This window comes from Amblyomma maculatum, chromosome 10 (assembly GCF_055883805.1).
Source record: "Amblyomma maculatum isolate TAMU_Amacu chromosome 10, ASM5588380v1, whole genome shotgun sequence".
Lineage (NCBI taxonomy): Eukaryota > Metazoa > Arthropoda > Arachnida > Ixodida > Ixodidae > Amblyomma > Amblyomma maculatum.
Genome location: NC_139353.1, coordinates 25064305 through 25125252, shown reverse-complemented (window position 1 = coordinate 25125252; position 60948 = coordinate 25064305). Strand labels below are relative to the sequence as shown.

General features: G+C 44.4%; 1 protein-coding gene across 1 annotated transcript; it reads right to left on the bottom strand.

The window, feature by feature from the left end:
- Positions 1–7398: 7398 nt before the first annotated feature.
- Positions 7399–8866, bottom strand: LOC146175916 (uncharacterized). Its single transcript, XM_084580880.1, has one exon. The coding sequence runs from the start codon at positions 8859–8861 to the stop codon at positions 7671–7673; it is 1191 nt and encodes a 396-aa protein (XP_084437006.1). The 5' UTR covers positions 8862–8866; the 3' UTR covers positions 7399–7670.
- Positions 8867–60948: the final 52082 nt, after the last annotated feature.

Here is a 60948-nt window from a genome sequence, read left to right as displayed (position 1 = left end):
GCGGTTTGTCTCCGTAGTTTTTGTTTGGCATCAAGTAATCGTCTCCATCCATGCGTACCCGTCTTCTTCAGCATTTATCAACCATTCGTCGACAAGCCCCAGAAATCACTCTGCTGGTCAAGTCTAATTTTAAAATTACTTCGGATCTTAGAAAGGCCTGCATTAATATGAGATGTTCCTTGCTAAAAAACGTCGCGAGGATGAGAACTGACTCCTCCCCCCTGTATGTAGCTCTCATCGGTTCCCCGTGAGTTGTGATGACCACTCGCGAATTCGGCACGAGGATGCAAGTACGATAACACTTTCTTTGGCTTGTATTATATTCCGTGCTCTAATAGAGAGCTCGTCCTCCTGTGTTCCTATGTGAATGACAGTTGGCGCATACCACCCTCCGCTTTTGGGTCTGGCTACATCCGTACATCTGACGCCTTCTTCGTCACCATAAACGTGTTTGAGCGCCCGAGTACGCACTTATCGTTTTCCGGTATGCATGCCCTGTGTAATATTCTTCGGCAAAGGCTGAACCATTTTCCTAAGTGTCGCACCTGTATATGTAGGATTTTCATTTTATTTCATTTTATTACCCTAAAGGCCCAAGTGGGCATTACATAGGGGGGAAGAAGCCCTAAAAACATTGTTAAAACGTTTCATAGTGTCATCACATGTTAACAAGAAAAACTGAGAAAAAGTGATAAACAGAACTAACAAACAACTACAAACAATATTACATACGTAGATTAATGGCTACACGAGCACAAATCAGAGAAAAAAGAAATAAACGAGCGTAAAAACTTAAAACAGGCGCAGTTCTCAATTTATTAAGCATTTTCGACTAAGGGAACATCGTTTCCAAGGCTTCTCTAAATTTTTCATGGTTCGTGAGGCAAACAATATTTTTATTCAGATCGTTCCATTCACTAATTGAGACATGAAGGAATGAATACTGTAAGAAATTTGTTCGCGCAAAAGAAGGTTCCGCTTTGTGATCATGGTCGCGGCGAGGAAAGATTTGAGTGGCCGGTTTTATTTTCTCGATGCTGTAATTTGAAGGGTTATATTATAGTAAAGCTTGTGGAAAAATATTAGGCGATTAATTTTTCGCCTAATCTCTAAACGCCGGAGACCTAACTCTCGCTTAATTAAAGAAATGCTAGAATACGAGGAATAATTGCATGCAATAAAACGCGCAGCTTTGTTTTGCAGAGATTCAAGTTTAGCTATTAGGTATGATTGATGAGGATTCCAGATAATCGAGGCATATTCGAGTTTCGGCCGTATTGGTGTGTTATAAACAATAAGTTTAGTGTTTTTGTTGCAATGACGTAATGACCGTCACATGAAACCCAAGGTTTTGTAAGAGTTCCCTAATATGTAGTCAATGTGCGTGTTCCAAGACAGGTTGACTGACAGGAATACTCCTAAGTACTTGTGACTGGGTGTGTTCTCAATGGCTAGGTTATCAATCGTATATGTGTAGTAAATTGCTTGATTACGTGTTGTGAAACGAACAAGTTTAGTTTTTTTTAATATTAATAGTCATCTGCCATTCAGAGCACCATTTGGTTAGGCGTTGTAGGTCATTTTCTAGTTGTAAACATTTGGTGAGGTTAGTCACAGAGCGATAAATAACGCAATCATCTGTAAACAATCTGAGCGAAGAAGTAATGTTCAGAGAGATATCATTTATGTAGATCAGGAATAATGTGAGCCCCAAGACGGAACCCTGGGGTACACCGGATTTTTTTACCTGAAATGAAGATAGGGCATGCTCTATTTTAACGGCCTGTCGCCTATTGCTTAAATATTCCTCAACCCAATTAACCACTGTGCTATTAATGTTAATGTGCCTCATTTTAAGTAATAATCGTTTATGTGCTAAGCGATCAAAGGCTTTTTCGAAATCAATAAATATGGCATCTATCTGTTCTAAATTGTGTACACTGTAGTGGATGTCTGTGGTTAGCTCAAGGAGCTGGGTCTGTGAAGTGAAAGTCTGTCAAGAAGTCTTGAGCCCGAAGGGGCTTGTTAGTCTTTTATATTGATGCATAAGATGTGCTTCTCGTAGCTCTTGCGGGGAGTTGAGGACTTCCAGCTTTTTGAACCTACGATTCGAAGTTGATATCGGAAAGTCGAGTGAGCGCTTAGTTTCTTTCCTGATGACCGCATCCAGAACCTTCTCATCGTGTCAGTTGAGTTGCAGGCGCAGGAATGATTATAGTATCTGGTTATTCGCAAAAGAGTGGGCTCACCTCAGGGCAGCCTTGCCATGGAGGCCTTTCCTTATGCATTCGATGCCAGCTGAATCATTCTGGCCATCTGTTGCTCGACTTTCCGTAGAGTTGTATTAATTTTCATCTCTTTATGGATGAAGAGGCATAATATTCCGATTTACTCTGTAGCTCGACGCCCATGTTAATATTAGGCTTTGGTCTGATACGTAGGAATTCACATTTGTTAGGGGCACACTGGAGACCACCCATGGAGGCATGCGTCTCCGCGTGGTGAAAGAAGACTGTTGAAGAGCGTGCTGAATATCCTTCAGGTTACCCTGCGTGGCACATATAGTGATATATCGTCACCGTATAACGCATAGCGGATGCCAAGGATACTATTCACCTTCTGAAGTAGATTCATCATAGCCTTAATTAAAAAAAAAATGGTTCAGATTACAAAACCCAGCGGAGTGCTTATAGAAATCATTCGATATGACCCGTATTCCTGTTCTTCAATGCGTTATTAATACCTTCCTGTCAAGTTTTATGTCAATGAGGGCCCACCCAACTAATATCGACCTATTGGGTTCAGAAAAAAAAATTAGCATGAAGGTCATGCGCCGGTGCCAACGTCGGCAAAGCTCTTGAGGTTGCCGGCTGAGGCTTGTGCTCGATTATAGAACTGCTGCCTATGGCCCATCCTCTCGTTCTGATAATACGTCGATAACCTTGGGCAAGTATCTCCGTCGCAGGCGCTTTCCACGTCCCACTAAACCGCCTTCCAGTGATAAGAATACATCACTCCCGCAGCACTTGCGCTGCAAACAATCTTCGTATTAGTAGAACACCGTTCGTGTCACACTCTGGAGAACCAGAAACCCAATTCATGACTATATTATTTCGTGCACTTCTGAGGCGTTACAATAAGGGGGCCTATATTATATGGAACGGCTACGAAAGTTCGTGCTAAGCGCTTTGTAAACATGATCGCAAGTCAAATTCTCTGAAAGCACGCACTCTTGAAGAGCGGTAACATTCTTAATCGTGCAAGCCAGACCTGTATAATCCAAGCGATGAAGCAAACTTAAGCTCTGACTGATAAACAGAAATCACATGCAAAACATGCTTGCAATGTATTTCAGATTATGCCATTGTGCGAACTAAAATGAATCCGCATGCACTCAAAAGTATAACGGGAAACTGCAATTAGCGACCCGGGGAAGCTCTTTCAATCAAGATCACTAAATCAGATAGGGTGTGCTTTAATTGTTAGTCAAATTTGGCGATTTTTCGAAATTTTCGAATTCCAATAGGTTGGAACAATTAAAAACAGGCCTAGTCGAATAGAAGTACGGAATGTCTCTGAGAGTAATGAGGAGTGATAAACAATGTAAAAAGAAAAAAAATTCAGCCTCGAGTTCTCAATCTTTGTTCCATTACCACCAGGAAACTTGCCCACATTGGCTGGTTTGGTTTGGTTTGTGGGGGTTAACGTCCCAAAGCGATTCAGGCTATGATAGACGCCGTAGTGGAGGACTCCGGAAATTTCGACCACCTGGGGTTCTTTAACGTGCGCTGACATCGCACAGCACACGGGCACCACTCCGTTTCGCCTCCATCGAAACGCAACAGCCGAGGTCGGGTTCGAACCCGGGTGCTCCGGCACAGTAGTCGGGCGTCTTACCACTGCACCACCCCGGCTTTTTCTTTTTTTTCTTTATTTCCGAGGTATACATCAACAACAAATTGTCACACTTAATAAAACACTTCAGCTGCCCTTGAGCTGACCCGTGTGAGGTTAAAATTTCTTCAATTTTACCAGGTCATCCAGAACTTCTGCCCACTGTGGTGGGTCGGGGAGCGCGCAGATACATTCCCGTAGTTAAACAGCACTTTCAACAAAATTTTCACGTACACTGCGAATGTTAATATTTTTATGCCTTACTTGCATCCGTGTTTTCCACAAGCTGTGGAGGCCCAGAAGCATTATTAAATCATAGGGTACGTCTTCGCTCTCCACCGGTAAAAACCGGATGCCATAAGGGTTTAGTGGTAGCTCTTTTTTAATTGTTCTTTGTAGCACGTCCCAATGAAATACTGCATCCCAGCAGTCTAAGAATATGTGTTCAATTGTCTCTGGCTTCTTGCAAAGCAGGCAGTTTGTCGTCCAAGGGACATAGATTCCTTTTTCGTGAAGCCAGGTTTTGACGAGTAGAGTGTTCGAGTGCAACTTAAAAAAGAACGTTTTGGCAGCCGGTCGAACTGGCATCCTCTTCACTCGTTTTAAAATATCCTGCCCTGGGCCTCCACGGTAGGGCTCTCGATACAAAGGTGCCGGCAGCATTATTTCCACTAGGTCCTTATACAGCATTTTCTTGCCAACACTGTACAAATATTCACGGGAAAAACGCACTTCTAACAACTTGTAAGAGAGAACTACCTCGCGCAAATATCCCGTGACAGCACCACGCATGCTTTCACTTGAGGAGACAACAAATCCGGGTAACAGCCTTTGCAGCCGCACTTGCATGGCTGTTCTTAAAAAGGTGTCATTTTGGTCGCGAAGAAAAAAAAAAAGCGCGATACCACTTGGCGCAGAAACAAATGAATCAAACCGACTCCTCCGCTTTTTAAAGAAAAAAATAAATTCGTTCGCCTCGTCTTTTCCCAGGTCGAAGTCCAAAGAAAAACCGCCAACACACGATGAATTTTTTGAATGGCAGTTCGTGACGCACATAGAACATTCATTACATACCATATCTTTGAAATAAAAAAAAAAAAACATTGCAGATGAACGCGCGTGAAAAGATTGACAGTTGCCTTCCCTGCCATGCTTCCGCTTTCTCTCGCACTCTATTTGTTTCTTCCTTCCAATGTAAGCTAGGATCGCGATAACATTGTAGGGGCACACCCAGATATTGCATTGGCACGGAAGACCATTGCAATCGGGAGAAAGAAGCCGGTTCAGCATCCCATAAGCCGTGCCAAAATCCGGAGCTTTTTTCCCAGTTAACCCGACATCCAGTCTGGTCACAAAACTTTTCAACAACGTTAACCAATTCACAAATGCTCTCTCTGTTTTCACAAAATACTGCAATGTCGTCCGCGTATGCAAGTAGCTTCACATGCGCCGATTGAAGCTTGAAACCCGAGATGCATTCATTATTGAGAATGGCCAAGCATAATGGCTCGAGATAGGCTGCAAAAAGCAAAGGAGAGAGTGGGCATCCTTGCCTCTCCGAAAAACGCACTGCGAGACTGTCAGTGAGATCGCCATTCACTATAATACGCGTCGAGCAGTTTGCGTACGCCATTCTCACTCCCTCCACGATTACCGAGCCCAGGTTACAATGCTCTAGTATGGAGAAAAGGATGTCGTGTGATACGCGATCGAACGCTTTTTCCAAATCCAGCCGAATCATGGCAACCTGACTTCCAAGCGTGTCTACACATTCCAGTACGGTTCGTGCCACATGTATATTTGTGGCGATGCTGCGACCTCTTATGCCGCACGTTTGGTGCGGTCCGACTAATTTGGCTATTACACTCTGCAATCTCTTCGCTAAAACCTTCATGAAGATTTTGTAATCAACATTTGTCAGGCTTATTGGCCTATAGGACTTCACCAACAGGCGTTTCTCCGGATCATCAGTTTTTGGAATAAGTACGATGTGTGACGTAGTAAATGATAATGGCACTTGTTTGCGTTCGTAGGCTTCTCTTATCACTTCCAACATAAGGCTGGAAACATGGTTTTTAAATGCTTTGTAAAAGGAGGCGCTCAGCCCATCTGGTCCAGGGGCTTTCCCACATGGGAGGTCATCTATGGCCTTTTCTATCTCTTGCAATGTAATAGGCATTTCAAGGCTCTCTTTCACATGATCTTCGAGCGTTGGCATTAGCCGTAAATATTCTTTTGGAAACCCTTCACTATGTTCGCGCGTATTACTCAGAAGCTCAGCAAAATGTTTCAGAATCGCACACTTTATATCTTTAGCATCGTTTGTAATCTGCCCTTCATGTCTTATTTGCCTGATTTCCTTCTGGCAAGCATACCTTTTTTCATCTGATAGCGCTCGCTTTGTCGGCGCCTCGCCAGCCCACAGTTTATCGCTTCTTGCACGTATAACCGCGGCTCTGTACTTCTCAGCGTCGATTCTTTCTAAATGAGATCTCACATCTCTTATTTGCTTCGTAAACTTTCCTGGCGCACAGCTTTCCATGCACAACAGGCACTCAAGTTGTCCACGAAGTTCCTTTTCTGTTTCTTTCTGTTTGTACCGAATAACACTGCTCTTTTCTATTGCTTTTATCTTCACCTGCTCTTTAAATCTTTCCCATTTATCTGCATGGCTTTCTTCATGCTCCTTAAGCAAACATTCCAAATCGTTCGTGATTGCCTTAACAAACTCTTCGTCCTCCAAAATTTTCTCGTTCAGTTTCCATAGATGCCAGTTGAAAACAGATTTCTTAACCTTCATTCCAAAAGTCACACTAACAAGGCAATGATCACTAAACGAAATAGGTTTTACATTATAGTCGGTACAGATTGGAACGAGATCAATAGATACATACAGCCTGTCTAGTCTCGCATGACTATCGCGTTGAAAGTGCGTGTATTCCGGACGGGTTCCAGCAGAAAACACATTTCCAATGTCTTCCAAGCAATAGTCATGCACCAATACATTCAACAGTTCAGCGCTCTTGTCTTTCACTGGTCTAATCTTCACTCGATCAGTAGCAGCACACACACAGTTAAAATCGCCCAATACAAGCAAAATTTTGTCACATTTCAAGTACGGCTCGAGTGAATAAAAGAGGTTTTGACGATCACTTTCAACATTGGGGGCGTACATACAGACAGCACGCCAAAATAAATTTGAGAACAAAAAGTCAACAACCAAGAGTCGGCCACTTTCGCATGCAAATACGCAGTGTATGCTTATACCCAAAGTATTGCGAATGAAAAGAAGGCATCCGCCTGATGCCCCCACAGAGTGACAAACACACACATCAAAGTTTGCATGGAAAACAGACACCATGCGGTCTGCATGGTCCTGAGATTCTATCTTCGACTCTTGAACGGCTAATAAGTCGATTTCATTATCTAGCAGCAGGCGATTCGACTGGCATTGCCGCCTTCGGGCTCCAAGCCCTCTAACATTCAAGGTTGCTACACGTAATGGGACATCTAGCTTAATTGCCATGCATCTAGAGAAAAAGGCGCCCGATACGTGTGATGCCTACCTCAATCGTCCATGTTGCTCTGCTTGTCCGAGGTTCCAAAGCGTACGTGCTGGTATCCGGCATCCCAAAGGGATGTCTGAATGCGTACTGAGGCGTGCCTGACCACCGCACTTGCCACCTTCCATAAACACAGTCAAAGAGCCACAGCCGAAAACAGGCTATGACGGCTGACGCACCCCCTGCACTCACATGCATTAGGTCACGTCCAAACTACGGAGGCGGTTTCCTCGCCTGCCGCGTCTCGGACGAAACGTTCAGCCGAGGCCTCAACGTCGAACGTCGAACCCCCGGTGCTTTCGATGGCGGCTCGTCACTGCCACCACCAGGCTGCAGATCCTCACCGGCGCTCTCATCATGGGGCCGCTTCCCAACGGGTAGGCCGCTTACTCCTGCGTTGAAGTCCATAACTTCGGAGTTGGGAGACTCCGCGCTGCCTTGGCTTTCGAGCACAGGTTCTCCGGCGTCCGCCACGCTGTTACTTGCGTCCAGTTGGGAACCATTTTCCACTGGTGCAGAATCCGCTGTCGCAACGGCCGTGGACGTCCTCCTCATTGTCAAAGGGGTCAACACCGGCCCATCATTCCTTGCCGGTTGCCCGGTTGTTTTGGCTGCCTCTTCCGCGTCCGCCTCATCCATCAGATGCTCGGAAAAATCTTCGCTGTTCCCAGGTCCAGCGATGCTCGCGTAGCTGCGAGAACACTGCCCTTCTTCGTGGCCAAAACGACGGAATGCACCAGAACGCGGAACCTTACACTCTCTGCGAATGTGGCCGGTACTTCGACACCGGAGACATAACGGAGGCCTTCCAGGTACTACGACGAGCGCCAACTCACCGCCGACGTACAGCTTGTGCGGCAAGTCGTCCAGTTTGACCCCCACTTTCATCTTGAAGGTGACAATCCTGCTAGTTGAACCCTTATCCGATATGCCATGCACGCGCCAGCGCTCCCTGGCCACTTCGGAAACCTTTTCATACGGCGCGAAGGCCACACGCACATCTTCATCCGAAACGTTGTGGAGCAACCAGTGGAGCTTCAGCCTCACATCCTGGTTAGCGGGATCAATAACGAGGCAGCGACGTTGCTTCACACACAACTCACCCACTCCAGCAATCTTCTTCACAGCATCCGCGTCTTCCATAGTGATGGCCCAGACGTGGCTCATGCGATACGCCTCCATGGCGATAACGTCAGGGAGCAGCGAACGCTGAGCCAACGCGTCTCGGAAATCTTCCACCCGGTACGGGCGGGCCCTGATATCCGAGTGCAAAAAAACTGTGTTTAACACAAAACGCCCTGTTGGAAGACTTGGCAGAACAACCTGGTAGTCATTATCCTGTTCCATAGCCCTGTTACCGCGGCCCGACATGGCCGCTGAAGCCGCTCCTGCGGAGCCCTGCATCCTGCGTCCGTTCACTGCCCACATTGGCATGTAAGACCTTTTGAAGGATGTTTGCTATTTCTTTATGCTAAATTGTAAGGGCCAAGGCTCTTTTTTTTTTAATATGCCAAACGGAAATAATTTGAAAATTATTCAGTTTCATCAAAATATCTTCTTTCTACAGTAATCCACATAAGCGATTTTGCGGAATCGCAAGACCACCGTTTTCCATTTCGTGCTTTATATAATTTTTTATTATTTATAAATGTTTCTTTGCAAGACTATGAATAACTTGAGTTGAAAGGTTTTACCGTAACATATAAAAAAGTGCTTTGGAAACAACAGAATCCTAGGACCTTGATTATTGTCTCTAATGAACGCTGGTATATCATGCTTTCTACAAAATACATGAAGCTGGAAGTCGGGATCCTGTTTTGCTCCGACGGTGGAGAGTGCGCGAGAAAGCGGTTAGGACTAAAAATCAACGGAATTTGTTTCTGCTTCGTTTTTTCTCTAAAATATATGCACAAAAGGCAGTGGAATGTACGCGAGAAAATTCTGTGCACGTCATGAATTGGTGCCTGCTTCGCTTTTTTTTTTCTTTTAGTATATGCACAGAAGGCAGTGGAATGTACGCACAAAAATGGTGTGCACGTCATTTTGGTGCGTACTTTCCACTGCTTTGTGTGATTGTATTAAAATTTATAGTAAGAGGTGACGACTTCCGTTTATTGTTCTACCTCTTTTAAATTTATTTTTCTTCCCTGGATGAATACTTAGAGTACTGCGTTCGCATACTTGGCTACCGGATTGAGAAACACTGGCTGATGGACTGAGGCTCTCCTCTCAGGACCCCATCGTGATGTCTTCTCTCTATCATGGGCACTACTGCGATGGTATGTAAAAATGAAGTCCTTACATTGGTTCCTTTTCGAAGGCGATCTTTTTCACCTCTTCACTGTGGTAGTATGATTTACATATTACCCATATGGCGGCACAAATATCATTCATCTTTCTAATCAAAGAGTTTGCTTCCAGTTGGCCACACAATCCGCATGTCACTTATTTTTCTTTTTAAATTAATAAAGGTCTGTACAATGTTGACAAATTTAACATTATGTCGTTCTTTTCTGTACATAAAACAGAAAAACGGCATGATTTAAAAGCAACACCTCTAAACTCGGCAATTCAAATCTCTATTCCTTTTCCAAAGAACGGTTACAGTTTGGAATGATCTCATTAGTAGCACGAGCCTTACTAAGAATGTTTGAAAAACAACCTTTTTAATTTAGTATATATTTATACTATATTGTATTTATGTATGACAGTTGTACTTTTGTAAACTTGTTTCCCAGAGATTTTTAAGCTTTCTCAAAAATATTTGTTGCTGCATTCGTCCAGTTTCATATGTGCCCGCTTCGCCAAATATTTGTTATTGAAAATAATAACGCTATTTCACATCAACAAATAAGTTTCCATGCATGCTTCTTTGGCATTGCTTTTCAAGCATATAAAACAAATAGCATGAAATGCGGCAGAAAATGCTCGCAGCTGAAATTCTCAGGAAACGTGCTCTTTTTAACGATACTCGGTAATATTTTTTTTTGTGCTGCCCGACAAACTTTATGAGTGGCTACCGACACCCCACGCCTCGCCTTGGTGCCGACAGTGGCCTCGATCTTCCATTGGGTGGCCGTGGGGCTAAGCGTTATGCCGCCCTCTCTGGGCACGGCATGCAGCTTTTCCGGTTAAGCGCCAAACGTTCACTCGCTAGCATCGCCTAGGCGCAGTCGCCGCTTAGATACGGCTTCAACCGCAGTACATCGCATCAGGTAGAATAAATACCGCCTGACATGGAAGCAGGTGATCGTGGTTTCCAAGTAGCAGCTCCACCGCCCTCCTACTGCGTAATACGAGGTAGCGAATGCTCGTATAGGGGGAGCTCTGAAGATCACTGACCTTCCCATCGAGCCCATCCCGCGGCAGCAACAGTGGTTCCAGTCTCAGCACATGCCCAAGCTGCCAAGCTCGAACTGAAAGCTAACGAGTCTGCGCGTCGAGGCTTTGCTCTCCGCACCAATACCCCTCGCCTACAGCGCATATGGCAGTGCAAAATGCCATTCGCAGGCTGCTCGCCCAACACACTTTTCTGAGGATGCGAGATGAGCAGAAAATTGCGATCAGCACCACTCCACTCATAAATGCTGGGGAACAACTTCGCCACATCACTACAGTCAAGCTTTGTGAGATCACTTATGCAGCCTTCATATTTGTGGCATCGGCTGATAATTCTTGTAAGGGCATCACCACCTGAGTACCACTAGTTGCCACCGAGAAAGAACTCGCTCGAAATAGTGTCACCTACGGGCATCCCGAGAATGGCCACATTTCAAGTACGAGAGTTTGGGGCGAGGGAGCCTGCCTGTACAACTTCGATAGAAAGTACCTTCACAGGCATATTTTCAAGGCGGAGATTATCGGTGTCAGTCATTTAGTTTGCTCTTCCAGATTTGCACCTATTTCATGATACGCGACCATTGCCGAGATACCTGTCCTAAGCCGAGGGAACACTGCTGCTTTACATGTGTCATTTCCAAACCTGACGCTCAACACACCATCTGACTCTTGTTCTGGCTCACCTGCGACAATAATGACAGCACCATCATGGACCTAAAAAGCCACGGTAGAAAACGAGCACCAGTTCAGAAGACTCTGCGGCCAATAAGAGCTTCGGCAGCCGGACATGGGCGCAACGCAAAGTCATTACCCATCCTGTCGAGCCGCCACCGCCACCTGCAGTCAAGGAAGATAACCGCAGAACAGCCGCGCCACACTCTAAGGTATCATTGACGTAGGAGGCGCAGCCACTCCGGAGGGCCCATCCGGGACAGGACCTGACTTTGCAGGAGTGAGCAGTTCAAGTACCCTCCCCTAGTCCCCTTTTTCAACCCCCCTTCGGTCACACTTCAGCAGATGGCACAGCAGTATATACGCATACTGTTCCCCATAATTTCGAACAGAATTAACTAGCATGGTAAAACATACAGGTGTCGAACACGCAGTAGCATTGTAGTACCAGCTCACACACGCCTAACACAGCTCGTGCAGGCCATGACCGGCAGGTTAGAAGCCTCTTTAAAGCCCACTTGGACAGGCACAATGCTGCCGTCAACCTTCTTTTTGAACTTGTTCCCCACCGGGTTACAACCAGCCTAACCCACTGTCAATTTTCGCTGCTAACTTCAGCTCTGCACTATGGGACAGAACAATAAAGCTCTCAAAAAAGGTAGTTGGTAAGGCCAATCCATCACGCTATCCGAAACAATAACTTTCGCGAACTGTCGAAACAACTGTCGAGACTGTCGCGGCATGCGTCGTAAGTGGTCGTAAGCAAGCGCAGCTGACGACATACACCACACAATAAGCGCAGCTGGCGGTATGTATTACACAATATATTAATAATAGCCGCTCTCGCTCTCAAGGAATAAGAATATTGCTGCGAAGCTTTGTTTTGTTTGTTCACGCTTAATGCCGCCGTGTGCATCTTATCACTTCCTTAGTAGGAAAGGTGCGCCGAGGTCTATTTCGATGAATCGCAGCTATGTACGACTACTTCCTCATTATTTCAGATAACTCGAAGTGCATTTGACTGGGTTATCTTGACGTTGCTTTGCCAGCTTTTGATTGGGCGCTGCCGATTAAAGCAGCGTTATGTAGTTCCACGCCCACAGAACACGTTTGCTGCCACCGTGTGTTGTTCCTTTTTTTTTTTTTAGAGTAAGTCAGCCCAAATGAAGTTTTCCATAAAGAAGCCCTTTACTGTGTTTCTAAGTACTGTAGTTCCCATACAACTACGTGTTTGGGAGTTCCCTTACAAGCCCTGACAAAAAGCGCCCTTTGTTTCGCCTTGGCAGACTTGACTACAGCTCACCGAGCCAGCCGGCGACCTCAAAAGCTCCAACCTGAATACGAGCTACCACCCAACACCCCATGGCCCAGCCCACAGCCCAGTCTCCGGGTGGCATTCAGTAGACCGGACGGCTACCAATTATCCCAGACACCATGGCAGTCGATCCAGAGGACAGGTTGAATTAATAGGGATGAGTTGCAGCTTTTGAGGATTGGAACGACGCTTTGATGTTGCTGAACGTATTCTTTCTGCACTTTACGCAGAAAAGGCACAGGACTTGTGAAAACCAATCTACGCCGCCGTTGACACACTTCAACTGATGAAAACCCGAATCGAATGAAAATGACTCCCCTGAAATGGAGTACGTGGTCGTCGAAGTGTTGGTCTCATCTTGAATTTCCAGTTGAGATCTTTGCATTCTTTGTTTTATCGACACTGCCGCACCAAACGGCTCCAAGATGAAATACGAAGAGCTCTTCTTCGGTATCAACAGCATACCATCTGATTGAAAATGCGTTATCGCATGTTATCCCGGTATGCAGAGGAGGATTCCGATTCTCGTGCCGAGTAAAGGAGCTCTAAAACACGAAGATTCAATGCATGATTAGTCAGGTAGAAAAGCCAAAGATCTGCTGCGTCCACGTAGTGCCAGTCCAAAGATATTTGGCGATGTAGCTTCGTGTGTCGACTTCAATTATATGAATGCGTTTGTGACTATGTAGCGGCATTCCTTTACGCAACTCGTTTTCTGGCGTGAAACAATACGCAGAAAAGGCAAAGGACTTGTGAAAACCAAACTACGCCGCCGTTGACACACTTCAACTGATGAAAACCCGAATCGAATGAAAAGGACTCCCACGAAATGGAGTACGTGGTCGTCGAAGTGTTGGTCTCATCTTGAATTTCCAGTTGAGATCTTTGCATTCTTTGTTTTATCGACACTGCCGCACCAAACGGCTCCAAGATGAAATACAAAGAGCTCTTCTTCGGTATCAACAGCATACCATCTGATTGAAAATGCGTTACCGCATGTTATCCGGGTATGCAGAGAAGGATTCCGATTCTCGTGCCGAGTAAAGGAGCTCTAAAACACGAAGATTCAATGCATGATTAGTCAGGTAGAAAAGCCAAAGATCTGCTGCGTCCACGTAGTGCCAGTCCAAAGATATTTGGCGATGTAGCTTCGTGTGTCGACTTCAATTATATGAATGCGTTTGTGACTATGTAAAGGCATTCCTTTACGCAACTCGTTTTCTGGCGTGAAACAATACGCAGAAACGGCAAAGGACTTGTGAAAACCAAACTACGCCGCCGTTGACAAACTTCAACTGATGAAAACCCGAATCGAATGAAAAGGACTCCCACGAAATGGAGTACGTGGTCGTCGAAGTGTTGGTCTCATCTTGAATTTCCAGTTGAGATCTTTGCATTCTTTGCTTTATCGACACTGCCGCACCAAACGGCTCCAAGATGAAATACAAAGAGCTCTTCTTCGGTATCAACAGCATACCATCTGATTGAAAATGCGTTATCGCATGTTATCCGGGTATGCAGAGAAGGATTCCGATTCTCGTGCCGAGTAAAGGAGCTCTAAAACACGAAGATTCAATGCATGATTAGTCAGGTAGAAAAGCCAAAGATCTGCTGCGTCCACGTAGTGCCAGTCCAAAGATATTTGGCGATGTAGCTTCGTGTGTCGACTTCAATTATATGAATGCGTTTGTGACTATGTAGCGGCATTCCTTTACGCAACTCGTTTTCTGGCGTGAAACAATACGCAGAAAAGGCAAAGGACTTGTGAAAACCAAACTACGCCGCCATTGACACACTTCAACTGATGAAAACCCCAATCGAATGAAAAGGACTCCCACGAAATGGAGTACGTGGTCGTCGAAGTGTTGGTCTCATCTTGAATTTCCAGTTGAGATCTTTGCATTCTTTGTTTTATCGACACTGCCGCACCAAACGGCTCCAAGATGAAATACGAAGAGCTCTTCTTCGGTATCAACAGCATACCATCTGATTGAAAATGCGTTATCGCATGTTATCCCGGTATGCAGAGGAGGATTCCGATTCTCGTGCCGAGTAAAGGAGCTCTAAAACACGAAGATTCAATGCATGATTAGTCAGGTAGAAAAGCCAAAGATCTGCTGCGTCCACGTAGTGCCAGTCCAAAGATATTTGGCGATGTAGCTTCGTGTGTCGACTTCAATTATATGAATGCGTTTGTGACTATGTAGCGGCATTCCTTTACGCAACTCGTTTTCTGGCGTGAAACAATACGCAGAAAAGGCAAAGGACTTGTGAAAACCAAACTACGCCGCCGTTGACACACTTCAACTGATGAAAACCCGAATCGAATGAAAAGGACTCCCACGAAATGGAGTACGTGGTCGTCGAACTGTTGGTCTCATATTGAATTTCCAGTTGAGATCTTTGCATTCTTTGTTTCATCGATACTGCCGCACCAAACGGCTCCAAGATGAAATACAAAGAGCTCTTCTTCGGTATCAACAGCATACCATCTGATTGAAAATGCGTTATCGCATGTTATCCGGGTATGCAGAGAAGGATTCCGATTCTCGTGCCGAGTAAAGGAGCTCTAAAACACGAAGATTCAATGCATGATTAGTCAGGTAGAAAAGCCAAAGATCTGCTGCGTCCACGTAGTGCCAGTCCAAAGATATTTGGCGATGTAGCTTCGTGTGTCGACTTCAAATATGTGAATACGTTTGTGACTATGTAGCGGCATTCCTTTACGCAACTCGTTTTCTGGCGTGAAACAATACGCAGAAAAGGCACAGGACTTGTGAAAACCAAACTACGCCGCCATTGACACACTTCAACTGATGAAAACCCGAATCGAATGAAAAGGACTCCCACGAAATGGAGTACGTGGTCGTCGAACTGTTGGTCTCATATTGAATTTCCAGTTGAGATCTTTGCATTCTTTGTTTCATCGATACTGCCGCACCAAACGGCTCCAAGATGAAATACAAAGAGCTCTTCTTCGGTATCAACAGCATACCATCTGATTGAAAATGCGTTATTGCATGTTATCCTGGTATGCAGAGAAGGATTCCGATTCTCGTGCCGAGTAAAGGAGCTCTAAAACACGAAGATTCAATGCATGATTAGTCAGGTAGAAAAGCCAAAGATCTGCTGCGTCCACGTAGTGCCAGTCCAAAGATATTTGGCGATGTAGCTTCGTGTGTCGACATCAAATATGTGAATGCGTTTGTGACTATGTAGCGGCATTCCTTTACGCAACTCGTTTTCTGGCGTGAAACAATACGCAGAAAAGGCACAGGACTTGTGAAAACCAAACTACGCCGCCATTGACACACTTCAACTGATGAAAACCCGAATCGAATGAAAAGGACTCCCACGAAATGGAGTACGTGGTCGTCGAACTGTTGGTCTCATATTGAATTTCCAGTTGAGATCTTTGCATTCTTTGTTTCATCGATACTGACGCACCAAACGGCTCCAAGATGAAATACAAAGAGCTCTTCTTCGGTATCAACAGCATACCATCTGATTGAAAATGCGTTATCGCATGTTATCCGGGTATGCAGAGAAGGATTCCGATTCTTGTGCCGAGTAAAGGAGCTCTAAAACACGAAGATTCAATGCATGATTAGTCAGGTAGAAAAGCCAAAGATCTGCTGCGTCCACGTAGTGCCAGTCCAAAGATATTTGGCGATGTAGCTTCGTAATAATAATTAATAATAATAATAAATTGGTTCACAGGAAGGGAAAGGCGCAGTAACTGTCACACTTGCTCTGTGGACACCCGAACCGCGCCGTAAGGGAAGGGAGGAAGGTGGGAATGAAAGTGGACAGAGAGAAAGAGGAGCCATAGTGGAGGGCTACGGAGTAATTTCGACCACCTGGGGATCTTTAACGTGCGCTGACATCGCACAGCACACGACGCCTCTTCGTTTCGCCTCCATCGAAACGCAGCCGCCGAGGCCGGGATTCGATCCCGGGAACTCCGGCACAGTAGTCGGGCGTCTTACCACTGCGCCACCCCGGCGGGTCGACTTCAAATATGTGAATGCGTTTGTGACTATGTAGCGGCATTCCTTTACGCAACTCGTTTTCTGGCGTGAAACAATACGCAGAAAAGGCACAGGACTTGTGAAAACCAAACTACGCCGCCATTGACACACTTCAACTGATGAAAACCCGAATCGAATGAAAAGGACTCCCACGAAATGGAGTACGTGGTCGTCGAACTGTTGGTCTCATATTGAATTTCCAGTTGAGATCTTTGCATTCTTTGTTTCATCGATACTGCCGCACCAAACGGCTCCAAGATGAAATACAAAGAGCTCTTCTTCGGTATCAACAGCATACCATCTGATTGAAAATGCGTTATTGCATGTTATCCCGGTATGCAGAGAAGGATTCCGATTCTCGTGCCGAGTAAAGGAGCTCTAAAACACGAAGATTCAATGCATGATTAGTCAGGTAGAAAAGCCAAAGATCTGCTGCGTCCACGTAGTGCCAGTCCAAAGATATTTGGCGATGTAGCTTCGTGTGTCGACTTCAATTATGTGAATGCGTTTGTGACTATGTAGCGGCATTCCTTTACGCAACTCGTTTTCTGGCGTGAAACAATACGCAGAAAAGGCACAGGACTTGTGAAAACCAAACTACGCCGCCATTGACACACTTCAACTGATGAAAACCCGAATCGAATGAAAAGGACTCCCACGAAATGGAGTACGTGGTCGTCGAACTGTTGGTCTCATATCGAATTTCCAGTTGAGATCTTTGCATTCTTTGTTTCATCGATACTGCCGCACCAAATGGCTCCAAGATGAAATACAAAGAGCTCTTCTTCGGTATCAACAGCATACCATCTGATTGAAAATGCGTTATCGCATGTTATCCGGGTATGCAGAGAAGGATTCCGATTCTCGTGCCGAGTAAAGGAGCTCTAAAACACGAAGATTCAATGCATAATTAGTCAGGTAGAAAAGCCAAAGATCTGCTGCGTCCACGTAGTGCCAGTCCAAAGATATTTGGCGATGTAGCTTCGTGTGTCGACTTCAAATATGTGAATACGTTTGTGACTATGTAGCGGCATTCCTTTACGCAACTCGTTTTCTGGCGTGAAACAATACGCAGAAAAGGCACAGGACTTGTGAAAACCAAACTACGCCGCCGTTGACACACTTCAACTGATGAAAACCCGAATCGAATGAAAAGGACTCCCACGAAATGGAGTACGTGGTCGTCGAACTGTTGGTCTCATATTGAATTTCCAGTTGAGATCTTTGCATTCTTTGTTTCATCGATACTGCCGCACCAAACGGCTCCAAGATGAAATACAAAGAGCTCTTCTTCGGTATCAACAGCATACCATCTGATTGAAAATGCGTTATCGCATGTTATCCGGGTATGCAGAGAAGGATTCCGATTCTCGTGCCGAGTAAAGGAGCTCTAAAACACGAAGATTCAATGCATGATTAGTCAGGTAGAAAAGCCAAAGATCTGCTGCGTCCACGTAGTGCCAGTCCAAAGATATTTGGCGATGTAGCTTCGTGTGTCGACTTCAAATATGTGAATGCGTTTGTGACTATGTAGCGGCATTCCTTTACGCAACTCGTTTTCTGGCGTGAAACAATACGCAGAAAAGGCACAGGACTTGTGAAAACCAAACTACGCCGCCATTGACACACTTCAACTGATGAAAACCCGAATCGAATGAAAAGGACTCCCACGAAATGGAGTACGTGGTCGTCGAACTGTTGGTCTCATATCGAATTTCCAGTTGAGATCTTTGCATTCTTTGTTTCATCGATACTGCCGCACCAAACGGCTCCAAGATGAAATACAAAGAGCTCTTCTTCGGTATCAACAGCATACCATCTGATTGAAAATGCGTTACCGCATGTTATCCGGGTATGCAGAGAAGGATTCCGATTCTCGTGCCGAGTAAAGGAGCTCTAAAACACGAAGATTCAATGCATGATTAGTCAGGTAGAAAAGCCAAAGATCTGCTGCGTCCACGTAGTGCCAGTCCAAAGATATTTGGCGATGTAGCTTCGTGTGTCGACTTCAAATATGTGAATACGTTTGTGACTATGTAGCGGCATTCCTTTACGCAACTCGTTTTCTGGCGTGAAACAATACGCAGAAAAGGCACAGGACTTGTGAAAACCAAACTACGCCGCCGTTGACACACTTCAACTGATGAAAACCCGAATCGAATGAAAAGGACTCCCACGAAATGGAGTACGTGGTCGTCGAACTGTTGGTCTCATATTGAATTTCCAGTTGAGATCTTTGCATTCTTTGTTTCATCGATACAGCCGCACCAAACGGCTCCAAGATGAAATACAAAGAGCTCTTCTTCGGTATCAACAGCATACCATCTGATTGAAAATGCGTTATCGCATGTTATCCGGGTATGCAGAGAAGGATTCCGATTCTCGTGCCGAGTAAAGGAGCTCTAAAACACGAAGATTCAATGCATAATTAGTCAGGTAGAAAAGCCAAAGATCTGCTGCGTCCACGTAGTGCCAGTCCAAAGATATTTGGCGATGTAGCTTCGTGTGTCGACTTCAAATATATAAATACGTTTGTGACTATGTAGCGGCATTCCTTTACGCAACTGCAACTCGTTTTCTGGCGTGAAACAATACGCAGAAAAGGCACAGGACTTGTGAAAACCAAACTACGCCGCCGTTGACACACTTCAACTGATGAAAACCCGAATCGAATGAAAAGGACTCCCACGAAATGGAGTACCTGGTCGTCGAACTGTTGGTCTCATATTGAATTTCCAGTTGAGATCTTTGCATTCTTTGTTTCATCGATACTGCCGCACCAAACGGCTCCAAGATGAAATACAAAGAGCTCTTCTTCGGTATCAACAGCATACCATCTGATTGAAAATGCGTTATTGCATGTTATCCCGGTATGCAGAGGAGGATTCCGATTCTCGTGCCGAGTAAAGGAGCTCTAAAACACGAAGATTCAATGCATGATTAGTCAGGTAGAAAAGCCAAAGATCTGCTGCGTCCACGTAGTGCCAGTCCAAAGATATTTGGCGATGTAGCTTCGTGTGTCGACTTCAATTATATGAATGCGTTTGTGACTATGTAAAGGCATTCCTTTACGCAACTCGTTTTCTGGCGTGAAACAATACGCAGAAACGGCAAAGGACTTGTGAAAACCAAACTACGCCGCCGTTGACACACTTCAACTGATGAAAACCCGAATCGAATGAAAAGGACTCCCACGAAATGGAGTACGTGGTCGTCGAAGTGTTGGTCTCATCTTGAATTTCCAGTTGAGATCTTTGCATTCTTTGTTTTATCGACACTGCCGCACCAAACGGCTCCAAGATGAAATACAAAGAGCTCTTCTTCGGTATCAACAGCATACCATCTGATTGAAAATGCGTTATCGCATGTTATCCGGGTATGCAGAGAAGGATTCCGATTCTCGTGCCGAGTAAAGGAGCTCTAAAACACGAAGATTCAATGCATGATTAGTCAGGTAGAAAAGCCAAAGATCTGCTGCGTCCACGTAGTGCCAGTCCAAAGATATTTGGCGATGTAGCTTCGTGTGTCGACTTCAATTATATGAATGCGTTTGTGACTATGTAGCGGCATTCCTTTACGCAACTCGTTTTCTGGCGTGAAACAATACGCAGAAAAGGCAAAGGACTTGTGAAAACCAAACTACGCCGCCATTGACACACTTCAACTGATGAAAACCCCAATCGAATGAAAAGGACTCCCACGAAATGGAGTACGTGGTCGTCGAACTGTTGGTCTCATATTGAATTTCCAGTTGAGATCTTTGCATTCTTTGTTTCATCGATACTGCCGCACCAAACGGCTCCAAGATGAAATACAAAGAGCTCTTCTTCGGTATCAACAGCATACCATCTGATTGAAAATGCGTTATCGCATGTTATCCGGGTATGCAGAGAAGGATTCCGATTCTCGTGCCGAGTAAAGGAGCTCTAAAACACGAAGATTCAATGCATGATTAGTCAGGTAGAAAAGCCAAAGATCTGCTGCGTCCACGTAGTGCCAGTCCAAAGATATTTGGCGATGTAGCTTCGTGTGTCGACTTCAAATATGTGAATACGTTTGTGACTATGTAGCGGCATTCCTTTACGCAACTCGTTTTCTGGCGTGAAACAATACGCAGAAAAGGCACAGGACTTGTGAAAACCAAACTACGCCGCCATTGACACACTTCAACTGATGAAAACCCGAATCGAATGAAAAGGACTCCCACGAAATGGAGTACGTGGTCGTCGAACTGTTGGTCTCATATTGAATTTCCAGTTGAGATCTTTGCATTCTTTGTTTCATCGATACTGCCGCACCAAACGGCTCCAAGATGAAATACAAAGAGCTCTTCTTCGGTATCAACAGCATACCATCTGATTGAAAATGCGTTATTGCATGTTATCCTGGTATGCAGAGAAGGATTCCGATTCTCGTGCCGAGTAAAGGAGCTCTAAAACACGAAGATTCAATGCATGATTAGTCAGGTAGAAAAGCCAAAGATCTGCTGCGTCCACGTAGTGCCAGTCCAAAGATATTTGGCGATGTAGCTTCGTGTGTCGACATCAAATATGTGAATGCGTTTGTGACTATGTAGCGGCATTCCTTTACGCAACTCGTTTTCTGGCGTGAAACAATACGCAGAAAAGGCACAGGACTTGTGAAAACCAAACTACGCCGCCATTGACACACTTCAACTGATGAAAACCCGAATCGAATGAAAAGGACTCCCACGAAATGGAGTACGTGGTCGTCGAACTGTTGGTCTCATATTGAATTTCCAGTTGAGATCTTTGCATTCTTTGTTTCATCGATACTGACGCACCAAACGGCTCCAAGATGAAATACAAAGAGCTCTTCTTCGGTATCAACAGCATACCATCTGATTGAAAATGCGTTATCGCATGTTATCCGGGTATGCAGAGAAGGATTCCGATTCTTGTGCCGAGTAAAGGAGCTCTAAAACACGAAGATTCAATGCATGATTAGTCAGGTAGAAAAGCCAAAGATCTGCTGCGTCCACGTAGTGCCAGTCCAAAGATATTTGGCGATGTAGCTTCGTGTGTCGACTTCAAATATGTGAATGCGTTTGTGACTATGTAGCGGCATTCCTTTACGCAACTCGTTTTCTGGCGTGAAACAATACGCAGAAAAGGCACAGGACTTGTGAAAACCAAACTACGCCGCCATTGACACACTTCAACTGATGAAAACCCGAATCGAATGAAAAGGACTCCCACGAAATGGAGTACGTGGTCGTCGAACTGTTGGTCTCATATCGAATTTCCAGTTGAGATCTTTGCATTCTTTGTTTCATCGATACTGCCGCACCAAATGGCTCCAAGATGAAATACAAAGAGCTCTTCTTCGGTATCAACAGCATACCATCTGATTGAAAATGCGTTATCGCATGTTATCCGGGTATGCAGAGAAGGATTCCGATTCTCGTGCCGAGTAAAGGAGCTCTAAAACACGAAGATTCAATGCATAATTAGTCAGGTAGAAAAGCCAAAGATCTGCTGCGTCCACGTAGTGCCAGTCCAAAGATATTTGGCGATGTAGCTTCGTGTGTCGACTTCAAATATGTGAATACGTTTGTGACTATGTAGCGGCATTCCTTTACGCAACTCGTTTTCTGGCGTGAAACAATACGCAGAAAAGGCACAGGACTTGTGAAAACCAAACTACGCCGCCGTTGACACACTTCAACTGATGAAAACCCGAATCGAATGAAAAGGACTCCCACGAAATGGAGTACGTGGTCGTCGAACTGTTGGTCTCATCTTGAATTTCCAGTTGAGATCTTTGCATTCTTTGTTTCATCGATACTGCCGCACCAAACGGCTCCAAGATGAAATACAAAGAGCTCTTCTTCGGTATCAACAGCATACCATCTGATTGAAAATGCGTTATCGCATGTTATCCGGGTATGCAGAGAAGGATTCCGATTCTCGTGCCGAGTAAAGGAGCTCTAAAACACGAAGATTCAATGCATGATTAGTCAGGTAGAAAAGCCAAAGATCTGCTGCGTCCACGTAGTGCCAGTCCAAAGATATTTGGCGATGTAGCTTCGTGTGTCGACTTCAAATATGTGAATGCGTTTGTGACTATGTAGCGGCATTCCTTTACGCAACTCGTTTTCTGGCGTGAAACAATACGCAGAAAAGGCACAGGACTTGTGAAAACCAAACTACGCCGCCATTGACACACTTCAACTGATGAAAACCCGAATCGAATGAAAAGGACTCCCACGAAATGGAGTACGTGGTCGTCGAACTGTTGGTCTCATATCGAATTTCCAGTTGAGATCTTTGCATTCTTTGTTTCATCGATACTGCCGCACCAAACGGCTCCAAGATGAAATACAAAGAGCTCTTCTTCGGTATCAACAGCATACCATCTGATTGAAAATGCGTTACCGCATGTTATCCGGGTATGCAGAGAAGGATTCCGATTCTCGTGCCGAGTAAAGGAGCTCTAAAACACGAAGATTCAATGCATGATTAGTCAGGTAGAAAAGCCAAAGATCTGCTGCGTCCACGTAGTGCCAGTCCAAAGATATTTGGCGATGTAGCTTCGTGTGTCGACTTCAAATATGTGAATACGTTTGTGACTATGTAGCGGCATTCCTTTACGCAACTCGTTTTCTGGCGTGAAACAATACGCAGAAAAGGCACAGGACTTGTGAAAACCAAACTACGCCGCCGTTGACACACTTCAACTGATGAAAACCCGAATCGAATGAAAAGGACTCCCACGAAATGGAGTACGTGGTCGTCGAACTGTTGGTCTCATATTGAATTTCCAGTTGAGATCTTTGCATTCTTTGTTTCATCGATACAGCCGCACCAAACGGCTCCAAGATGAAATACAAAGAGCTCTTCTTCGGTATCAACAGCATACCATCTGATTGAAAATGCGTTATCGCATGTTATCCGGGTATGCAGAGAAGGATTCCGATTCTCGTGCCGAGTAAAGGAGCTCTAAAACACGAAGATTCAATGCATAATTAGTCAGGTAGAAAAGCCAAAGATCTGCTGCGTCCACGTAGTGCCAGTCCAAAGATATTTGGCGATGTAGCTTCGTGTGTCGACTTCAAATATATAAATACGTTTGTGACTATGTAGCGGCATTCCTTTACGCAACTCGTTTTCTGGCGTGAAACAATACGCAGAAAAGGCAAAGGACTTGTGAAAACCAACTACGCCGCCGTTGACACACTTCAACTGATGAAAACCCGAATCGAATGAAAAGGACTCCCACGAAATGGAGTACGTGGTCGTCGAACTGTTGGTCTCATATTGAATTTCCAGTTGAGATCTTTGCATTCTTTGTTTCATTGACACTGCCGCACCAAACGGCTCCAAGATGAAATACGAAGAGCTCTTCTTCGGTATCAACAGCATACCATCCGATTGAAAATGCGTTATCGCATGTTATCCCGGTAGGCAGAGAAGGATTCCGATTCTCGTGCCGAGTAAAGGAGCTCTAAAACACAAATATTCAATGCATAATTAGTCTGGTAGAAAAGCCAAAGATCTGCTGCGTCCACGTAGTGCCAGTCCAAAGATATTTGGCGATGTAGCTTCGTGTGTCGACTTCAAATATATGAATACGTTTGTGACTATGTAGCGGCATTCCTTTACGCAACTCGTTTTCTGGCGTGAAACAATACGCAGAAAAGGCAAAGGACTTGTGAAAACTAAACTACGCCGCCGTTGACACACTTCAACTGATGAAAACCCGAATCGAATGAAAAGGACTCCCACGAAATGGAGTACGTGGTCGTCGAACTGTTGGTCTCATATTGAATTTCCAGTTGAGATTTTTTTATTCTTTGTTTCATTGACACTGCCGCACCAAACGGCTCCAAGATGAAATACGAAGAGCTCTTCTTCGGTATCAACAGCATACCATCTGATTGAAAATGCGTTATCGCATGTTATCCAGGTATGCAGAGAAGGATTCCGATTCTCGTGCCGAGTAAAGGAGCTCCAAAACACGAAGATTCAATGCATGATTAGTCAGGTAGAAAAGCCAAAGATCTGCTGCGTCCACGTAGTGCCAGTCCAAAGATATTTGGCGATGTAGCTTCGTGTGTCGACTTCAAATATATGAATACGATTGTGACTATGTAGCGGCATTCCTTTACGCAACTCGTTTTCTGGCGTGAAACAATATGCAGAAAAGGCACAGGACTTGTGAAAACCAACTACGCCGCCGTTGACACACTTCAACTGATGAAAACCCGAATCGAATGAAAAGGACTCCCACGAAATGGAGTACGTGGTCGTCGAACTGTTGGTCTCATATTGAATTTCCAGTTGAGATCTTTGCATTCTTTGTTTCATTGACACTGCCGCACCAAACGGCTCCAAGATGAAATACGAAGAGCTCTTCTTCGGTATCAACAGCATACCATCTGATTGAAAATGCGTTATCGCATGTTATCCCGGTATGCAGAGAAGGATTCCGATTCTCGTGCCGAGTAAAGGAGCTCCAAAACACGAAGATTCAATGCATGATTAGTCAGGTAGAAAAGCCAAAGATCTGCTGCGTCCACGTAGTGCCAGTCCAAAGATATTTGGCGATGTAGCTTCGTGTGTCGACTTCAAATATATGAATACGATTGTGACTATGTAGCGGCATTCCTTTACGCAACTCGTTTTCTGGCGTGAAACAATATGCAGAAAAGGCACAGGACTTGTGAAAACCAACTACGCCGCCGTTGACACACTTCAACTGATGAAAACCCGAATCGAATGAAAAGGACTCCCACGAAATGGAGTACGTGGTCGTCGAACTGTTGGTCTCATATTGAATTTCCAGTTGAGATCTTTGCATTCTTTGTTTCATTGACACTGCCGCACCAAACGGCTCCAAGATGAAATACGAAGAGCTCTTCTTCGGTATCAACAGCATACCATCTGATTGAAAATGCGTTATCGCATGTTATCCCGGTAGGCAGAGAAGGATTCCGATTCTCGTGCCGAGTAAAGGAGCTCTAAAACACAAAGATTCAATGCATGATTAGTCAGGTAGAAAAGCCAAAGATCTGCTGCGTCCACGTAGTGCCAGTCCAAAGATATTTGGCGATGTAGCTTCGTGTGTCGACTTCAAATATATGAATACCTTTGTGACTATGTAGCGGCATTCCTTTACGCAACTCGTTTTCTGGCGTGAAACAATATGCAGAAAAGGCACAGGACTTGTGAAAACCAACTACGCCGCCGTTGACACACTTCAACTGATGAAAACCCGAATCGAATGAAAAGGACTCCCACGAAATGGAGTACGTGGTCGTCGAACTGTTGGTCTCATATTGAATTTCCAGTTGAGATCTTTGCATTCTTTGTTTCATTGACACTGCCGCACCAAACGGCTCCAAGATGAAATACGAAGAGCTCTTCTTCGGTATCAACAGCATACCATCTGATTGAAAATGCGTTATCGCATGTTATCCCGGTAGGCAGAGAAGGATTCCGATTCTCGTGCCGAGTAAAGGAGCTCTAAAACACAAAGATTCAATGCATGATTAGTCAGGTAGAAAAGCCAAAGATCTGTTGCGTCCACGTAGTGCCAGTCCAAAGATATTTGGCGATGTAGCTTCGTGTGTCGACTTCAAATATATGAATACCTTTGTGACTATGTAGCGGCATTCCTTTACGCAACTCGTTTTCTGGCGTGAAACAATATGCAGAAAAGGCACAGGACTTGTGAAAACCAACTACGCCGCCGTTGACACACTTCAACTGATGAAAACCCGAATCGAATGAAAAGGACTCCCACGAAATGGAGTACGTGGTCGTCGAACTGTTGGTCTCATATTGAATTTCCAGTTGAGATCTTTGCATTCTTTGTTTCATTGACACTGCCGCACCAAACGGCTCCAAGATGAAATACGAAGAGCTCTTCTTCGGTATCAACAGCATACCATCTGATTGAAAATGCGTTATCGCATGTTATCCAGGTATGCAGAGAAGGATTCCGATCCTCGTGCCGAGTAAAGGAGCTCCAAAACACGAAGAGTCAATGCATGATTAGTCAGGTAGAAAAGCCAAAGATCTGCTGCGTCCACGTAGTGCCAGTCCAAAGATATTTGGCGATGTAGCTTCGTGTGTCGACTTCAAATATATGAATACGTTTGTGACTATGTAGCGGCATTCCTTTACGCAACTCGTTTTCTGGCGTGAAACAATACGCAGAAAAGGCACAGGACTTGTGAAAACCAAACTACGCCGCCGTTGACACACTTCAACTGATGAAAACACGAATGGAATAAAAAGGACTCCCACGAAATGGAGTACGTGGTCGTCGAACTGTTGGTCTCATATTTAATTTCCAGTTGAGATTTTTTTATTCTTTGTTTCATCGACACTGCCGCACCAAACGGCTCCAAGATGAAATGCGAAGAGCTCTTCTTCGGTATCAACAGCATACCATCTGATTGAAAATGCGTTATCGCATGTTATCCAGGTATGCAGAGAAGGATTCCGATTCTCGTGCCGAGTAAAGGAGCTCCAAAACACGAAGATTCAATGCATGATTAGTCAGGTAGAAAAGCCAAAGATCTGCTGCGTCCACGTAGTGCCAGTCCAAAGATATTTGGCGATGTAGCTTCGTGTGTCGACTTCAAATATATGAATACGATTGTGACTATGTAGCGGCATTCCTTTACGCAACTCGTTTTCTGGCGTGAAACAATATGCAGAAAAGGCACAGGACTTGTGAAAACCAACTACGCCGCCGTTGACACACTTCAACTGATGAAAACCCGAATCGAATGAAAAGGACTCCCACGAAATGGAGTACGTGGTCGTCGAACTGTTGGTCTCATATTGAATTTCCAGTTGAGATCTTTGCATTCTTTGTTTCATTGACACTGCCGCACCAAACGGCTCCAAGATGAAATACGAAGAGCTCTTCTTCGGTATCAACAGCATACCATCTGATTGAAAATGCGTTATCGCATGTTATCCCGGTATGCAGAGAAGGATTCCGATTCTCGTGCCGAGTAAAGGAGCTCCAAAACACGAAGATTCAATGCATGATTAGTCAGGTAGAAAAGCCAAAGATCTGCTGCGTCCACGTAGTGCCAGTCCAAAGATATTTGGCGATGTAGCTTCGTGTGTCGACTTCAAATATATGAATACGATTGTGACTATGTAGCGGCATTCCTTTACGCAACTCGTTTTCTGGCGTGAAACAATATGCAGAAAAGGCACAGGACTTGTGAAAACCAACTACGCCGCCGTTGACACACTTCAACTGATGAAAACCCGAATCGAATGAAAAGGACTCCCACGAAATGGAGTACGTGGTCGTCGAACTGTTGGTCTCATATTGAATTTCCAGTTGAGATCTTTGCATTCTTTGTTTCATTGACACTGCCGCACCAAACGGCTCCAAGATGAAATACGAAGAGCTCTTCTTCGGTATCAACAGCATACCATCTGATTGAAAATGCGTTATCGCATGTTATCCCGGTAGGCAGAGAAGGATTCCGATTCTCGTGCCGAGTAAAGGAGCTCTAAAACACAAAGATTCAATGCATGATTAGTCAGGTAGAAAAGCCAAAGATCTGCTGCGTCCACGTAGTGCCAGTCCAAAGATATTTGGCGATGTAGCTTCGTGTGTCGACTTCAAATATATGAATACGTTTGTGACTATGTAGCGGCATTCCTTTACGCAACTCGTTTTCTGGCGTGAAACAATACGCAGAAAAGGCAAAGGACTTGTGAAAACTAAACTACGCCGCCGTTGACACACTTCAACTGATGAAAACCCGAATCGAATGAAAAGGACTCCCACGAAATGGAGTACGTGGTCGTCGAACTGTTGGTCTCATATTGAATTTCCAGTTGAGATCTTTGCATTCTTTGTTTCATTGACACTGCCGCACCAAACGGCTCCAAGATGAAATACGAAGAGCTCTTCTTCGGTATCAACAGCATACCATCTGATTGAAAATGCGTTATCGCATGTTATCCCGGTATGCAGAGAAGGATTCCGATTCTCGTGCCGAGTAAAGGAGCTCTAAAACACAAAGATTCAATGCATGATTAGTCAGGTAGAAAAGCCAAAGATCTGCTGCGTCCACGTAGTGCCAGTCCAAAGATATTTGGCGATGTAGCTTCGTGTGTCGACTTCAAATATATGAATACCTTTGTGACTATGTAGCGGCATTCCTTTACGCAACTCGTATTCTGGCGTGAAACAATATGCAGAAAAGGCACAGGACTTGTGAAAACCAACTACGCCGCCGTTGACACACTTCAACTGATGAAAACCCGAATCGAATGAAAAGGACTCCCACGAAATGGAGTACGTGGTCGTCGAACTGTTGGTCTCATATTGAATTTCCAGTTGAGATCTTTGCATTCTTTGTTTCATTGACACTGCCGCACCAAACGGCTCCAAGATGAAATACGAAGAGCTCTTCTTCGGTATCAACAGCATACCATCTGATTGAAAATGCGTTATCGCATGTTATCCCGGTAGGCAGAGAAGGATTCCGATTCTCGTGCCGAGTAAAGGAGCTCTAAAACACAAAGATTCAATGCATAATTAGTCAGGTAGAAAAGCCAAAGATCTGCTGCGTCCACGTAGTGCCAGTCCAAAGATATTTGGCGATGTAGCTTCGTGTGTCGACTTCAAATATACGAATACGTTTGTGACTATGTAGCGGCATTCCTTTACGCAACTCGTTTTCTGGCGTGAAACAATACGCAGAAAAGGCAAAGGACTTTTGAAAACCAACTACGCCGCCGTTGACACACTTCAACTGATGAAAACCCGAATCGAATGAAAAGGACTCCCACGAAATGGAGTACGTGGTCGTCGAACTGTTGGTCTCATATTGAATTTCCAGTTGAGATCTTTGCATTCTTTGTTTCATTGACACTGCCGCACCAAACGGCTCCAAGATGAAATACGAAGAGCTCTTCTTCGGTATCAACAGCATACCATCTGATTGAAAATGCGTTATCGCATGTTATCCCGGTAGGCAGAGAAGGATTCCGATTCTCGTGCCGAGTAAAGGAGCTCTAAAACACAAATATTCAATGCATAATTAGTCAGGTAGAAAAGCCAAAGATCTGCTGCGTCCACGTAGTGCCAGTCCAAAGATATTTGGCGATGTAGCTTCGTGTGTCGACTTCAAATATATGAATACGTTTGTGACTATGTAGCGGCATTCCTTTACGCAACTCGTTTTCTGGCGTGAAACAATACGCAGAAAAGGCAAAGGACTTGTGAAAACTAAACTACGCCGCCGTTGACACACTTCAACTGATGAAAACCCGAATCGAATGAAAAGGACTCCCACGAAATGGAGTACGTGGTCGTCGAACTGTTGGTCTCATATTGAATTTCCAGTTGAGATCTTTGCATTCTTTGTTTCATTGACACTGCCGCACCAAACGGCTAAAAGATGAAATACGAAGAGCTCTTCTTCGGTATCAACAGCATACCATCTGATTGAAAATGCGTTATCGCATGTTATCCCGGTATGCACAGAAGGATTCCGATCCTCGTGCCGAGTAAAGGAGCTCCAAAACACGAAGATTCAATGCATGATTAGTCAGGTAGAAAAGCCAAAGATCTGCTGCGTCCACGTAGTGCCAGTCCAAAGATATTTGGCGATGTAGCTTCGTGTGTCGACTTCAATTATATGAATGCGTTTGTGACTATGTAGCGGCATTCCTTTACGCAACTCGTTTTCTGGCGTGAAACAATACGCAGAAAAGGCACAGGACTTGTGAAAACCAAACTACGCCGCCGTTGACACAATTGAACTGATAAAAACCCGAATCGAATGAAAAGGACTCCCACGAAATGCAGTACGTGGTCGTCGAACTGTTGGTCTCATATTGAATTTCAAGTTGAGATCTTCGCATTCTTTGTTTCATCGACACTGCCGCACCAAACGGCTCCAAGATGAAATACGAAGAGCTCTTCTTCGGTATCGACAGCATACCATCTGATTGAAAATGCGTTATCGCATGTTATCCAGGTATGCAGAGAAGGATTCCGATTCTCGTGCCCAGTAAAGGAGCTCCAAAACACGAAGATTCAATGCATGATTAGTCAGGTAGAAAAGCCAAAGATCTGCTGCGTCCACGTAGTGCCAGTCCAAAGATATTTGGCGATGTAGCTTCGTGTGTCGACTTCAAATATATGAATACCTTTGTGACTATGTAGCGGCATTCCTTTACGCAACTCGTTTTCTGGCGTGAAACAATATGCAGAAAAGGCACAGGACTTGTGAAAACCAACTACGCCGCCGTTGACACACTTCAACTGATGAAAACCCGAATCGAATGAAAAGGACTCCCACGAAATGGAGTACGTGGTCGTCGAACTGTTGGTCTCATATTGAATTTCCAGTTGAGATCTTTGCATTCTTTGTTTCATTGACACTGCCGCACCAAACGGCTCCAAGATGAAATACGAAGAGCTCTTCTTCGGTATCAACAGCATACCATCTGATTAAAAATGCGTTATCGCATGTTATCCCGGTAGGCAGAGAAGGATTCCGATTCTCGTGCCGAGTAAAGGAGCTCTAAAACACAGATTCAATGCATAATTAGTCAGGTAGAAAAGCCAAAGATCTGCTGCGTCCACGTAGTGCCAGTCCAAAGATATTTGGCGATGTAGCTTCGTGTGTCGACTTCAAATATATGAATACGTTTGTGACTATGTAGCGGCATTCCTTTACGCAACTCGTTTTCTGGCGTGAAACAATACGCAGAAAAGGCAAAGGACTTGTGAAAACTAAACTACGCCGCCGTTGACACACTTCAACTGATGAAAACCCGAATCGAATGAAAAGGACTCCCACGAAATGGAGTACGTGGTCGTCGAACTGTTGGTCTCATATTGAATTTCCAGTTGAGATATTTGCATTCTTTGTTTCATTGACACTGCCGCACCAAACGGCTCCAAGATGAAATACGAAGAGCTCTTCTTCGGTATCAACAGCATACCATCTGATTGAAAATGCGTTATCGCATGTTATCCCGGTATGCAGAGAAGGATTCCGATTCTCGTGCCGAGTAAAGGAGCTCTAAAACACGAAGATTCAATGCATAATTAGTCAGGTAGAAAAGCCAAAGATCTGCTGCGTCCACGTAGTGCCAGTCCAAAGATATTTGGCGATGTAGCTTCGTGTGTCGACTTCAAATATATGAATACGTTTGTGACTATGTAGCGGCATTCCTTTACGCAACTCGTTCAATACGCAGAAAAGGCAAAGGACTTGTGAAAACTAAACTACGCCGCCGTTGACACACTTCAACTGATGAAAACCCGAATCGAATGAAAAGGACTCCCACGAAATGGAGTACGTGGTCGTCGAACTGTTGGTCTCATATTGAATTTCCAGTTGAGATCTTTGCATTCTTTGTTTCATTGACACTGCCGCACCAAACGGCTCCAAGATGAAATACGAAGAGCTCTTCTTCGGTATCAACAGCATACCATCTGATTGAAAATGCGTTATCGCATGTTATCCCGGTATGCACAGAAGGATTCCGATCCTCGTGCCGAGTAAAGGAGCTCCAAAACACGAAGATTCAATGCATGATTAGTCAGGTAGAAAAGCCAAAGATCTGCTGCGTCCACGTAGTGCGAGTCCAAAGATATTTGGCGATGTAGCTTCGTGTGTCGACTTCAATTATATGAATGCGTTTGTGACTGTGTAGCGGCATTCCTTTACGCAACTCGTTTTCTGGCGTGAAACAATACGCAGAAAAGGCACAGGACTTGTGAAAACCAAACTACGCCGCCGTTGACACAATTGAACTGATAAAAACCCGAATCGAATGAAAAGGACTCCCACGAAATGCAGTACGTGGTCGTCGAACTGTTGGTCTCATATTGAATTTCAAGTTGAGATCTTCGCATTCTTTGTTTAATCGACACTGCCGCACCAAACGGCTCCAAGATGAAATACGAAGAGCTCTTCTTCGGTATCAACAGCATACCATCTGATTGAAAATGCGTTATCGCATGTTATCCAGGTATGCAGAGAAGGATTCCGATCCTCGTGCCGAGTAAAGGAGCTCCAAAACACGAAGATTCAATGCATGATTAGTCAGGTAGAAAAGCCAAAGATCTGCTGCGTCCACGTAGTGCCAGTCCAAAGATATTTGGCGATGTAGCTTCGTGTGTCGACTTCAAATATATGAATACGTTTGTGACTATGTAGCGGCATTCCTTTACGCAACTCGTTTTCTGGCGTGAAACAATACGCAGAAAAGGCACAGGACTTGTGAAAACCATACTACGCCGCCGTTGACACACTTCAACTGATGAAAACACGAATGGAATAAAAAGGACTCCCACGAAATGGAGTACGTGGTCGTCGAACTGTTGGTCTCATATTGAATTTCCAGTTGAGATCTTTGCATTCTTTGTTTCATCGACACTGCCGCACCAAACGGCTCCAAGATGAAATACGAAGAGCTCTTCTTCGGTATCAACAGCATACCATCTGATTGAAAATGCGTTATCGCATGTTATCCAGGTATGCAGAGAAGGATTCCGATCCTCGTGCCGAGTAAAGGAGCTCCAAAACACGAAGAGTCAATGCATGATTAGTCAGGTAGAAAAGCCAAAGATCTGCTGCGTCCACGTAGTGCCAGTCCAAAGATATTTGGCGATGTAGCTTCGTGTGTCGACTTCAAATATATGAATACGTTTGTGACTATGTAGCGGCATTCCTTTACGCAACTCGTTTTCTGGCGTGAAACAATACGCAGAAAAGGCACAGGACTTGTGAAAACCAAACTACGCCGCCGTTGACACACTTCAACTGATGAAAACACGAATGGAATAAAAAGGACTCCCACGAAATGGAGTACGTGGTCGTCGAACTGTTGGTCTCATATTGAATTTCCAGATGAGATTTTTTTATTCTTTGTTTCATCGACACTGCGCACCAAACGGCTCCAAGATGAAATGCGAAGAGCTCTTCTTCGGTATCAACAGCATACGATCTGATTGAAAATGCGTTATCGCATGTTATCCAGGTATGCAGAGAAGGATTCCGATTCTCGTGCCGAGTAAAGGAGCTCCAAAACACGAAGATTCAATGCATGATTAGTCAGGTAGAAAAGCCAAAGATCTGCTGCGTCCACGTAGTGCCAGTCCAAAGATATTTGGCGATGTAGCTTCGTGTGTCGACTTCAAATATATGAATACCTTTGTGACTATGTAGCGGCATTCCTTTACGCAACTCGTTTTCTGGCGTGAAACAATATGCAGAAAAGGCACAGGACTTGTGAAAACCAACTACGCCGCCGTTGACACACTTCAACTGATGAAAACCCGAATCGAATGAAAAGGACTCCCACGAAATGGAGTACGTGGTCGTCGAACTGTTGGTCTCATATTGAATTTCCAGTTGAGATTTTTTTATTCTTTGTTTCATCGACACTGCCGCACCAAACGGCTCCAAGATGAAATGCGAAGAGCTCTTCTTCGGTATCAACAGCATACCATCTGATTGAAAATGCGTTATCGCATGTTATCCCGGTATGCAGAGAAGGATTCCGATTCTCGTGCCGAGTAAAGGAGCTCCAAAACACGAAGATTCAATGCATAATTAGTCAGGTAGAAAAGCCAAAGATCTGCTGCGTCCACGTAGTGCCAGTCCAAAGATATTTGGCGATGTAGCTTCGTGTGTCGACTTCAAATATATGAATACCTTTGTGACTATGTAGCGGCATTCCTTTACGCAACTCGTTTTCTGGCGTGAAACAATATGCAGAAAAGGCACAGGACTTGTGAAAACCAACTACGCCGCCGTTGACACACTTCAACTGATGAAAACCCGAATCGAATGAAAAGGACTCCCACGAAATGGAGTACGTGGTCGTCGAACTGTTGGTCTCATATTGAATTTCCAGTTGAGATCTTTGCATTCTTTGTTTCATTGACACTGCCGCACCAAACGGCTCCAAGATGAAATACGAAGAGCTCTTCTTCGGTATCAACAGCATACCATCTGATTGAAAATGCGTTATCGCATGTTAGCCCGGTATGCAGAGAAGGATTCCGATTCTCGTGCCGAGTAAAGGAGCTCTAAAACACAAAGATTCAATGCATAATTAGTCAGGTAGAAAAGCCAAAGATCTGCTGCGTCCACGTAGTGCCAGTCCAAAGATATTTGGCGATGTAGCTTCGTGTGTCGACTTCAAATATATGAATTCGTTTGTGACTATGTAGCGGCATTCCTTTACGCAACTCGTTTTCTGGCGTCAAACAATATGCAGAAAAGGCACAGGACTTGTGAAAACCAAATACGCCGCCGTTGACACACTTCAACTGATGAAAACCCGAATCGAATGAAAAGGACTCCCACGAAATGGAGTACGTGGTCGTCGAACTGTTGGTCTCATATTGAATTTCCAGTTGAGATCTTTGCATTCTTTGTTTCATTGACACTGCCGCACCAAACGGCTCCAAGATGAAATACGAAGAGCTCTTCTTCGGTATCAACAGCATACCATCTGATTGAAAATGCGTTATCGCATGTTATCCCGGTATGCAGAGAAGGATTCCGATTCTCGTGCCGAGTAAAGGAGCTCTAAAACACAAAGATTCAATGCATAATTAGTCAGGTAGAAAAGCCAAAGATCTGCTGCGTCCACGTAGTGCCAGTCCAAAGATATTTGGCGATGTAGCTTCGTGTGTCGACTTCAAATATATGAATACCTTTGTGACTATGTAGCGGCATTCCTTTACGCAACTCGTTTTCTGGCGTGAAACAATATGCAGAAAAGGCACAGGACTTGTGAAAACCAACTACGCCGCCGTTGACACACTTCAACTGATGAAAACCCGAATCGAATGAAAAGGACTCCCACGAAATGGAGTACGTGGTCGTCGAACTGTTGGTCTCATATTGAATTTCCAGTTGAGATCTTTGCATTCTTTGTTTCATTGACACTGCCGCACCAAACGGCTCCAAGATGAAATACGAAGAGCTCTTCTTCGGTATCAACAGCATACCATCTGATTGAAAATGCGTTATCGCATGTTATCCAGGTATGCAGAGAAGGATTCCGATCCTCGTGCCGAGTAAAGGAGCTCCAAAACACGAAGAGTCAATGCATGATTAGTCAGGTAGAAAAGCCAAAGATCTGCTGCGTCCACGTAGTGCCAGTCCAAAGATATTTGGCGATGTAGCTTCGTGTGTCGACTTCAAATATATGAATACGTTTGTGACTATGTAGCGGCATTCCTTTACGCAACTCGTTTTCTGGCGTGAAACAATATGCAGAAAAGGCACAGGACTTGTGAAAACCAACTACGCCGCCGTTGACACACTTCAACTGATGAAAACCCGAATCGAATGAAAAGGACTCCCACGAAATGGAGTACGTGGTCGTCGAACTGTTGGTCTCATATTGAATTTCCAGTTGAGATCTTTGCATTCTTTGTTTCATTGACACTGCCGCACCAAACGGCTCCAAGATGAAATACGAAGAGCTCTTCTTCGGTATCAACAGCATACCATCTGATTGAAAATGCGTTATCGCATGTTATCCCGGTATGCAGAGAAGGATTCCGATTCTCGTGCCGAGTAAAGGAGCTCTAAAACACAAAGATTCAATGCATGATTAGTCAGGTAGAAAAGCCAAAGATCTGCTGCGTCCACGTAGTGCCAGTCGAAAGATATTTGGCGATGTAGCTTCGTGTGTCGACTTCAAATATATGAATACCTTTGTGACTATGTAGCGGCATTCCTTTACGCAACTCGTTTTCTGGCGTGAAACAATATGCAGAAAAGGCACAGGACTTGTGAAAAGCAACTACGCCGCCGTTGACACACTTCAACTGAAGAAAACCCGAATCGAATGAAAAGGACTCCCACGAAATGGAGTACGTGGTCGTCGAACTGTTTGTCTCATATTGAATTTCCAGTTGAGATCTTTGCATTCTTTGTTTCATTGACACTGCCGCACCAAACGGCTCCAAGATGAAATACGAAGAGCTCTTCTTCGGTATCAACAGCATACCATCTGATTGAAAATGCGTTATCGCATGTTATCCCGGTAGGCAGAGAAGGATTCCGATTCTCGTGCCGAGTAAAGGAGCTCTAAAACACAAAGATTCAATGCATAATTAGTCAGGTAGAAAAGCCAAAGATCTGCTGCGTCCACGTAGTGCCAGTCCAAAGATATTTGGCGATGTAGCTTCGTGTGTCGACTTCAAATATATGAATACGTTTGTGACTATGTAGCGGCATTCCTTTACGCAACTCGTTTTCTGGCGTGAAACAATACGCAGAAAAGGCAAAGGACTTGTGAAAACTAAACTACGCCGCCGTTGACACACTTCAACTGATGAAAACCCGAATCGAATGAAAAGGACTCCCACGAAATGGAGTACGTGGTCGTCGAACTGTTGGTCTCATATTGAATTTCCAGTTGAGATCTTTGCATTCTTTGTTTCATTGACACTGCCGCACCAAACGGCTCCAAGATGAAATACGAAGAGCTCTTCTTCGGTATCAACAGCATACCATCTGATTGAAAATGCGTTATCGCATGTTATCCCGGTATGCAGAGAAGGATTCCGATTCTCGTGCCGAGTAAAGGAGCTCTAAAACACAAAGATTCAATGCATGATTAGTCAGGTAGAAAAGCCAAAGATCTGCTGCGTCCACGTAGTGCCAGTCCAAAGATATTTGGCGATGTAGCTTCGTGTGTCGACTTCAAATATATGAATACCTTTGTGACTATGTAGCGGCATTCCTTTACGCAACTCGTTTTCTGGCGTGAAACAATATGCAGAAAAGGCACAGGACTTGTGAAAACCAACTACGCCGCCGTTGACACACTTCAACTGATGAAAACCCGAATCGAATGAAAAGGACTCCCACGAAATGGAGTACGTGGTCGTCGAACTGTTGGTCTCATATTGAATTTCCAGTTGAGATCTTTGCATTCTTTGTTTCATTGACACTGCCGCACCAAACGGCTCCAAGATGAAATACGAAGAGCTCTTCTTCGGTATCAACAGCATACCATCTGATTGAAAATGCGTTATCGCATGTTATCCCGGTAGGCAGAGAAGGATTCCGATTCTCGTGCCGAGTAAAGGAGCTCTAAAACACAAAGATTCAATGCATAATTAGTCAGGTAGAAAAGCCAAAGATCTGCTGCGTCCACGTAGTGCCAGTCCAAAGATATTTGGCGATGTAGCTTCGTGTGTCGACTTCAAATATATGAATACGTTTGTGACTATGTAGCGGCATTCCTTTACGCAACTCGTTTTCTGGCGTGAAACAATACGCAGAAAAGGCAAAGGACTTGTGAAAACCAACTACGCCGCCGTTGACACACTTCAACTGATGAAAACCCGAATCGAATGAAAAGGACTCCCACGAAATGGAGTACGTGGTCGTCGAACTGTTGGTCTCATATTGAATTTCCAGTTGAGATCTTTGCATTCTTTGTTTCATTGACACTGCCGCACCAAACGGCTCCAAGATGAAATACGAAGAGCTCTTCTTCGGTATCAACAGCATACCATCTGATTGAAAATGCGTTATCGCATGTTATCCCGGTAGGCAGAGAAGGATTCCGATTCTCGTGCCGAGTAAAGGAGCTCTAAAACACAAAGATTCAATGCATAATTAGTCAGGTAGAAAAGCCAAAGATCTGCTGCGTCCACGTAGTGCCAGTCCAAAGATATTTGGCGATGTAGCTTCGTGTGTCGACTTCAAATATATGAATACGTTTGTGACTATGTAGCGGCATTCCATTACGCAACTCGTTTTCTGGCGTGAAACAATACGCAGAAAAGGCAAAGGACTTGTGAAAACTAAACTACGCCGCCGTTGACACACTTCAACTGATGAAAACCCGAATCGAATGAAAAGGACTCCCACGAAATGGAGTACGTGGTCGTCGAACTGTTGGTCTCATATTGAATTTCCAGTTGAGATCTTTGCATTCTTTGTTTCATTGACACTGCCGCACCAAACGGCTCCAAGATGAAATACGAAGAGCTCTTCTTCGGTATCAACAGCATACCATCTGATTGAAAATGCGTTATCGCATGTTATCCCGGTATGCACAGAAGGATTCCGATCCTCGTGCCGAGTAAAGGAGCTCCAAAACACGAAGATTCAATGCATGATTAGTCAGGTAGAAAAGCCAAAGATCTGCTGCGTCCACGTAGTGCCAGTCCAAAGATATTTGGCGATGTAGCTTCGTGTGTCGACTTCAATTATATGAATGCGTTTGTGACTATGTAGCGGCATTCCTTTACGCAACTCGTTTTCTGGCGTGAAACAATACGCAGAAAAGGCACAGGACTTGTGAAAACCAAACTACGCCGCCGTTGACACAATTGAACTGATAAAAACCCGAATCGAATGAAAAGGACTCCCACGAAATGCAGTACGTGGTCGTCGAACTGTTGGTCTCATATTGAATTTCAAGTTGAGATCTTCGCATTCTTTGTTTCATCGACACTGCCGCACCAAACGGCTCCAAGATGAAATACGAAGAGCTCTTCTTCGGTATCGACAGCATACCATCTGATTGAAAATGCGTTATCGCATGTTATCCAGGTATGCAGAGAAGGATTCCGATTCTCGTGCCGAGTAAAGGAGCTCCAAAACACGAAGATTCAATGCATGATTAGTCAGGTAGAAAAGCCAAAGATCTGCTGCGTCCACGTAGTGCCAGTCCAAAGATATTTGGCGATGTAGCTTCGTGTGTCGACTTCAAATATATGAATACCTTTGTGACTATGTAGCGGCATTCCTTTACGCAACTCGTTTTCTGGCGTGAAACAATATGCAGAAAAGGCACAGGACTTGTGAAAACCAACTACGCCGCCGTTGACACACTTCAACTGATGAAAACCCGAATCGAATGAAAAGGACTCCCACGAAATGGAGTACGTGGTCGTCGAACTGTTGGTCTCATATTGAATTTCCAGTTGAGATCTTTGCATTCTTTGTTTCATTGACACTGCCGCACCAAACGGCTCCAAGATGAAATACGATGAGCTCTTCTTCGGTATCAACAGCATACCATCTGATTGAAAATGCGTTATCGCATGTTATCCCGGTAGGCAGAGAAGGATTCCGATTCTCGTGCCGAGTAAAGGAGCTCTAAAACACAAAGATTCAATGCATGATTAGTCAGGTAGAAAAGCCAAAGATCTGCTGCGTCCACGTAGTGCCAGTCCAAAGATATTTGGCGATGTAGCTTCGTGTGTCGACTTCAAATATATGAATACCTTTGTGACTATGTAGCGGCATTCCTTTACGCAACTCGTTTTCTGGCGTGAAACAATATGCAGAAAAGGCACAGGACTTGTGAAAACCAACTACGCCGCCGTTGACACACTTCAACTGATGAAAACCCGAATCGAATGAAAAGGACTCCCACGAAATGGAGTACGTGGTCGTCGAACTGTTGGTCTCATATTGAATTTCCAGTTGAGATCTTTGCATTCTTTGTTTCATTGACACTGCCGCACCAAACGGCTCCAAGATGAAATACGAAGAGCTCTTCTTCGGTATCAACAGCATACCATCTGATTGAAAATGCGTTATCGCATGTTATCCCGGTATGCAGAGAAGGATTCCGATTCTCGTGCCAAGTAAAGGAGCTCTAAAACACAAAGATTCAATGCATGATTAGTCAGGTAGAAAAGCCAAAGATCTGCTGCGTCCACGTAGTGCCAGTCGAAAGATATTTGGCGATGTAGCTTCGTGTGTCGACTTCAAATATATGAATACCTTTGTGACTATGTAGCGGCATTCCTTTACGCAACTCGTTTTCTGGCGTGAAACAATATGCAGAAAAGGCACAGGACTTGTGAAAACCAACTACGCCGCCGTTGACACACTTCAACTGATGAAAACCCGAATCGAATGAAAAGGACTCCCACGAAATGGAGTACGTGGTCGTCGAACTGTTGGTCTCATATTGAATTTCCAGTTGAGATCTTTGCATTCTTTGTTTAATTGACACTGCCGCACCAAACGGCTCCAAGATGAAATACGAAGAGCTCTTCTTCGGTATCAACAGCATACCATCTGATTGAAAATGCGTTATCGCATGTTATCCCGGTAGGCAGAGAAGGATTCCGATTCTCGTGCCGAGTAAAGGAGCTCTAAAACACAAAGATTCAATGCATAATTAGTCAGGTAGAAAAGCCAAAGATCTGCTGCGTCCACGTAGTGCCAGTCCAAAGATATTTGGCGATGTAGCTTCGTGTGTCGACTTCAAATATATGAATACGTTTGTGACTATGTAGCGGCATTCCTTTACGCAACTCGTTTTCTGGCGTGAAACAATACGCAGAAAAGGCAAAGGACTTGTGAAAACTAAACTACGCCGCCGTTGACACACTTCAACTGATGAAAACCCGAATCGAATGAAAAGGACTCCCACGAAATGGAGTACGTGGTCGTCGAACTGTTGGTCTCATATTGAATTTCCAGTTGAGATCTTTGCATTCTTTGTTTCATTGACACTGCCGCACCAAACGGCTCCAAGATGAAATACGAAGAGCTCTTCTTCGGTATCAACAGCATACCATCTGATTGAAAATGCGTTATCGCATGTTATCCCGGTATGCAGAGAAGGATTCCGATTCTCGTGCCGAGTAAAGGAGCTCTAAAACACAAAGATTCAATGCATAATTAGTCAGGTAGAAAAGCCAAAGATCTGCTGCGTCCACGTAGTGCCAGTCCAAAGATATTTGGCGATGTAGCTTCGTGTGTCGACTTCAAATATATGAATACGTTTGTGACTATGTAGCGGCATTCCTTTACGCAACTCGTTTTCTGGCGTGAAACAATACGCAGAAAAGGCAAAGGACTTGTGAAAACTAAACTACGCCGCCGTTGACACACTTCAACTGATGAAAACCCGAATCGAATGAAAAGGACTCCCACGAAATGGAGTACGTGGTCGTCGAACTGTTGGTCTCATATTGAATTTCCAGTTGAGATCTTTGCATTCTTTGTTTCATCGACACTGCCGCACCAAACGGCTCCAAGATGAAATACGAAGAGCTCTTCTTCGGTATCAACAGCATACCATCTGATTGAAAATGCGTTATCGCATGTTATCCAGGTATGCAGAGAAGGATTCCGATCCTCGTGCCGAGTAAAGGAGCTCCAAAACACGAAGAGTCAATGCATGATTAGTCAGGTAGAAAAGCCAAAGATCTGCTGCGTCCACGTAGTGCCAGTCCAAAGATATTTGGCGATGTAGCTTCGTGTGTCGACTTCAAATATATGAATACGTTTGTGACTATGTAGCGGCATTCCTTTACGCAACTCGTTTTCTGGCGTGAAACAATACGCATAAAAGGCACAGGACTTGTGAAAACCAAACTACGCCGCCGTTGACACACTTCAACTGATGAAAACACGAATGGAATAAAAAGGACTCCCACGAAATGGAGTACGTGGTCGTCGAACTGTTGGTCTCATATTGAATTTCCAGTTGAGATTTTTTTATTCTTTGTTTCATCGACACTGCCGCACCAAACGGCTCCAAGATGAAATGCGAAGAGCTCTTCTTCGGTATCAACAGCATACCATCTGATTGAAAATGCGTTATCGCATGTTATCCAGGTATGCAGAGAAGGATTCCGATTCTCGTGCCGAGTAAAGGAGCTCCAAAACACGAAGATTCAATGCATGATTAGTCAGGTAGAAAAGCCAAAGATCTGCTGCGTCCACGTAGTGCCAGTCCAAAGATATTTGGCGATGTAGCTTCGTGTGTCGACTTCAAATATATGAATACGTTTGTGACTATGTAGCGGCATTCCTTTACGCAACTCGTTTTCTGGCGTGAAACAATACGCAGAAAAGGCACAGGACTTGTGAAAACCAAACTACGCCGCCGTTGACACACTTCAACTGATGAAAACACGAATGGAATAAAAAGGACTCCCACGAAATGGAGTACGTGGTCGTCGAACTGTTGGTCTCATATTGAATTTCCAGTTGAGATTTTTTTATTCTTTGTTTCATCGACACTGCCGCACCAAACGGCTCCAAGATGAAATGCGAAGAGCTCTTCTTCGGTATCAACAGCATACCATCTGATTGAAAATGCGTTATCGCATGTTATCCCGGTATGCAGAGGATTCCGATTCTCGTGCCGAGTAAAGGAGCTCCAAAACACGAAGATTCAATGCATAATTAGTCAGGTAGAAAAGCCAAAGATCTGCTGCGTCCACGTAGTGCCAGTCCAAAGATATTTGGCGATGTAGCTTCGTGTGTCGACTTCAAATATATGAATACCTTTGTGACTATGTAGCGGCATTCCTTTACGCAACTCGTTTTCTGGCGTGAAACAATATGCAGAAAAGGCACAGGACTTGTGAAAACCAACTACGCCGCCGTTGACACACTTCAACTGATGAAAACCCGAATCGAATGAAAAGGACTCCCACGAAATGGAGTACGTGGTCGTCGAACTGTTGGTCTCATATTGAATTTCCAGTTGAGATTTTTTTATTCTTTGTTTCATCGACACTGCCGCACCAAACGGCTCCAAGATGAAATGCGAAGAGCTCTTCTTCGGTATCAACAGCATACCATCTGATTGAAAATGCGTTATCGCATGTTATCCCGGTATGCAGAGAAGGATTCCGATTCTCGTGCCGAGTAAAGGAGCTCCAAAACACGAAGATTCAATGCATAATTAGTCAGGTAGAAAAGCCAAAGATCTGCTGCGTCCACGTAGTGCCAGTCCAAAGATATTTGGCGATGTAGCTTCGTGTGTCGACTTCAAATATATGAATACCTTTGTGACTATGTAGCGGCATTCCTTTACGCAACTCGTTTTCTGGCGTGAAACAATATGCAGAAAAGGCACAGGACTTGTGAAAACCAACTACGCCGCCGTTGACACACTTCAACTGATGAAAACCCGAATCGAATGAAAAGGACTCCCACGAAATGGAGTACGTGGTCGTCGAACTGTTGGTCTCATATTGAATTTCCAGTTGAGATCTTTGCATTCTTTGTTTCATTGACACTGCCGCACCAAACGGCTCCAAGATGAAATACGAAGAGCTCTTCTTCGGTATCAACAGCATACCATCTGATTGAAAATGCGTTATCGCATGTTATCCCGGTATGCAGAGAAGGATTCCGATTCTCGTGCCGAGTAAAGGAGCTCTAAAACACAAAGATTCAATGCATAATTAGTCAGGTAGAAAAGCCAAAGATCTGCTGCGTCCACGTAGTGCCAGTCCAAAGATATTTGGCGATGTAGCTTCGTGTGTCGACTTCAAATATATGAATACCTTTGTGACTATGTAGCGGCATTCCTTTACGCAACTCGTTTTCTGGCGTGAAACAATATGCAGAAAAGGCACAGGACTTGTGAAAACCAACTACGCCGCCGTTGACACACTTCAACTGATGAAAACCCGAATCGAATGAAAAGGACTCCCACGAAATGGAGTACGTGGTCGTCGAACTGTTGGTCTCATATTGAATTTCCAGTTGAGATCTTTGCATTCTTTGTTTCATTGACACTGCCGCACCAAACGGCTCCAAGATGAAATACGAAGAGCTCTTCTTCGGTATCAACAGCATACCATCTGATTAAAAATGCGTTATCGCATGTTATCCCGGTAGGCAGAGAAGGATTCCGATTCTCGTGCCGAGTAAAGGAGCTCTAAAACACAGATTCAATGCATAATTAGTCAGGTAGAAAAGCCAAAGATCTGCTGCGTCCACGTAGTGCCAGTCCAAAGATATTTGGCGATGTAGCTTCGTGTGTCGACTTCAAATATATGAATACGTTTGTGACTATGTAGCGGCATTCCTTTACGCAACTCGTTTTCTGGCGTGAAACAATACGCAGAAAAGGCAAAGGACTTGTGAAAACTAAACTACGCCGCCGTTGACACACTTCAACTGATGAAAACCCGAATCGAATGAAAAGGACTCCCACGAAATGGAGTACGTGGTCGTCGAACTGTTGGTCTCATATTGAATTTCCAGTTGAGATATTTGCATTCTTTGTTTCATTGACACTGCCGCACCAAACGGCTCCAAGATGAAATACGAAGAGCTCTTCTTCGGTATCAACAGCATACCATCTGATTGAAAATGCGTTATCGCATGTTATCCCGGTATGCAGAGAAGGATTCCGATTCTCGTGCCGAGTAAAGGAGCTCTAAAACACGAAGATTCAATGCATAATTAGTCAGGTAGAAAAGCCAAAGATCTGCTGCGTCCACGTAGTGCCAGTCCAAAGATATTTGGCGATGTAGCTTCGTGTGTCGACTTCAAATATATGAATACGTTTGTGACTATGTAGCGGCATTCCTTTACGCAACTCGTTCAATACGCAGAAAAGGCAAAGGACTTGTGAAAACTAAACTACGCCGCCGTTGACACACTTCAACTGATGAAAACCCGAATCGAATGAAAAGGACTCCCACGAAATGGAGTACGTGGTCGTCGAACTGTTGGTCTCATATTGAATTTCCAGTTGAGATCTTTGCATTCTTTGTTTCATTGACACTGCCGCACCAAACGGCTCCAAGATGAAATACGAAGAGCTCTTCTTCGGTATCAACAGCATACCATCTGATTGAAAATGCGTTATCGCATGTTATCCCGGTATGCACAGAAGGATTCCGATCCTCGTGCCGAGTAAAGGAGCTCCAAAACACGAAGATTCAATGCATGATTAGTCAGGTAGAAAAGCCAAAGATCTGCTGCGTCCACGTAGTGCGAGTCCAAAGATATTTGGCGATGTAGCTTCGTGTGTCGACTTCAATTATATGAATGCGTTTGTGACTGTGTAGCGGCATTCCTTTACGCAACTCGTTTTCTGGCGTGAAACAATACGCAGAAAAGGCACAGGACTTGTGAAAACCAAACTACGCCGCCGTTGACACAATTGAACTGATAAAAACCCGAATCGAATGAAAAGGACTCCCACGAAATGCAGTACGTGGTCGTCGAACTGTTGGTCTCATATTGAATTTCAAGTTGAGATCTTCGCATTCTTTGTTTAATCGACACTGCCGCACCAAACGGCTCCAAGATGAAATACGAAGAGCTCTTCTTCGGTATCAACAGCATACCATCTGATTGAAAATGCGTTATCGCATGTTATCCAGGTATGCAGAGAAGGATTCCGATCCTCGTGCCGAGTAAAGGAGCTCCAAAACACGAAGATTCAATGCATGATTAGTCAGGTAGAAAAGCCAAAGATCTGCTGCGTCCACGTAGTGCCAGTCCAAAGATATTTGGCGATGTAGCTTCGTGTGTCGACTTCAAATATATGAATACGTTTGTGACTATGTAGCGGCATTCCTTTACGCAACTCGTTTTCTGGCGTGAAACAATACGCAGAAAAGGCACAGGACTTGTGAAAACCATACTACGCCGCCGTTGACACACTTCAACTGATGAAAACACGAATGGAATAAAAAGGACTCCCACGAAATGGAGTACGTGGTCGTCGAACTGTTGGTCTCATATTGAATTTCCAGTTGAGATCTTTGCATTCTTTGTTTCATCGACACTGCCGCACCAAACGGCTCCAAGATGAAATACGAAGAGCTCTTCTTCGGTATCAACAGCATACCATCTGATTGAAAATGCGTTATCGCATGTTATCCAGGTATGCAGAGAAGGATTCCGATCCTCGTGCCGAGTAAAGGAGCTCCAAAACACGAAGAGTCAATGCATGATTAGTCAGGTAGAAAAGCCAAAGATCTGCTGCGTCCACGTAGTGCCAGTCCAAAGATATTTGGCGATGTAGCTTCGTGTGTCGACTTCAAATATATGAATACGTTTGTGACTATGTAGCGGCATTCCTTTACGCAACTCGTTTTCTGGCGTGAAACAATACGCAGAAAAGGCACAGGACTTGTGAAAACCAAACTACGCCGCCGTTGACACACTTCAACTGATGAAAACACGAATGGAATAAAAAGGACTCCCACGAAATGGAGTACGTGGTCGTCGAACTGTTGGTCTCATATTGAATTTCCAGATGAGATTTTTTTATTCTTTGTTTCATCGACACTGCGCACCAAACGGCTCCAAGATGAAATGCGAAGAGCTCTTCTTCGGTATCAACAGCATACGATCTGATTGAAAATGCGTTATCGCATGTTATCCAGGTATGCAGAGAAGGATTCCGATTCTCGTGCCGAGTAAAGGAGCTCCAAAACACGAAGATTCAATGCATGATTAGTCAGGTAGAAAAGCCAAAGATCTGCTGCGTCCACGTAGTGCCAGTCCAAAGATATTTGGCGATGTAGCTTCGTGTGTCGACTTCAAATATATGAATACCTTTGTGACTATGTAGCGGCATTCCTTTACGCAACTCGTTTTCTGGCGTGAAACAATATGCAGAAAAGGCACAGGACTTGTGAAAACCAACTACGCCGCCGTTGACACACTTCAACTGATGAAAACCCGAATCGAATGAAAAGGACTCCCACGAAATGGAGTACGTGGTCGTCGAACTGTTGGTCTCATATTGAATTTCCAGTTGAGATTTTTTTATTCTTTGTTTCATCGACACTGCCGCACCAAACGGCTCCAAGATGAAATGCGAAGAGCTCTTCTTCGGTATCAACAGCATACCATCTGATTGAAAATGCGTTATCGCATGTTATCCCGGTATGCAGAGAAGGATTCCGATTCTCGTGCCGAGTAAAGGAGCTCCAAAACACGAAGATTCAATGCATAATTAGTCAGGTAGAAAAGCCAAAGATCTGCTGCGTCCACGTAGTGCCAGTCCAAAGATATTTGGCGATGTAGCTTCGTGTGTCGACTTCAAATATATGAATACCTTTGTGACTATGTAGCGGCATTCCTTTACGCAACTCGTTTTCTGGCGTGAAACAATATGCAGAAAAGGCACAGGACTTGTGAAAACCAACTACGCCGCCGTTGACACACTTCAACTGATGAAAACCCGAATCGAATGAAAAGGACTCCCACGAAATGGAGTACGTGGTCGTCGAACTGTTGGTCTCATATTGAATTTCCAGTTGAGATCTTTGCATTCTTTGTTTCATTGACACTGCCGCACCAAACGGCTCCAAGATGAAATACGAAGAGCTCTTCTTCGGTATCAACAGCATACCATCTGATTGAAAATGCGTTATCGCATGTTAGCCCGGTATGCAGAGAAGGATTCCGATTCTCGTGCCGAGTAAAGGAGCTCTAAAACACAAAGATTCAATGCATAATTAGTCAGGTAGAAAAGCCAAAGATCTGCTGCGTCCACGTAGTGCCAGTCCAAAGATATTTGGCGATGTAGCTTCGTGTGTCGACTTCAAATATATGAATTCGTTTGTGACTATGTAGCGGCATTCCTTTACGCAACTCGTTTTCTGGCGTCAAACAATATGCAGAAAAGGCACAGGACTTGTGAAAACCAAATACGCCGCCGTTGACACACTTCAACTGATGAAAACCCGAATCGAATGAAAAGGACTCCCACGAAATGGAGTACGTGGTCGTCGAACTGTTGGTCTCATATTGAATTTCCAGTTGAGATCTTTGCATTCTTTGTTTCATTGACACTGCCGCACCAAACGGCTCCAAGATGAAATACGAAGAGCTCTTCTTCGGTATCAACAGCATACCATCTGATTGAAAATGCGTTATCGCATGTTATCCCGGTATGCAGAGAAGGATTCCGATTCTCGTGCCGAGTAAAGGAGCTCTAAAACACAAAGATTCAATGCATAATTAGTCAGGTAGAAAAGCCAAAGATCTGCTGCGTCCACGTAGTGCCAGTCCAAAGATATTTGGCGATGTAGCTTCGTGTGTCGACTTCAAATATATGAATACCTTTGTGACTATGTAGCGGCATTCCTTTACGCAACTCGTTTTCTGGCGTGAAACAATATGCAGAAAAGGCACAGGACTTGTGAAAACCAACTACGCCGCCGTTGACACACTTCAACTGATGAAAACCCGAATCGAATGAAAAGGACTCCCACGAAATGGAGTACGTGGTCGTCGAACTGTTGGTCTCATATTGAATTTCCAGTTGAGATCTTTGCATTCTTTGTTTCATTGACACTGCCGCACCAAACGGCTCCAAGATGAAATACGAAGAGCTCTTCTTCGGTATCAACAGCATACCATCTGATTGAAAATGCGTTATCGCATGTTATCCAGGTATGCAGAGAAGGATTCCGATCCTCGTGCCGAGTAAAGGAGCTCCAAAACACGAAGAGTCAATGCATGATTAGTCAGGTAGAAAAGCCAAAGATCTGCTGCGTCCACGTAGTGCCAGTCCAAAGATATTTGGCGATGTAGCTTCGTGTGTCGACTTCAAATATATGAATACGTTTGTGACTATGTAGCGGCATTCCTTTACGCAACTCGTTTTCTGGCGTGAAACAATATGCAGAAAAGGCACAGGACTTGTGAAAACCAACTACGCCGCCGTTGACACACTTCAACTGATGAAAACCCGAATCGAATGAAAAGGACTCCCACGAAATGGAGTACGTGGTCGTCGAACTGTTGGTCTCATATTGAATTTCCAGTTGAGATCTTTGCATTCTTTGTTTCATTGACACTGCCGCACCAAACGGCTCCAAGATGAAATACGAAGAGCTCTTCTTCGGTATCAACAGCATACCATCTGATTGAAAATGCGTTATCGCATGTTATCCCGGTATGCAGAGAAGGATTCCGATTCTCGTGCCGAGTAAAGGAGCTCTAAAACACAAAGATTCAATGCATGATTAGTCAGGTAGAAAAGCCAAAGATCTGCTGCGTCCACGTAGTGCCAGTCGAAAGATATTTGGCGATGTAGCTTCGTGTGTCGACTTCAAATATATGAATACCTTTGTGACTATGTAGCGGCATTCCTTTACGCAACTCGTTTTCTGGCGTGAAACAATATGCAGAAAAGGCACAGGACTTGTGAAAAGCAACTACGCCGCCGTTGACACACTTCAACTGAAGAAAACCCGAATCGAATGAAAAGGACTCCCACGAAATGGAGTACGTGGTCGTCGAACTGTTTGTCTCATATTGAATTTCCAGTTGAGATCTTTGCATTCTTTGTTTCATTGACACTGCCGCACCAAACGGCTCCAAGATGAAATACGAAGAGCTCTTCTTCGGTATCAACAGCATACCATCTGATTGAAAATGCGTTATCGCATGTTATCCCGGTAGGCAGAGAAGGATTCCGATTCTCGTGCCGAGTAAAGGAGCTCTAAAACACAAAGATTCAATGCATAATTAGTCAGGTAGAAAAGCCAAAGATCTGCTGCGTCCACGTAGTGCCAGTCCAAAGATATTTGGCGATGTAGCTTCGTGTGTCGACTTCAAATATATGAATACGTTTGTGACTATGTAGCGGCATTCCTTTACGCAACTCGTTTTCTGGCGTGAAACAATACGCAGAAAAGGCAAAGGACTTGTGAAAACTAAACTACGCCGCCGTTGACACACTTCAACTGATGAAAACCCGAATCGAATGAAAAGGACTCCCACGAAATGGAGTACGTGGTCGTCGAACTGTTGGTCTCATATTGAATTTCCAGTTGAGATCTTTGCATTCTTTGTTTCATTGACACTGCCGCACCAAACGGCTCCAAGATGAAATACGAAGAGCTCTTCTTCGGTATCAACAGCATACCATCTGATTGAAAATGCGTTATCGCATGTTATCCCGGTATGCAGAGAAGGATTCCGATTCTCGTGCCGAGTAAAGGAGCTCTAAAACACAAAGATTCAATGCATGATTAGTCAGGTAGAAAAGCCAAAGATCTGCTGCGTCCACGTAGTGCCAGTCCAAAGATATTTGGCGATGTAGCTTCGTGTGTCGACTTCAAATATATGAATACCTTTGTGACTATGTAGCGGCATTCCTTTACGCAACTCGTTTTCTGGCGTGAAACAATATGCAGAAAAGGCACAGGACTTGTGAAAACCAACTACGCCGCCGTTGACACACTTCAACTGATGAAAACCCGAATCGAATGAAAAGGACTCCCACGAAATGGAGTACGTGGTCGTCGAACTGTTGGTCTCATATTGAATTTCCAGTTGAGATCTTTGCATTCTTTGTTTCATTGACACTGCCGCACCAAACGGCTCCAAGATGAAATACGAAGAGCTCTTCTTCGGTATCAACAGCATACCATCTGATTGAAAATGCGTTATCGCATGTTATCCCGGTAGGCAGAGAAGGATTCCGATTCTCGTGCCGAGTAAAGGAGCTCTAAAACACAAAGATTCAATGCATAATTAGTCAGGTAGAAAAGCCAAAGATCTGCTGCGTCCACGTAGTGCCAGTCCAAAGATATTTGGCGATGTAGCTTCGTGTGTCGACTTCAAATATATGAATACGTTTGTGACTATGTAGCGGCATTCCTTTACGCAACTCGTTTTCTGGCGTGAAACAATACGCAGAAAAGGCAAAGGACTTGTGAAAACCAACTACGCCGCCGTTGACACACTTCAACTGATGAAAACCCGAATCGAATGAAAAGGACTCCCACGAAATGGAGTACGTGGTCGTCGAACTGTTGGTCTCATATTGAATTTCCAGTTGAGATCTTTGCATTCTTTGTTTCATTGACACTGCCGCACCAAACGGCTCCAAGATGAAATACGAAGAGCTCTTCTTCGGTATCAACAGCATACCATCTGATTGAAAATGCGTTATCGCATGTTATCCCGGTAGGCAGAGAAGGATTCCGATTCTCGTGCCGAGTAAAGGAGCTCTAAAACACAAAGATTCAATGCATAATTAGTCAGGTAGAAAAGCCAAAGATCTGCTGCGTCCACGTAGTGCCAGTCCAAAGATATTTGGCGATGTAGCTTCGTGTGTCGACTTCAAATATATGAATACGTTTGTGACTATGTAGCGGCATTCCATTACGCAACTCGTTTTCTGGCGTGAAACAATACGCAGAAAAGGCAAAGGACTTGTGAAAACTAAACTACGCCGCCGTTGACACACTTCAACTGATGAAAACCCGAATCGAATGAAAAGGACTCCCACGAAATGGAGTACGTGGTCGTCGAACTGTTGGTCTCATATTGAATTTCCAGTTGAGATCTTTGCATTCTTTGTTTCATTGACACTGCCGCACCAAACGGCTCCAAGATGAAATACGAAGAGCTCTTCTTCGGTATCAACAGCATACCATCTGATTGAAAATGCGTTATCGCATGTTATCCCGGTATGCACAGAAGGATTCCGATCCTCGTGCCGAGTAAAGGAGCTCCAAAACACGAAGATTCAATGCATGATTAGTCAGGTAGAAAAGCCAAAGATCTGCTGCGTCCACGTAGTGCCAGTCCAAAGATATTTGGCGATGTAGCTTCGTGTGTCGACTTCAATTATATGAATGCGTTTGTGACTATGTAGCGGCATTCCTTTACGCAACTCGTTTTCTGGCGTGAAACAATACGCAGAAAAGGCACAGGACTTGTGAAAACCAAACTACGCCGCCGTTGACACAATTGAACTGATAAAAACCCGAATCGAATGAAAAGGACTCCCACGAAATGCAGTACGTGGTCGTCGAACTGTTGGTCTCATATTGAATTTCAAGTTGAGATCTTCGCATTCTTTGTTTCATCGACACTGCCGCACCAAACGGCTCCAAGATGAAATACGAAGAGCTCTTCTTCGGTATCGACAGCATACCATCTGATTGAAAATGCGTTATCGCATGTTATCCAGGTATGCAGAGAAGGATTCCGATTCTCGTGCCGAGTAAAGGAGCTCCAAAACACGAAGATTCAATGCATGATTAGTCAGGTAGAAAAGCCAAAGATCTGCTGCGTCCACGTAGTGCCAGTCCAAAGATATTTGGCGATGTAGCTTCGTGTGTCGACTTCAAATATATGAATACCTTTGTGACTATGTAGCGGCATTCCTTTACGCAACTCGTTTTCTGGCGTGAAACAATATGCAGAAAAGGCACAGGACTTGTGAAAACCAACTACGCCGCCGTTGACACACTTCAACTGATGAAAACCCGAATCGAATGAAAAGGACTCCCACGAAATGGAGTACGTGGTCGTCGAACTGTTGGTCTCATATTGAATTTCCAGTTGAGATCTTTGCATTCTTTGTTTCATTGACACTGCCGCACCAAACGGCTCCAAGATGAAATACGAAGAGCTCTTCTTCGGTATCAACAGCATACCATCTGATTGAAAATGCGTTATCGCATGTTATCCCGGTAGGCAGAGAAGGATTCCGATTCTCGTGCCGAGTAAAGGAGCTCTAAAACACAAAGATTCAATGCATGATTAGTCAGGTAGAAAAGCCAAAGATCTGCTGCGTCCACGTAGTGCCAGTCCAAAGATATTTGGCGATGTAGCTTCGTGTGTCGACTTCAAATATATGAATACCTTTGTGACTATGTAGCGGCATTCCTTTACGCAACTCGTTTTCTGGCGTGAAACAATATGCAGAAAAGGCACAGGACTTGTGAAAACCAACTACGCCGCCGTTGACACACTTCAACTGATGAAAACCCGAATCGAATGAAAAGGACTCCCACGAAATGGAGTACGTGGTCGTCGAACTGTTGGTCTCATATTGAATTTCCAGTTGAGATCTTTGCATTCTTTGTTTCATTGACACTGCCGCACCAAACGGCTCCAAGATGAAATACGAAGAGCTCTTCTTCGGTATCAACAGCATACCATCTGATTGAAAATGCGTTATCGCATGTTATCCCGGTATGCAGAGAAGGATTCCGATTCTCGTGCCAAGTAAAGGAGCTCTAAAACACAAAGATTCAATGCATGATTAGTCAGGTAGAAAAGCCAAAGATCTGCTGCGTCCACGTAGTGCCAGTCGAAAGATATTTGGCGATGTAGCTTCGTGTGTCGACTTCAAATATATGAATACCTTTGTGACTATGTAGCGGCATTCCTTTACGCAACTCGTTTTCTGGCGTGAAACAATATGCAGAAAAGGCACAGGACTTGTGAAAACCAACTACGCCGCCGTTGACACACTTCAACTGATGAAAACCCGAATCGAATGAAAAGGACTCCCACGAAATGGAGTACGTGGTCGTCGAACTGTTGGTCTCATATTGAATTTCCAGTTGAGATCTTTGCATTCTTTGTTTCATTGACACTGCCGCACCAAACGGCTCCAAGATGAAATACGAAGAGCTCTTCTTCGGTATCAACAGCATACCATCTGATTGAAAATGCGTTATCGCATGTTATCCCGGTAGGCAGAGAAGGATTCCGATTCTCGTGCCGAGTAAAGGAGCTCTAAAACACAAAGATTCAATGCATAATTAGTCAGGTAGAAAAGCCAAAGATCTGCTGCGTCCACGTAGTGCCAGTCCAAAGATATTTGGCGATGTAGCTTCGTGTGTCGACTTCAAATATATGAATACGTTTGTGACTATGTAGCGGCATTCCTTTACGCAACTCGTTTTCTGGCGTGAAACAATACGCAGAAAAGGCAAAGGACTTGTGAAAACTAAACTACGCCGCCGTTGACACACTTCAACTGATGAAAACCCGAATCGAATGAAAAGGACTCCCACGAAATGGAGTACGTGGTCGTCGAACTGTTGGTCTCATATTGAATTTCCAGTTGAGATCTTTGCATTCTTTGTTTCATTGACACTGCCGCACCAAACGGCTCCAAGATGAAATACGAAGAGCTCTTCTTCGGTATCAACAGCATACCATCTGATTGAAAATGCGTTATCGCATGTTATCCCGGTATGCAGAGAAGGATTCCGATTCTCGTGCCGAGTAAAGGAGCTCTAAAACACAAAGATTCAATGCATAATTAGTCAGGTAGAAAAGCCAAAGATCTGCTGCGTCCACGTAGTGCCAGTCCAAAGATATTTGGCGATGTAGCTTCGTGTGTCGACTTCAAATATATGAATACGTTTGTGACTATGTAGCGGCATTCCTTTACGCAACTCGTTTTCTGGCGTGAAACAATACGCAGAAAAGGCAAAGGACTTGTGAAAACTAAACTACGCCGCCGTTGACACACTTCAACTGATGAAAACCCGAATCGAATGAAAAGGACTCCCACGAAATGGAGTACGTGGTCGTCGAACTGTTGGTCTCATATTGAATTTCCAGTTGAGATCTTTGCATTCTTTGTTTCATCGACACTGCCGCACCAAACGGCTCCAAGATGAAATACGAAGAGCTCTTCTTCGGTATCAACAGCATACCATCTGATTGAAAATGCGTTATCGCATGTTATCCAGGTATGCAGAGAAGGATTCCGATCCTCGTGCCGAGTAAAGGAGCTCCAAAACACGAAGAGTCAATGCATGATTAGTCAGGTAGAAAAGCCAAAGATCTGCTGCGTCCACGTAGTGCCAGTCCAAAGATATTTGGCGATGTAGCTTCGTGTGTCGACTTCAAATATATGAATACGTTTGTGACTATGTAGCGGCATTCCTTTACGCAACTCGTTTTCTGGCGTGAAACAATACGCATAAAAGGCACAGGACTTGTGAAAACCAAACTACGCCGCCGTTGACACACTTCAACTGATGAAAACACGAATGGAATAAAAAGGACTCCCACGAAATGGAGTACGTGGTCGTCGAACTGTTGGTCTCATATTGAATTTCCAGTTGAGATTTTTTTATTCTTTGTTTCATCGACACTGCCGCACCAAACGGCTCCAAGATGAAATGCGAAGAGCTCTTCTTCGGTATCAACAGCATACCATCTGATTGAAAATGCGTTATCGCATGTTATCCAGGTATGCAGAGAAGGATTCCGATTCTCGTGCCGAGTAAAGGAGCTCCAAAACACGAAGATTCAATGCATGATTAGTCAGGTAGAAAAGCCAAAGATCTGCTGCGTCCACGTAGTGCCAGTCCAAAGATATTTGGCGATGTAGCTTCGTGTGTCGACTTCAAATATATGAATACGTTTGTGACTATGTAGCGGCATTCCTTTACGCAACTCGTTTTCTGGCGTGAAACAATACGCAGAAAAGGCACAGGACTTGTGAAAACCAAACTACGCCGCCGTTGACACACTTCAACTGATGAAAACACGAATGGAATAAAAAGGACTCCCACGAAATGGAGTACGTGGTCGTCGAACTGTTGGTCTCATATTGAATTTCCAGTTGAGATTTTTTTATTCTTTGTTTCATCGACACTGCCGCACCAAACGGCTCCAAGATGAAATGCGAAGAGCTCTTCTTCGGTATCAACAGCATACCATCTGATTGAAAATGCGTTATCGCATGTTATCCCGGTATGCAGAGGATTCCGATTCTCGTGCCGAGTAAAGGAGCTCCAAAACACGAAGATTCAATGCATAATTAGTCAGGTAGAAAAGCCAAAGATCTGCTGCGTCCACGTAGTGCCAGTCCAAAGATATTTGGCGATGTAGCTTCGTGTGTCGACTTCAAATATATGAATACCTTTGTGACTATGTAGCGGCATTCCTTTACGCAACTCGTTTTCTGGCGTGAAACAATACGCAGAAAAGGCACAGGACTTGTGAAAACCAAACTACGCCGCCGTTGACGCACTTCAACTGATGAAAACACGAATGGAATAAAAAGGACTCCCACGAAATGGAGTACGTGGTCGTCGAACTGTTGGTCTCATATTGAATTTCCAGTTGAGATTTTTTTATTCTTTGTTTCATCGACACTGCCGCACCAAACGGCTCCAAGATGAAATGCGAAGAGCTCTTCTTCGGTATCAACAGCATACCATCTGATTGAAAATGCGTTATCGCATGTTATCCCGGTATGCAGAGAAGGATTCCGATTCTCGTGCCGAGTAAAGGAGCTCCAAAACACGAAGATTCAATGCATAATTAGTCAGGTAGAAAAGCCAAAGATCTGCTGCGTCCACGTAGTGCCAGTCCAAAGATATTTGGCGATGTAGCATCGTGTGTCGACTTCAAATATATGAATACCTTTGTGACTATGTAGCGGCATTCCTTTACGCAACTCGTTTTCTGGCGTGAAACAATATGCAGAAAAGGCACAGGACTTGTGAAAACCAACTACGCCGCCGTTGACACACTTCAACTGATGAAAACCCGAATCGAATGAAAAGGACTCCCACGAAATGGAGTACGTGGTCGTCGAACTGTTGGTCTCATATTGAATTTCCAGTTGAGATCTTTGCATTCTTTGTTTCATTGACACTGCCGCACCAAACGGCTCCAAGATGAAATACGAAGAGCTCTTCTTCGGTATCAACAGCATACCATCTGATTGAAAATGCGTTATCGCATGTTATCCCGGTATGCAGAGAAGGATTCCGATTCTCGTGCCGAGTAAAGGAGCTCTAAAACACAAAGATTCAATGCATAATTAGTCAGGTAGAAAAGCCAAAGATCTGCTGCGTCCACGTAGTGCCAGTCCAAAGATATTTGGCGATGTAGCTTCGTGTGTCGACTTCAAATATATGAATACGTTTGTGACTATGTAGCGGCATTCCTTTACGCAACTCGTTTTCTGGCGTCAAACAATATGCAGAAAAGGCACAGGACTTGTGAAAACCAAATACGCCGCCGTTGACACACTTCAACTGATGAAAACCCGAATCGAATGAAAAGGACTCCCACGAAATGGAGTACGTGGTCGTCGAACTGTTGGTCTCATATTGAATTTCCAGTTGAGATCTTTGCATTCTTTGTTTCATTGACACTGCCGCACCAAACGGCTCCAAGATGAAATACGAAGAGCTCTTCTTCGGTATCAACAGCATACCATCTGATTGAAAATGCGTTATCGCATGTTATCCCGGTATGCAGAGAAGGATTCCGATTCTCGTGCCGAGTAAAGGAGCTCTAAAACACAAAGATTCAATGCATAATTAGTCAGGTAGAAAAGCCAAAGATCTGCTGCGTCCACGTAGTGCCAGTCCAAAGATATTTGGCGATGTAGCTTCGTGTGTCGACTTCAAATATATGAATACCTTTGTGACTATGTAGCGGCATTCCTTTACGCAACTCGTTTTCTGGCGTGAAACAATATGCAGAAAAGGCACAGGACTTGTGAAAACCAACTACGCCGCCGTTGACACACTTCAACTGATGAAAACCCGAATCGAATGAAAAGGACTCCCACGAAATGGAGTACGTGGTCGTCGAACTGTTGGTCTCATATTGAATTTCCAGTTGAGATCATTGCATTCTTTGTTTCATTGACACTGCCGCACCAAACGGCTCCAAGATGAAATACGAAGAGCTCTTCTCCGGTATCAACAGCATACCATCTGATTGAAAATGCGTTATCGCATGTTATCCCGGTAGGCAGAGAAGGATTCCGATTCTCGTGCCGAGTAAAGGAGCTCTAAAACACAAAGATTCAATGCATGATTAGTCAGGTAGAAAAGCCAAAGATCTGTTGCGTCCACGTAGTGCCAGTCCAAAGATATTTGGCGATGTAGCTTCGTGTGTCGACTTCAAATATATGAATACCTTTGTGACTATGTAGCGGCATTCCTTTACGCAACTCGTTTTCTGGCGTGAAACAATATGCAGAAAAGGCACAGGACTTGTGAAAACCAACTACGCCGCCGTTGACACACTTCAACTGATGAAAACCCGAATCGAATGAAAAGGACTCCCACGAAATGGAGTACGTGGTCGTCGAACTGTTGGTCTCATATTGAATTTCCAGTTGAGATCTTTGCATTCTTTGTTTCATTGACACTGCCGCACCAAACGGCTCCAAGATGAAATACGAAGAGCTCTTCTTCGGTATCAACAGCATACCATCAGATTGAAAATGCGTTATCGCATGTTATCCAGGTATGCAGAGAAGGATTCCGATCCTCGTGCCGAGTAAAGGAGCTCCAAAACACGAAGAGTCAATGCATGATTAGTCAGGTAGAAAAGCCAAAGATCTGCTGCGTCCACGTAGTGCCAGTCCAAAGATATTTGGCGATGTAGCTTCGTGTGTCGACTTCAAATATATGAATACGTTTGTGACTATGTAGCGGCATTCCTTTACGCAACTCGTTTTCTGGTGTGAAACAATACGCAGAAAAGGCACAGGACTTGTGAAAACCAAACTACGCCGCCGTTGACACACTTCAACTGATGAAAACACGAATGGAATAAAAAGGACTCCCACGAAATGGAGTACGTGGTCGTCGAACTGTTGGTCTCATATTGAATTTCCAGTTGAGATTTTTTTATTCTTTGTTTCATCGACACTGCCGCACCAAACGGCTCCAAGATGAAATGCGAAGAGCTCTTCTTCGGTATCAACAGCATACCATCTGATTGAAAATGCGTTATCGCATGTTATCCAGGTATGCAGAGAAGGATTCCGATTCTCGTGCCGAGTAAAGGAGCTCCAAAACACGAAGATTCAATGCATGATTAGTCAGGTAGAAAAGCCAAAGATCTGCTGCGTCCACGTAGTGCCAGTCCAAAGATATTTGGCGATGTAGCTTCGTGTGTCGACTTCAAATATATGAATACGTTTGTGACTATGTAGCGGCATTCCTTTACGCAACTCGTTTTCTGGCGTGAAACAATACGCAGAAAAGGCACAGGACTTGTGAAAACCAAACTACGCCGCCGTTGACGCACTTCAACTGATGAAAACACGAATGGAATAAAAAGGACTCCCACGAAATGGAGTACGTGGTCGTCGAACTGTTGGTGTCATATTGAATTTCCAGTTGAGATTTTTTTATTCTTTGTTTCATCGACACTGCCGCACCAAACGGCTCCAAGATGAAATGCGAAGAGCTCTTCTTCGGTATCAACAGCATACCATCTGATTGAAAATGCGTTATCGCATGTTATCCCGGTATGCAGAGGATTCCGATTCTCGTGCCGAGTAAAGGAGCTCCAAAACACGAAGATTCAATGCATAATTAGTCAGGTAGAAAAGCCAAAGATCTGCTGCGTCCACGTAGTGCCAGTCCAAAGATATTTGGCGATGTAGCTTCGTGTGTCGACTTCAAATATATGAATACCTTTGTGACTATGTAGCGGCATTCCTTTACGCAACTCGTTTTCTGGCGTGAAACAATATGCAGAAAAGGCACAGGACTTGTGAAAACCAACTACGCCGCCGTTGACACACTTCAACTGATGAAAACCCGAATCGAATGAAAAGGACTCCCACGAAATGGAGTACGTGGTCGTCGAACTGTTGGTCTCATATTGAATTTCCAGTTGAGATTTTTTTATTTTTTGTTTCATCGACACTGCCGCACCAAACGGCTCCAAGATGAAATGCGAAGAGCTCTTCTTCGGTATCAACAGCATACCATCTGATTGAAAATGCGTTATCGCATGTTATCCCGGTATGCAGAGAAGGATTCCGATTCTCGTGCCGAGTAAAGGAGCTCCAAAACACGAAGATTCAATGCATAATTAGTCAGGTAGAAAAGCCAAAGATCTGCTGCGTCCACGTAGTGCCAGTCCAAAGATATTTGGCGATGTAGCTTCGTGTGTCGACTTCAAATATATGAATACCTTTGTGACTATGTAGCGGCATTCCTTTACGCAACTCGTTTTCTGGCGTGAAACAATATGCAGAAAAGGCACAGGACTTGTGAAAACCAACTACGCCGCCGTTGACACACTTCAACTGATGAAAACCCGAATCGAATGAAAAGGACTCCCACGAAATGGAGTACGTGGTCGTCGAACTGTTGGTCTCATATTGAATTTCCAGTTGAGATCTTTGCATTCTTTGTTTCATTGACACTGCCGCACCAAACGGCTCCAAGATGAAATACGAAGAGCTCTTCTTCGGTATCAACAGCATACCATCTGATTGAAAATGCGTTATCGCATGTTATCCCGGTATGCAGAGAAGGATTCCGATTCTCGTGCCGAGTAAAGGAGCTCTAAAACACAAAGATTCAATGCATAATTAGTCAGGTAGAAAAGCCAAAGATCTGCTGCGTCCACGTAGTGCCAGTCCAAAGATATTTGGCGATGTAGCTTCGTGTGTCGACTTCAAATATATGAATACGTTTGTGACTATGTAGCGGCATTCCTTTACGCAACTCGTTTTCTGGCGTCAAACAATATGCAGAAAAGGCACAGGACTTGTGAAAACCAAATACGCCGCCGTTGACACACTTCAACTGATGAAAACCCGAATCGAATGAAAAGGACTCCCACGAAATGGAGTACGTGGTCGTCGAACTGTTGGTCTCA

What these genes read in the sequence shown, in the direction of transcription:
- LOC146175916 (XM_084580880.1), bottom strand. Translation starts at nt 8,861, where the DNA reads ATGCAGGGCTCCGCAGGAGCGGCTTCAGCGGCCATGTCGGGCCGCGGT.